A 72,089-nucleotide genomic window follows, 5' to 3' on the forward strand; every position below is an offset into this window, starting at 1 on the left:
GTCCTTTGTAAAAAGGTACATGTTGTACACTCTTTGCCACTACATACCCATCTTTTCTCTATAATTTATATTGGCCTCAAGATATAATTACCCTATTTTACAATCTAGTTTCTCCCTCAACTACCTTGTCTGGTAAGCTTGGGTTAGGATTACCTTTTTCTCATTCAACATTTGCATAAAACTAGCAAAATTATTTATAAGAATATCCATCTTAGCACCCCAATATTTCTTTTCAACAAGAGGATCATATTTTGGTTCAAAAAAATTCACAAAATCCAATACCTTACTATATACTTTCCATTTTTCTTTCCTAATCTCTTGTTCTTTTAATGAAAACAAGTTTCTAATTACATCTTCAAGAAAGTACATAGTTTGTGCAAGGGATCTAGCTTTGGTTCTTTCTTTGAATATATCATAAAATCCCTCTTGATTTATAAACTGGGGATGAGAAATTTTCATCTAATATTTATCTAGAAATTTCTTTATATTACTCCACCCCTTTTTTTAACAAAAATAAAATTATGTACAATGGTAATTTTAGGAAAGAAAGTACCTCTAGATCTACAAATCAGCTCACTTTCTTCCAATTATCATATCTACCACAAGAGCTCTATAGATACTACCTTCAAAGGCACTTGGTAAGGTAACACATGTGGTTCCACAAGGAAACCATATACTCTAAAAATTGTGGACACTACATATAGGATAATATCCCCCCAATTGTGGCTCACTTTTAAACCCTTTTCATGATCCTTGGGCCCAATGAGTTCTAACAATGGCTAAGGTATTCTAGGACTATCTCCAACCAATAACAATATGTGCTTGGAAGAAAATTACTTATCAAACTTGACAAAGCTAGCATCAATAATCTCCCATGTCATTTTTGCACTCCACAATTAGATAGCAAGCATTTTTCCATCTCTTTCTAATTCCAATTTCATTTCTTTGGAGAAGAAGGTGACACCTTTGTACAAACCTACATGTACATTAACAAGGAGTACTAGCAAAAGGGTTTATCAACTTTAGCCTTAGCTATACCTATCAACCCATTATGAATCTCCTCTACTAAGTAGGTCTCAAAATCAAAGATTGAGCTCATACCATACTGAAGTGTTTGGGAAATAATAAGAACAAGGGTCCCTCAAATATGGTCTTGTTCGTCATTCAAAAAAGTATGCAAAGAAATAAAAATAATGCTTGAGCCCTAGGATTGAAAATTTTCTTCAACAATGGCTCTAGAGTGGAAGTAGTTACTAGAGGCAGTGACCCTATTTTGACAAAATGTTCTTGTAATGGTCATCCCCTTAGATATACCCTATGTGTATCATATCTAGCCTAAAAATCTTCCATATATATTTTCTCATGTACTACGTGGTTGGGTTTTAACTTGAAACCCTCCCTAATCAACTCTAGTGAAACCCTAAAAAGATTATCACCAGAATGATTTTTCACTATCCTAGTTATTGGATCATAATTCTTTGGGATTTTTGTGAGTAAATCATCATCAAAGAAAACCCTAGGTACAATCAATTTTCTAATGTCAAATTTGCACACATTTCTCATAGATGTATCATGTTTTCTTTTTAAAAACCATTTCTTAAACAACTCCAAACCTCTAGTTGATGTCTAAGCATCCTATGGCCAATTTTCCCTATCATAGAAACCCTCACTAACCAACAATCTAAGGTTTTTAGGTATCAATTCCTTCCCCCTAGAGAATTCATTCATGGAAAATCTACCTTTCCTAAAAAATCTCTTCATGGAGGCATAATGAAAATATTATCATATTGCAATTACAATTTTTAAATCAACTAGAAGCCTTGGCATTCACCTGATTTTCCTATTTATTTCTTTGAAAAATTATTAGTAACAACTCAAAAACCTTAGAAAATACACCTTTAGCTCTGGATATCTTCTCCTTGTGAGAATTCTATGAATTTAGTGTTCAATAATGAAAAATAAAAAAAATTATTGCAAATTGGGCTTACAAAAAACAACATTGATCAAAATTTAATGTCCCAATAGTCATATTTCATGTCACACTAAAGAATTTAACATCTAGCTATTGATCTTCAAAAATTGGATGAATTATCTTTTAAAAAATGACTATATTACCCTTTTGTGAAGCTAGCCATGTGTCAAAACATCTCTTTCCCACATTCTCTAAAGTTCAAAGAGTTTCAAATTATGAGAAAGAAATGATTGTCGATCTCCAAACAATCAATGATCATGAAAACCCTTAGTTATCACTATATTATCCTTTAATATTTTAGGCCCACTGAACACTCAGCCTCCAACTCATCATACATGTAATACTCCTTGGAAAATCAACATAAAGAATTTGACATACATTCCACCTCGGCACCTTCTGACAAGCTTTTGAAAAGATGACCCCACAAGGCTACGTGTCAAATTTTCACTTCCTCACATTCTTTAATACTCAAGCACTTCCATAAAGTAGGAATGTGAGATCTGTCAATCTTTAGATGATCAATAGTGTAACATATTCTCTTTAATCTAGTCTAATAACCAACTTCATCAAATGAAAAAGCTCCAAATTTCTATTGTGCCCTAACAATAGTCTGACAACTTTGAGTTGTTCTAAGAAGCCTATCCTTTTGCGACATACAACAGAGATGACTTTAGGAAATCCACATGTCAAGATGTCACTTCCTTGCATTCTCTAAAGGTTGAGAAATTTCAAATTGTAGGAAAGTGACACTCATCAATCTTCATATGATCAACGGTTATGACTTAAAGCACATAGGGTTAAATATTTTCAAAGGGATACTATGCAGGTTGACTCACTATTAAAACCATAGCTAAAAAAAAGGCTAAGGCAAAATTATTTTTAGAAAAGTATTTTAAAAATAAACACTAAAAGTCTAGAAAAAAATATTTTCTAAGGTGAAAAGATTCTCGCATATTTTTAAAATAAATCAATGCAACTCTATTTTTGGAAACCTAGGGAAGAAATAATATTAAGGTAAACATGAAAATTGAGGTTTCTATCTAGGGAAAACAAGTTTTAACACATACAACCTGAAATTTCAAAGAGCCAACTAGGTTTTTGCTATAGAATGCAACACAAAATTTGAATCTAAGAAACTAGGCCAACAATGGCTCTATCTGGGGATGATGGATAACTTGTATCCATGCAAGAATGTAGAATCTTTGGCAGAAATAGACCACACACATGAAACACAGAATGACAAATTTTGAGAGAGCAACAAATAGGAAGAACATTATACAAAGGATTTACAAAGACTTATATGAATTTACAAAATATACACAAAACCTACACTACTATTCATGGAAAAACATGTATTTTTAGGAAAAATACCTCTTCAAGAACTATCCATGAACTAGCAGTTTAAAATATCACCTGATAATTCTTTCAATATGTATGAATCTTCTCCCCATGCAGCTTCATCTAAATAAGGACCCAACCATATAGGATGAAACTTGTCATGTTTACCTTTGTCTTCAATCCTAGCATTCCACATCAAAACTAGGTCCCCAAGTCCAAATTTCTTAACAACTATCTTTCTGTCATAGAATAGTTTGACCTACAACTATAACTTTTCATTCTTGGTAGAGGCTTCTTTTTTGGTCTCTATTAGTCCCACCAACTTGTCTATTCTTTCTTGCATATCATCAATGACATCTTCATTATACATTTGGATGTAGTTGTATAGGCCTATTAAATTATTTTGAGGCATTCTAGCCTAGATTCCATAAACAAGATCAAAATGTACAACACCAATTGCTTTCTTCATTGTTACTCTATCAGCCCAAATTGCTAGTTGTAACTTGGATTCTGATGCCTTTTTTTTCATCCAAATTCCTTTTATGACTTCTAACAAGCTCTTATTTTTAGATTTATCTTGTCCATTCCCTTGTGGATGACAAGATTAGGACGTTGACCTAGTTATGCCATATTTATCATGAAATTTTATAAATTCTTCTAATCTAAAGCACATTACATTATCAATCACAATCCTTTGAGGGCATCCAAACCTTGTTATAATGTTATTCAAAAGGAAATTATTCACTACTTTTCTGGTAGCATTTCTTGTAGGGATGGCTTCCACCCATTTTGTAAAATAATTTGTAGCTACTAAGATCCAAGAGTAACCACTACTTGACTTGGGGGAGATCTCACCTATAATGTCCATACCCCATTGCTGAAAAGGTGCTTGAACTTCAACTAGTTTCAGAGGATTATTTCAAAAAAAAATTAACCTACCTACAAACCTCTGACATGCATCACATTTTTTTACACACAATTGTGCATCTTTGAAAAGAGTGGGCCACCAAAATCTAACTCTCATTATAGTCTTAGCCATATAATGCCCTCCACATATTCCTAAATGCATATCATTTAATATATCCTTAGATTTTTCTCAATCAATTCATTTTAGTAATACTCCCTCAAAATTTCTCCACCATAGATTATTGTTAACAATGATGTATCTAATTGCATGCAATTTAGTACTTTTCTTCTCATTATTTGCTAGGTGGGGTGGGGATTCCATTTGTTGCAAGTTTATATGACATTAGTATACCATTTACAATGATCCATGTCACATAAGTTTGACCTTAGATCTTATGCTACCACGTTTATTTGGTTGGAATCCAAGTTTGATTGAGCCATGAGTTTTGCTAATCCTTGACCCCTTACGAATTTAATAATTTGGATATCACTATTGAACTCTTGAATTTTGTTAATCTACTTGCACCTCCTACCAGATACCTCCTGTTGAGAGAAGGTATCCATAACAGCTATACTTGGTACAAATGCTATAACAGTGGCACCTACAAGATAACATCTAAAGGCTTTGACAACTTTTAATAAGGCATAAGCCCGCTTTTCATTTATCTCATATTTTAATTTTGCAAGTTTAAGGGATTTGTTGAAAAATACAATGGGTTGTTCATATCCTTCCTCATTTTTCTACAATAGGACTACTGCAATAGTATGGAAAGATGCAAAGGAAAAATTATGCATTGGCTTTGCACAATTAGGAGTCCTAAGTATTGGTGCTTTTTTGATGGTAGTCTTAATTTCCTAAAAAGCTTTTGAAGGCTTACCTTCCCAACTGATAATATCTCCTTTCTTGAGCATCTTAGATATTAGCTTACCAATCAAAATGAAATTAGTAATGAATCTTCCTAGAAAATTTACTTGCCCAAAAAATGATTGTATTCCTTTTACATATTTTGGCTAGGGAACTTTATCAATTGCAACCACTATTTTAGGGTCATTCTTTACCCCATCCTTTGAAACTATGTGACCTAGAAACCTTCCTTCTATCACTCCAAATTTGCACTTCTTTGGGTTCAAGGAGACGCCATATTCTAAGGCTTTAATACAAATCTTCTCCAAGTGTCTATAATGATCCTCAAAATTTTTTGAATATGTTGTAAGGTCATCCTAGTACACTACCATAAACTTATCAATATAATCTTGGAAAGCTACATCCATGGCCCTTTGAAAAGTTGATCTTGCATTGATTAAACTGAAAGGCATTCTTACATAAACATATGTCACCCATGGAGTACTAAAGGTTGTTTTAAAATGCTCCTTTTCATTCACAAGAACTTGGTTGTAACTTGAAAATCCATCCATCATTGACATTAATTCTGAACCAGTCACTTTTTATAGCATGGCTTCCATATTAGACAAACTATAGTTATCTTTTGGAGAAGCAATATTTAGGTTTCTAAAAGCTACACAAAGCCTTATATCTCCATTCTTCTTACTAAGAGGCACTAAGTTTGATACCCATGTAGAGTGTCTGATTGGCTTAATTATTCCTCCATCCCTTACCTTAATTAGTTCTTGCATTTTGGGATATAAGGTGGGGTTCACTAGCCTCTACTTTTGTTTGAAAGGTTTGACATTCTCCTTAAGTGGTATGATATGTTGAAACAAGTCCTCTCTATAGGCTTTGAGGTCATCATATGACCATGAAAAAACATGTCTACATTTTCTTAGCAGATGAATTAAAGGCTTCCTAATTTTAGTAGATAATTTTTGACCAATATAAACCTTTTTTGGAGCTTTAGAGGTGCCAAGATTTATTTCTTCAAGTTCTTGTGGTTTGTGATCCCTGACCTCTAACTTCACTCTATCTTGGTTGTCAAAAATACTTTCTAAGACTACCAATCCCTTGGGTACCTTGTTGGTTTTTAACCGCAAAATTTCATGGCCAACAATTGTCTCTTTCCCATCTCTTGTCTCAACAAAAGCACTACAGTCAAGTTCTTGACCATGATATTTGTCCTCATTTGACAAGAAATTTAGAAAATCTTTATCATAATAAAAAACTTGTCAATTTTCTATATTATCTGGAATAGATGGCCTATTTTGTACTTCAATCTATGAAATACAAGCAAATGTTATGTGTTTAGGCTTAATAGCTACATTTGCTAATAGATCGACCATCTTATTGTTACTTCTTTCCATCCAAGAGATGCCAAAGCCATCAACCAATTCAATTTGATCCCATACAACATTCCTATATTGCTTCAAGCTTTTATTCTTGGATGCATATGTCTCTCACAACTGAGAGACTACTAATTAAGAATCACTAATAACATGCAACTTTTTTATTCCATGATTAGTTACAACTCTTAATCCCAGTAAGAGTGCTTCATATTGAGCTATGTTATTGGTACACAAAAAATTTAGGGTAAATGAATATCTGAAAGTATCTTCTCTGGAGATACAAAAATCACCCTAGCTCTTGAACATTCCCTAGAACTTTCCCCATCAAAATACATAGTCCATAAAATTTTTTAATCCATGTACTGGTCTACTTCATGTGAAATCACAGGTGGAAGTTTCTCAACTTCTTGAATAATCAACTCAGCCCTAAAGGCATTTACATCATTACCTAAGAATCAAGTAGAATCCTTATCAATATTATCCCCAAAAATATGGTTAAACCTTGGCTCTCTATCAACCCTGACTACCTTGTCACCTATATGAAAGGTTGCATACAATAGATCACATTGTAAGTTGTCTCCCATTGATGCACTCCATTTTTTGGATAATAACATTCCATAGTGGGGATGAATGTCAACCACAAGGACTGACATGGTAATTTCAACTCTAGGATAGGCAGCTAGCTTAAAAGGAAATGAATTAATAGTACTTATAATAGACACTTCTCTTGCATCCATGACCCTAAACCTACCTTGCTTGGTGTCTACCTCTAAACCTAGGGTTTCCATGACTTTAAAAGGCATTATGGTATTAGAGGCTCCTGAATCTATCATGCAATTTTTTAGAGTTCTACCTTTTGTAACTAGGCTGAGGAAAAATGGATCAATATCCTACAAATATGCTACAAATGGATTATCTAAAAACATTTGAGGAATCTAGAACATGATACTAGTATCTTCTACTATAACAAAGGTTTGTTGTGTGGCCTTTTTTTGAACAGTATTGTTGTTACCTATCCCACCCAACTATGATAAAGCTTTACTCTTATGCTCCTCTATCCTAAACAATTCAGACAAAAGAACTCTTACAATTTTTGATATAGCATAGATATCATATCAATTGGATCACAAACAGTAGGTTTCACAAGAGTACTTGGAGCTGAGGTTGCTTGAACAACAGACATTGCCACTTTCTTGGTAGGACCAAGCTCTGACTTCTTATCTTGTACATTGGTTTTGACTACTTCAACATTCTAAAACTGTACTTTCTTCTTGGGCTCCCATTTCTTGCTCTTACCATCCTTAACCTTTTTTTTTCATTGTAATGTTCCTCTTATTTCCATTATTCATCTTGTGAGTAATATCTTTTATGAAGATGTAAGATGGCTTACCAGTATCACTATTGACAGTTTTATTTCTCAAATTATAATTATTGTGTACTTGTGATACCATCTCTACTATAAATCTATCAATCTCTTCCTTAGAAGGTTTTCTTAGATTTATATGACTAATATTAGAAGATGTAGTGCAAACCTTATCTTCCTCAAAATCTTCATTATCTAAGAATATTTTTTGATGATGTAATTGATAAATATTCCTCTTATTAGCAACATCATTTTCAAGCTCTTCTAGATCAAAATTTTCATAGTCATCACATAGATTCACCATTTTATAGCTAACATCATCATGATCATTCTCTTTCTTAAGATAATGGGTGTTGTACACATTGCATAATATTGTTATATTATATTATTTTATTTTATTATGTAATATTGCACCTATATGGACATGCAACATTTAGATAGTCCCATGGGATATACTTGATGAGTTGTATTATAACATTGTGATAATATTTCATGTAATTATTTAATATTGGAGAAAAGAATTAAAGTTCCAATATTAAATGTGGGGTCAATGGGTTAAGTAGCATGTGATTTTAGCACATGGTTATGTAATACCACTTGGTGGTTTTGTGGGACTTGCTACTATATAAGTAGCCACAAGGATAGTTGTAGAGATAAGGAGAAAGACAAAAGGGCAAAAGGGAAAGAGTCAAGTAGGACAAGGCTTGACAGGTTTGCAAAGGGAGCATTTGTGAAGGTTGGAAGTATGGCATGGGATGTGTGGATTCATGCTTGTTCACATAGATTTCTCAATGGTGGCTATGGATTTGAAGGCTTCCATGGTTGTATTTTAATGGCTTTTTTGCTAAATAATACATGGTAATGGATGATTTTGGAGGTAGGGATTTCCCCTCAATGAGGGTTTCCCAAGGTATATCTTGTGTCACATTTTTGTGGGTATGTTGTATATTCTCTTGCATGTGGATAAAAATTGCATATTTACTTTAGACATGCTATGAGTTATGTGGAAACAATTATATTCTTTCTTGCAAGTTTCCTTACAAGTGGTATCAGAGGTATGGTTTTTTATTATTTTAACCCTAGATTGAATCCATGGGAATGTATGAGAGGATAAAAGAAAGGGCAAGATATATGAGTTGTTTATTGTAGATTTTAGGGTTTTTTATTTTCTATTATGATCGGATATTGGTAGATTTTGGCCATGTGAAATTGTTGGACAAAAGGGTTTTTTGGATGTTTCATTTAAATGAGGGTTTTAGGGAGAGCTTGTAGAAATGACCTCCTAGGTAAAAAAAACCTCACCATTAATTTTGATATATAATATGCCCTATTTTGGCCATGTTCAGAGGAAATGAAATATTTTTTTAGTTTTAGCCAATGATGACCATCACATTTAATCCCATTGAAATTTTCTTCACAAAAAAAATGCAGTAAAAATGGTAAAAAGATTGTCTTACTAAAATGGTCATATATTTCTATTAGGATATTAGATTTTAGACTTCTTACGAGAATTGGAAAGATAATTCAGAGCACTACAACATGGTGTAGGTTTGGTTATGTGATTTTGACATTTTGTCAAGTTTAAAGAGCGTAAAAGTCAAATGTCATTTATTTTGAGTACCGATTAGTGTTAGTTTGTGGTGACTTATTAGGGAAGTACTATACATACTTCATAAATTCTTTGGGGTTTAGGCTACTATTCGCCAATGGTGGGCTACTATTCACCAATGGCTAATATTCACCAATTGGCTATTGTTTATCTTTGCCAATTTATGGCTGACATGTTGTAACTAATTTTAACCCTAAAGCGGCAAAAATACATGTATAAAAGGGCTTAGGGTTAGGGATTGTTTGGTAAAGTATGATGTAAAAATTGGTTTGCGGTATTGAGCTATAAGGGATTATAGATTGTAATCAAGTTGTAATCACTAGATTGTAATAATATTGGACTTGTTGTTTTGTGGATGTAGCCTAGGGATTGGGTGAACCACATTACTTCTTGGTGTCTTGTATTCCTTTCTATGTGATCTATTATTTTTGAGATATTGTTTATATTTGCATGTAATTGTTATTTCTTTCTAAAGTTTAATCCTAATAAGTGGTATTAGAGTTAGGTTGTTTTTTAAATTATCCTTTGCAAGAAAGTCTCACAGTTTAGTGGGAGTGATGGTAGATGAGGGTAAGCTCAAGGTTGACAAGTTTAATGGGTAGAACTTTCAGTTATGGAAAATGCAAATGGAGGACTATGTCTATCAGAAGGATTTGTGGAAGCCATTGGAAGGAAAAACTAAAAATTAGGGAACTATGACAAATGAGGACTGTGAGATTTTAGATAGAAAGGCACTTGGAAACATTCAATTATGCTTGGCACTATCAGTGACATTTAACATTAAAAAAGTGAAGATGATGAAAGAGTTAATGGAAATGTTAATGAAATTGTATGAAAAGCCCTCCGCTTCAAATAAGGTATTTCTCATGAAGAATTTATTTAATATGAAAATGGCAGAAGGTGAATCTAGTGTGGATCATTTAAATGATTTTAATACTATTACTAGTCAGTTATCTTCTATGAGTATTAATTTTGATGAAGAAATTAGGGCTCTCTTGATTTTGTGTTCTTTTTCTAAAAGCTAGAATGGTTTGGCAATGGTTGTAAGTAATTTTGTTTCTGGATCTAATATCCTAAAATATGATGATGTAATCAATGTTATTTTGAGTGAGGAACTAGTAGAAAATCCTCAGGTGGATCTACATTAGGAAGTTTTTTGAATGCACAAAGTAGATGCAGAATAACTGAGAGAGGAAACAATTCTCAAAATCATGGAAAATCAAGAGGAAAATCAAAGGGGAAGAGGTCTCAATCGAGTGGACCAAATGACTATTGGCACTATGGGAAACTAGGGCACAAAAAGAAAGATTTTTGGACTTGAAAGAAAAATGAAGGAGCTAAACCAGATCGAGACAAGGAGGCAAATGTGGTAAGTAACAAATCTAAAGAGGATGCTTTGTTTCTTTCTTTAGAAAGTGTTGATGATTCATGGGTTCTAGATTCTAGTGCTTCATTTCATACTACAAATCATATAGGTTATTTCATTGATTATTTCTAAAGGGATTTTGGACTTGTTTATTTAGGGGATAATGAACCCTATTAGATTGTTGGAAAGGGAAAAGCTAAGATTAAGTTTTAGAATGGGAATCATTGACTACTACATGAGGTTAGACATGTTCCAAGGTTGAGTAGAAATTTAATTTCAGTAGGTCAACTCAATGATGAGGGTTGTGTAGTTACTTTTAATGATAAAAATTGCAAGGTTTCAAAAGGTTTCCTTATAGTAGAAAAAGGTATGAAAGTAGGCACCTTATATCTTTGTATAGGTCATATTGTTCCTTCTACTTTAATTGTTTCAAAGAAACATGAATTGCTAGGAACAATTTTTGCAATTGACCAGGGAGAACAAATAGCTATTGTAAATTTTGATATAGCATTGTGGCACAACAAAATTGGGCACATGAGTGAGAAAGGTATGAAAGTACTTAATTCAAAGAAATTTTTGCCAGGTCTAAAATGTGTTAATATGGATTTTTGTAAAATTTGTGAGTATGGAAAACAAAAGAGAGTGAGTTTTGTGAAGACTGGGAAGGAAAATAAAAGAGAGAAATTAGAGCTTGTGCATACAGGTGTATGGGGACTAGCTCAAGTATCTTCCCTCAATGGCTCTCATTATTATGTTACATTTATTAATAATACAACTAGAAAAGTATGGGTTTATTTCTTTCGATAGAAATTTGATTTATTTCAAACTTTTAAGAAATGAAAATTCTTGGTTGAAAATAAGATTGGTAAGAAATTAAAATGTCATAGATTTGATAATGGTGGTGAGTATTATAGTCATAAATTTGAAGATTATTGCTACACTAATGGTATTCATAAAAAAAAAAGTATTCCAAGGACTCCACAAGAAAATGGAGTGGCTGAAAGCATGAACAAGACTATAATGGAGCGTGTAAGGAGCATGAGATTGCATGTTAGGTTTCCCTTATAGATGTGGGAAGAGGCTGTCAATACTAATATATATTTGATTAATAGAGGTCCCTCTACTCCTTTGGGTTGTGGTATTCTAGAGGAAGCATGTATTGGTAAGAAGGTGAGTTATTCTTTTATCAAAACCTTCAATTATGAAGCATTTTCTCATATAAATTTTGAAAATAGAACCAAGCTAGAAGCTAAGTAAAAGAAATGTGTATTTTTTGGATATGGCATTAATGAATTTGGCTACAGGCTTTGTGATTTTGAAAACTGTAAAATTGTATGAAGTAGGGATGTCATATTCAATGAGAAAGTGTTGTACAAAGATCTATTGCAGCAACATGAGAAGAAAGAAGATGATTATGTAGTGTTGGATGATACTCTAAAAGATAATGTTACAGCAATTCCTCATGATGTGTAACAACTGCAAAAAATACCACACAACCCTGTGAATGTTAGATGGTCAACAATGCTAAATAGACCTCTAGAAATATTTTCTCTTTTCTTGTATTTTATTTTACTTATTGATGTTGGTGAACCTAAATGTTATGATAAAGCTATGATCAAACCACCCTAGGCATTTTTGTTCTTTTATTCTTGCTTAGTCTAGAAGACTAACCAAAGCAGAAGAGGAATTCAGCTTCTCCCTTGCCACTACCTTTGTGAACATATCTATTGGATTGTCATCTATATGTATCTTGTCTAGCTTTAACTATCCGTCATCCAAAACTGACTGAATAAAATGGTACTGCAACTAGATGTGTTTTATCTTTGAATGCAAAACATAATTCTTCACAAGATGAATGACACTTTGACTATTTGTAAACAAATAGTTATCCCTCTGAGGGTGTCCCAATTCTTCCAAGAAGAATTGAATCCATATCATCTCAGTGGCTGCCTTTGTAGTGGATAAAGCATTAACCTTCTATAACCTAGAAACTTAGCTCACAGCTGCCTCATTGATAGTAAATACATAACCTATAGTACTCCACCTAGTATCAATATCCCCTACCAAATCTTAGTCAACATATCCCTATAAAGTAGTAAAGCCCCCAAAATGTAAGCACTTACTAGATGTTCCTCTTAAATATCTAAGAATCCATTTTACTACATTCCAATGCTCAATTTTTGGATGACTCATATACCTGCTAACAACTCCCACTACTATGCAATATCTCGCCTAGTACATACCATAACATACATCAAGCTTCCTATAGCTAAAGCATAGGGTACCTTGGACATCTTATCCTCCTCTTCCTGTGTCTTTGGACATATCTCCTTAGTCAACTTTAAATGACCACATAAAGGTGTGTTGATAGCTTTAGCATTCTCTATAGAGAAACATTGCAAAACCTTCTCAACATAATCAGCCTGAGATAACATCAATTTCCTATTCTTACTATCTCTCCAAATCTTCATAACAAGGATTTTTTTTTCTACCCCCAAATCCTTCATAGAAAATGCATGTGTTATTTGTCTTTTCAACCACTTAATGGGATCCATGTTAGACCCAAATACAAGCATATCACCAACATATTAACATAAAATAATGTATCTATCATCATACAACCTTTTACAATAAACATAATGATCTAAATGACACCTACTATATCCATGCTCGTGCATAAAACTATCAAATTTCAGATACCATTGCTGAGGTGCTTGCTTCAAGCCATATAAACTTTTCTTCAATTTTCACACTAATTTCTCCTTACCTTTGACCTCAAATCCCTATGGCTCTACCATATATATATCTTCATCCAAATCACTATGAAGGAATGATGTTTTAACATCAAGCTACTCCAAATGCAAATCTTCAATAGTCACAATGCTTAAAATATTGCAAATAGAAGTCATTTTAACAACATTAGAGAATATCTCATCAAAATCAATGCTTCCATTCAAATCCTTTTACCACTAACCTGACCTTAAATCTTTTCTTACCTCCATCCTCTTCTTTCAACCTATAAACCCACTTATTTTGTAAAGACCTTTTACTTGCAAGGAACTTGCATAAATCCCATGTCTTATTTTTCAGCAAAGAGTCTATTTTGTCTTTTATTGTAGACTCTCATTGAATCTTTGTATCCACCTACTAGTGGGAGCCCCATGTGGAGCAATATTACTACAGGATCAGTATCCAAGTGGGAGATTGTTGTCTAGTGTGGATTCTAATAAATCTCCAAGTGGGAGATTGTTAGTTTGTGGTGACTGATTAGGGAAGTATTGTACATACTTCATAAAAAAAATTGGGCTACTATTCATCAATGGTGGGCTACTATTCACCAATGGCTAATATTTGCCAATTGGCTATTTTTATATTCACCAATTTATTGCTGACATGTTGTAACTAAATTTAACCCTAAAGTGGCAAAAATACTTGTATAAAAGGGCTTAGGGTTAGGGATTGTTTGATAAGGTGTGATGCAAAGATTGGTTCTTGTGGCCATATTGAGTTGTAAGGGATTACAGATTGTAATTAGGTTATAATTATTGGATTGTAATAATATTGGAGTTGTTGTTTGGTGGACGTAGCCTAGGATTGGGTGAACCACATTAAATCTTGGTGTCTTGTGTTCTTTTCTATGTGATCTATTATTATTATTATTATTATTTTTGGTACCCAATATAGACCAAGTATTTAAATTTTTGATTTATGTTATTGAACTACTTCAAGCTAAAATTCAAAGAAGTTCAAAGCGATTCAAATTCATTCAATCTATTCACACAATTTCAATGGTTTATCCTAAGAGGTTTGCATGTACAATTTAGTGGCTTGGGTTCAGTGGTTCATTTCTAGTTTAGAATTATAGTTTTTTGGCTCAAAAATTTGAAGGCTCAATGAAGCAAGGTTCATATCTAAGGCCAAGTTCAAAAGTTACCCTTAATGTCATTATTGTAATCAAGTGTGGGAGAAAGATTCATAACTTCTCACACTTTTGTGACTCGATTAAGATTTTTTCTAAAGGTGTCAAAATGCAGTAGTTTAGAATTTAGAGACACTAGTCAGCTTCAATACCACAAGATTATCAAGATTGCAATATGAAACTACAAGTTCAATTAGAAATGTTCAAGGTTTTAAGAGTTCAACAATTAATGTTCAGTATCAAGGTATCAAGAAATGAATTCAAAAAGATGTGAAAGGCTCAATACAATATAAACATATGACTTTAAATAGAAGTCTCTATTATTCCCCACATATACTCAACACCAAATGCATGTAATAAGGGGTGATTCAAATATTGATGGAACAACTAATGACTTAAGCTCAATAAAACATAATTAATGATGAAAAATTATGTTGATGGAAAAAGCATTAAGAGATGAAGGTTTGAATCAGAGTATTTATGCATTCTCAATTCTTAATATGTATGCAAAGCAATTTATTAGCAAAAGTTACTAAATCAAAGAGAGAACAAGTGAGTTCAGACAAAGGTACTAATTTAGTAATATGAACATCACATGATATCATATCACATTGTCCATACCCTTAGATTAAATATCCTCCACAAAATAAAATATCTTAATCATGTCCATATAGGAATCACACATTCCCACTTGTATGACTAATGAAGATTATGCATCAAATCCTATAATCACACATGCTTACTATGATAAAAGAAGATTGTTGATGCAAAAAATGTATGCCTAAGCAAGTTTTCCATGTGAAAGATATTGGGTTAAGGTCGACCATGGATGAGTAGAAAGACACAAAGACTCATCTAAAATATTTGAAAAAACAATCAAAGGTCCTAATTATGGTAGAGTGATGCTTTGAGACTGCATTCATAATTAATTCCCAAGATACGACTTTATGTATCTAATGCTACTATAGAAAGGAGAATTTTCTCATTGTAAAGAATATCATGTGAAATGCCCACACGGAGACCACACTCAAATAGAGATCAGGTGGACTTCATTGGAAGAGAATATGTGCATAGTAATAAAATAAATGAGAAGCTCTTTGATTTACATACAAGAGATATATGATAATGGTTCAACAAAATACCCATCCAAGGTCATCGATGGTTTGAATGTAGATGTTAGTAGTGAAAGTATGAAGGCTTGAGTCAATATTTTGCAAAATTATGCACTCGTGGCCTGAGGAATTTTAGTTGACCCATCCTCACCTAATGAGTTGAAGCTGCATAGCACAAGATGCACAAGGTTGGAAGATGGTTCGTGACTCTAGTAGATAGATATCTTGAGATACAACAAACTATTTTGGAAAATTAGAAATCATATTAAAGTATCATCATCCTGATATGATTTGAGCCCAAGACATGATTGGCATGGAGAATCTAAAGGTGTGAATTGGTGAGGTTTTTGTAGTGGATGCATATTGATGTAATGAGTCACACTAGTAAATTTGGGCTCAATTTTTGACAAATTTTGGTCAAAATTTTGACCCAGGCTAGTTGAAATTTCAACCAAGTAGTTCGTGGTAATTTTTCTCATCAAAATTTTGACCAATCAACCAATACATTTGTAGAAACATTTTAAGTTTTTCTAGATCTAATTTGTCATTGTTGGTCAAAATTTCCACCAATGTTTGGTCAAATTTTTTTAGAATTGGTGGAAATTTTGACCAATTCTTGGTAGAAACCTATTAAGAATTGGTTGAAATTTCCACCAATGTCTGGTCAAAATTTTTAATATTTGGTGGAAATTAGAAAACTATCAAGAATTGGCCGAAATTTCCACCAATGTTTGGTCAAATTTTTTTTATGTTGTATCAAGAAATTGTTTCTTATCCAAACTACTTAATTTGAAACCTTTTAAATCTTTGCAAAGATAAAGTTGGAGTGGAAAAAAATTCTTCTCAAAGGTGTCCTCTGATTGCAAAGTGTCCATTCCATTATCTATTCAACAAACAAGACATATCTAGTTCAACAGATAATAGAATGGACGCTTTACAATCAAAAGACACCTTTGAGAAGAAAAATTCTCCTACTCCAACTTTATCTTTGCAAAGATTTAAAAGGATGCAAATTAAATGGATTGGATAAGAAATAATTGCTTGATACAACATGGAACAAATGGACATTTATGCATAGGGCACCATCAATTATGTGAGTGATGCAGATGCAGTCAAATTAATTCAAGGGCTAGCTTGCTATAGTAATATATGACATCTTATAAGAGACCAAGTTCAAATTACCCTCACTACAATTAAGGGACCCGTAACCACACATGCATGCAATAGTCTATGCTAAATTGGCATGGAACCCATGGATAGACCTTGAATTTGAATCCAAATGTCACATATCAATAGGCCCACAAGAAATAGAACTTACCTAAACAACCATCAAGCTTTACCCACATAAATAAATAGAAAAAAGAAAAACTAAATAACTAAACAATTCTCAAATGACAGTAACTAATAACCTATCTTCTATGAGATTTATGCAATGGGTAGAATTGATTTCTCTTGCAAGAGTAAACTAGATTCAAATCAATAGAAATGTTGAAGGGGAGTTTTACTAGCTATATACAAAAGTGTTTGTCACCTCTACAAGTCAAAAAGTAGAATAGTATGTGTTAAAGGCATGTTTATAATGACAAGAGATAATGCTCAAATGAGATGCACGTTCAAATTACTCTTGGCACTATTAGACAACCCATATATGCAACAAGGTTGAGCTGCATGAACATGGGTGCCTATGAATAGAACTCAAGTTTAAATAATAAAAATATGAATTAGTCTTATGTGGCTTGGCTCATATGGCATGTAAGTCAACTTAACAGAAAAAACCAAGCTTTACTGAGAAAAAAAGGTTTAAATGAGCAAATTGTGAATATGTTTGTGAGTGGATAGAATTTAAGCAATCAAAAGAAGTTGAAATTGCAAATGTACTCTCTAAATGTTCCCATGAAGATTTTTATCACCTCTTTGAGTGAAGCATTTCTAGCACTTTCTCTAATGCCATTAACAATCACCTCTAACTAACCTGGTCCTGCAAGTGCACCCTGTAATTCACATCATGAGAACTCATAAACTTAACACTCAATACCACAAATTTACAGATAATAAAAGTATTGAGAAGGATAGGAAAGGAATATTACAACAAAGGTATTGGTAGTTGCAAGACCAAGGTCATTGTGGCAATGAATTGAAATAATGACATTCTTAATGCTTGGAGTATTGGCTTTGATGCCTGCAATCAATTTGTAACATTCAAAAGGAAATAAATACCCCACGATATCCCCAATGCCAATAGTGGTGGCTCTTGTGTTGATCATCTCTCCCAATATCTTGTACAAAAAAGTTAGATTAGCCCTACCAGTAGTTAAGTTCATCATTTTCTGTGACGTGATACCTCCATACTTTAAGCAGCTCAATAGGCTACATAAAAAAAACTTGAGCGAGCTTCAACTGAAAAGTAATCTGTGTTTAAGGGACTCCACTAAAAGTAATTTGTGCTTAAGGGACTCACCTCTCCCAGCAAGTGAGATAAAATAAATAACAATGGCTAGAACAATCCAAGTGATTTTATTCTCATATATGAACAAAACCCCTCACTATGGGAACCTTACTATTTGTTAGTCTGCAATCCTCTAGTGCTGAGCCTTCAAAAATCCAACTCTCTCAAGCATCAAAATTATGACTTGCAAAGGTAAGCTCTATTTTCCTATTTACCTATAGTAAAAGCATAGCCAAAGTTAAGAAAATTTTACATATTTGCATTAGACATTAAATCCACAGATATTTTTCTTAGCAAACATAATCCAATTATTAGGACTGACAACATCTTTAGAATACAACCTATTATAATGCAACATAGATAAACAATAGCATGAAAAATATATAGTGATATACCTATTCACTCTGATCTCCAATGCTACAAGGTGTTCAAAAAAGAAGAAGAGGTCTAACAATTCTAGGCTAAAGCATGGTACCAAGATTAAATTAAGGACATCACAGAGTTCCAAAAAAGCTTGTCTGATAATATGATATATTGATCAGTTTCTCAATATTGAGTCCTTAATGTATACTAATAGCCATAACATAATATAATAACCAAAACCAACAAAAGGTTGTATGAAAAAAAAAAACCCAAGAGAGAAAATAACAAAAATGATGGAGAGGCCACACTGGGTATCCAAGCAAAAAGAAACTAGAGGCCCAATAACAATGATGACTACAAGTGTTGAATGGTGAAAAATAGGTCAGACTGACAATGCATGAAGGGTGGTTGACTTTAAAGGTTAACAAATAATAAAAACAAGTTGGGAGGATTCAACCTCATAATTAACTACACACTTCCAACTATTCTTCCTCCATTGTCACATCATAGAAGGTTCTTGTCAAATTAATAAGAGGGAGTGACATTTTATACATAAGGAAATGTCACACATTCCCTACCATACATAGGTGGCTTCACTAACATTGACAATATCTCTATATGCTTTGGGTGATGCTTACAGTCTACTAGAAAACATCAAAATGGAATCACGCCATTTCAAGATTGTTCAAAACTCAAAATATATCAAAGGCTTCTAGAAAATATAAGGGAACATATTAATTATAAAGAATTTTATTGGTTCTCATCCCTATTAGTAACATATATGCTATTGCTTTCAATTTCTTGAGTAGAAAGTTGGTTGTGACTTTGAATTTATCCCCTCATCATGTCATGCCACTCAATTAATGACATGAGACTCATAGAGAATTAAACAAGACAAAGAAAAATAAATAGAAATAGAGTTCTCAACCTGGATGATTGCACTACCAAATGAAAGAACCTAAATTATATCAATCCTAAGGCCTTTTACTTGATCACCTACCAATTTCTTTGCATAGATATCTTGCACAATTGCACTAATTAAAAGTAATTTTTTTATAAGAAAATTAAAAACAATGTAAAGATTAAAAATGCCTATCATAGGATGGGCGGTCCATAAATGTTTTCCATAGTGGAGTTCTTGTACAAAAAAGAATCAAATTTTGCCTACTAGACGATCAAATATATTGTACACGACACATCGAACAATCCACAATGTACATAGCCTATTAATTATCAATCATATTTAATAGATTATTTCCCAAATATGGAATTAGATTGTCATTTTGATGTCAGTACTATGCTAATAATAATGCCAAGATGTTGCATGCTATAATGTTTAGTTTTAATCATACTATTCAAGGAACATGAGAATGCTTAAATTGTAATACTAATAAGTGATTAATATAGCACTCAATATGTAGCAAGCCAAAAATTGGAATGTATAGTTGCATGTGACATAAGAATCATCTAAACAGATAAAGAAAGGCTCCACATTGTAAACCATATAAGCTAGAATAGAAAATCAGATAGCTCACAATACGACATTACACAAAACATGGCCAAAGTTTGAGTATCACTTGAAAAACAATTATACCTACAATCATTTTCCTCCACCTACTAAGGAATGTAGATCAACATGGTCCTACACAAGGTCAACAAAGGGATGAATTTTTTTAGAGAAAATTAGTACATTATAGATATGTACATGTTGTAACTAGTTACTAATTTGAAGGATTAAACTTTAGAAAATTTGAAGTTCTATTAGGAAACTTACTGTATCCACTTGCCTTGCTTTGGAAAACAATAAGAAATTGGGAAACATGAGCTCTCTTAGTCACATTGGACATGGTGTCTAGATACCAACCACCACTTGGACCTCTTTGTCTAGATACATGGTATCCTAGTCGACCTTTTGTACATAATGATATAACAAGTCCATTTTTCAAGAGGTCACCTGTTGGAGAGTAAGGGACCTTACTAATCATAGTCTACTTCTCAGATGTTGTGTCCACTGTTGACCCACCATCACCACCATGTCTATGCCTTGTATCCTCAGGTGAAGCAAACTATGAACTAGAACTAAGAACTTGATCTCTTCCACTAATAATAGCACCATTGGAACTTCATTTAAGTTATTTGATTACAAAATTCTTGTGTGATGACATTTTACAAGCTTGAGGATTAATAACTTCCCCTATTTGCACAATCAAAAACACTGATGCATTGCTAATCAAAACCAACTTAGAAGAATGTAGTCGATGGCACATTATTGCAATGCATTTTTATAAAGAACAAGCACTATAACAATCATTTATGATGCATGGGGATTTTCTAGTTTTTGAGATAAAAAAGCCCAAAAGAATGAAAAACAAAGAAAATTGAATTCCTTGTGATTTTTTCTAACCAAATTCAAAATAAAATTGCAGAAGTTTCTCATTTGTAAGAGACATAAAAACATAGTTAGGTACTTCAACATAGAAATAGAAATGTTTGGGTAGTGCTTCCAGCAACATGCACAAAAAGGGTAACAGAGCTTGGGCAATGCTTCAAGCAGCATGCACAAATAGTAAGAGAGTGTAGTAGACAAGAAGCACTTGAACAAAAGGAGTTGATGGAATGAGGCTACATGGATAGAGAATAGCTTATATCCAAAAACTATGAAAGGGGTTATAAAAGAGTGTACCCTGAAACTACAAATGTTCCAATTGTTGGCCAACACACACACTTTTTGTATAGTCACGAATATTGTGATCATTCATGAACTTGAACAACTAACACCATGTTAGAAATAGTGATGTGTAAAAGGACTACAAAATAGAGGAAAATGGCCATGAAATACACATGATTTAAATAGCTACATTAAATAGCCCTTAGCTTCATAAATCACTTCAACTCAAGCATTACGTTGTACAAACAACCTCATCATATGTCACTTGAACAAACCTATCATGTACAATATGAGGGACAAATCCAAAAAATTAAATCTTAAAATGTTATAATAGTAAAAACCTCATGGAACACACATGGGATGAATATACATAATCACATATTATCCCTTTCCAACATTCCAACTTTATGATAATAATTTACTAGTCAAAGTCCAACAAATTGGAATGCAATGACTGCAAGTATTCTTGAGTATCTGTTACAAGCAACCATGAACACTAGTAGATTTAACCCTAAATTTTGACCTAAAATTTTTACCAACAAATTTAAATGGCTTTTTTGGTCATCATTAGAAAGGAAACTTCTTTTTTTAATACATGCCCACATTGGTCGCAATTGTGACCAATTCTTTTTCTTTTGTCTTGGTCGCAATTGTGACCAACGTGGGCAACATACATTTTAGTTGAGCATGGAAAGTCAGCTGAGTGCATTTCACTTCACTTGAGTGCCATACCAGTCAAGCATCATTTCATAGATAATTGAGGATTTCAAGCACATTCTTCATCCTTGGAACATTTGGAAACCCATCTACTACAACCCTAAACTAGAACTGCCAGCCATCATTCAAGCATACACACATGAAATTTCCTGGCTTCACATTGCAATTAGTGAATAGGTGAGTTATGTTGATACCTTCTTGTTTAAACAATGATTGATTGGGGATTGATTGGGGGAAGGCATAGTTTGAAGAAGCCCTAGTTATGATGGTTACCTTATGCCTTAGGGAAACCCTCCCATTTGTGGATGATTCTATATATAATATTGAATGCTAGTGCATTAACTTTTTCAAATTCATTTCCTTCACCCTTAATATAAATTTGGGATAGGTTTCCTTTATTTCAATTTGTTGTGCCAAGAGTTTTTTGTCCAAATCTAGTCTGCCAAATAGCATTCATGTCTTAACTCTTATGCACCAATAAAAGTTTTAAAACTCTAAATTAACATGAATGCCAACATTTCAAACCCTTGACATCTACGTAGTGGACTTAATCAACTATAACCTACCAGAGGGATGGAATAACATTTTTTTACACATTGAATAATGTAAGTGACTCTACCACTATCCGTAGTTTGTTTTCCATTTTTCTCCAACACTGTTCATTTGCCCTAGTTGTGAGTGTATAAAAATTTCTTACCAATAGTATAGTCCACAAGATGATTAAGCATTGAAAAGAGCCATTTCAATTAGTAAAGAAGATGAAAATTTAAGTGAATCAGTAGAGAATACGAAAACTTGATCTCCTTGTCGTGTACACCATATTATAGGAAAAAAGAAATGGTATAAAGGGAGTATAATTAATTTGTTACCAGTTCTCATAGGATCAAACATGGTTGCATTAAAACCTAAATGTTGGCTTGATAGAAAAAACCTGCAAGTTTTAACCAAAACAAAAAAGTTTCCTGTCTGTCAGCCATATTACTATTATTACACAAAGATTGTACTGAAATCAAAATCTATCTATTTTTGTACAACAACAAAAATCATACAAAGGAGGGTATCTATGCAGTGCTCAAAGGAATGACAAACCATTCATTGGTTTAAATAGCATAAAAGATTCTTTAGAAAGGTAGGTATAGACAATTTGTGGACAAATATATTCATTTACTATATTTTGGTTTTAATTTCAATTTGGAAGTTAGTTTTAGTTGTTTGAAACTCTGTAGTTGATACTTGTAGTCATTGAACATTTAGTTTCTATACATATATATAGATAATACATTTACATTAACAAAGAGTTTATTGAAATTTTTATTACTCTTGTTTAGTTGCTTTCATGTGAAAATTTCAATTCAGTTCTAACCTTATGCAAAAGTGTTCTATAACATATATCATGATTACTTTATCTTATGAACATTTGAAATTTCTTATAATTTTCCCTGTTTTCTTAATTACAATCTTCTACATCCTAAAACCTCAAAAAATTCTTGCATCCCTCATTGTCCATGTCCCTCAAATTTGGTGGAAAATAATTTATGAACCCTAATTATTCTTTATATAATTAATTCTAAGGAAAAAGAATAGTCTTAAATGCAAGGGATAAAATTAATCAAACAACTATTTGCATGATGTTTTGGAAAAAAACCATTGCAAAGGAAATTATGAGTACATACCATTCCCAGTAGCCACAATTCCAAGGGCATGTCGTGTGTAGTTGGGCACCTTGGAAACAAACTCAAATTTGTAGTAGTTCTTTCCCTCAGTTGTGCACTGCATCATAGCATTATAATGTTAGTTGTACACTACATCATAGTATTATAATGTTAAAAATAGTATGATAGTATCATGACATCAAAGATTAAATAATGAGTTTCTAGGTGGCATATATTTTAGGGTTTATTTATTTCAGTGTTGCCAAAGGCAACATTCCTTACAATCAACATCCTCCATTATTTTTTTGTAAGAAAAGAACTTTGATAACAAGTATATTATATGATATGATTGACCAATCACTTGATGAATGAATTTATAAGACAAAATATGAGAGAATGAATTGAGAATCAAACTGCATGGTAGAAATAAAATATAACACAAACCCCAAGTTGTAGTAAGCACAAAAAGAAAGAATTTGAAATCTAAGACTAAAACAAACCCCACATGCTATAAGCATAACTTTTCATTGACATTTATGGAAGATGTTAAAATCCATCTCATAATACTTGAGAGAAGAAAAAAATTACAAAAATATAAGAACAATGATACAAAGAAAATTCTTTTCATAACTAGAAAATCCCTATAATAAATTTATTTTCAATCTCATTTTCTTTAAGAATGGGGGAGGAGTATGTTACTAATTTAGAAAGCCCTTGACAATCTCTCTATGGAGTCGACCATAATTTTGAATTTCCATTAGTCAAACTTCACCAACATTGAGGCCATCTCACAATTAGCTTACACATATTGTCCTTTCCACTTCCTATGATAGGAATTTTCTCATTTCAAAAAAGAAGTGTACAAGAATGAAAAACTAGATGAATATCAGAATATAGTTTCTACAAATATACAAGATGTCCAAATAGAGAAGCCATCAAAAAGTGATCAAAATTAGACCATTAAAAGTATGTTCAATACCAATTTTAACATGTCTTATTTTCAAAAAGTGGGTGTCCAAAATCTATTTCATTAAATCCTTCTTAAACTTCCTATGGAGTACCTTTCTCTTTTCATATCATATTTTAAAATATTGAGAGTACTTGGTGGCATTTGGCCTTGGCTCAATATCATCATCACAAGGTTTTTTGTTGTATTAATCTCAAATATATTGTAGAATATCTATAGCTACTTTGTCTTCTAAAATGGTTTTGAGTTGTGAAGAAGATATTGATGAATCTTTTGTCACTTTGTTCATACACTTCAAATTAGTGCATTCATAAACAATATTTCTCAATCTTCTAGACAACTGTAATCCCTTATCAGACTGAATATACTCAAACTAGCGTCAATTCCTTTCACAAGCCCGTCAACTTGCTCCTTGGCTCAATAATCTAGAAGCAAGCACTGTATCTCACAAGCCTAAAGAGCTTCATCCATGTCAATAAACATCAACATCAATATGCAAGATGTCCTTGTGACTTGTATATTTAGATTCAATTTCCAATTTTACTTGCAATTTTAGGATGTGGTTAAGGTCCCGTAGTGGCTTCATAAAGCTCAACTTAGTGATGTAGGACCATCATAGTGGCTGAACAATCTTCTGTCACCTAAAAAGACTTTTCTTTCATTTTTTTCTTTGTTTAGTTAGTTTACATGATGGGCTAGTTCTAATATTTTGTTTGAAGTATACACTATGAGTTTTGCTATGTGGTTTGAGTTGTGTGTTTGGGAGTCTAAGTAATCTACTATATTGTTATGAAGGTTATTGTCATCCCTCTGATCTGACATTAAACTTGACAAAGGAATTGTCTTAGGACACTATGATTTCACAATTTTTTCTCCTAGTGTCAATAGTGAACTGATTTTCTCTCCTAATGTCAATAGTGAATAGACATCAATTCATGATTACCATAAAAAATCATAGGGAAACAAGATTGTTGTACATATATATCATACAACAATCACCTATCATACATCAATATGAGAAAAATCAAGTCTAGAAAATTCCCTATCATACATGATAAAAAATTTCTACTACGAAATCTTACCAAGAATAGAGAAAACAGTAAGAGAAGAGACACCCTATAATGTCAGACACTTGTCATTAACAACATTGATGAAATAGTTTAAAGGAGGAGAATTAAATTTTGTGCCACCCTTGAAAATAATTGTAAGCTTTGGTAATTAGAGTTTTGCAATACCTGGGACATTGAATCATAGATCAAATTAGCTCTATACAAGTCTTATTCTCAGATACAACAGTCATTCTGAATGCTGCAAGGATTATCTGGTATGTAGGATCTACAATATAGGTCAAGGTGGTGCCAAAATAAATTATAGTTCTCCCATTTCCCTAAACATCAATACTCCAAACCTTGGGATTGATGGGAAGAAGAACCCCATCAAAAACTTTCTTTATCCCAATGTAGTAAAAGGTCTCTATAAATATGTTCCTTAGAAAAGGAGAGTAGCCCATCAATTTCTTCAATGACTACCTCAATGGTGTCTGCCCCAATATAAATTAACTTGTGTGGGGGAGAAATAGTGTAGTCCACCAAGTAGTAAGAAGTTTTATTCCAACAAGTTTACCAAGTTGTGAGGTGAATAAAATAGGCCCCTTCCCCAACTCCATTACATAATATATTCCAACAAATACTCAACCTATAAAACTAGGTCCTCAGATTTTAATCCCATAGCTAAATGCCACATTGGGGATTTTGGTACTCTTCCCTAAGCTTGTATTGAGTGTTTCAGTCTCCATAGAGAAGATCCCAGTTCTATCAGGGAGATTTTCATAGATATGTTAAAACATGCATTAACTATGGATCCTTGTGCAATTACATGAAGAATTCAAGAGAGGAGAAACTAGTTGATAGACTAGTGCATAGTAATGTACTGGTGTAAAACTTGACGAATGCCCTACAAAGAAGGTTGATCCATGATTTATATGGAATTTCCCTTTACAAGTAGATCACTAATGGTTAATTATATTTATTAAATTAATAGAAGTTATATTGGCTTTTGTATATATTCTATATTAAATCTTAGGCTTATATTTATTTGTACATAATCGATGGTGCATTTTATCAAATCAACTAGGCTGGTCACCTTTTAACTTGAAGGAGTCTATGCAATAGGAAATGAGCCATTCACAAAGTTTTAATTGAGGTCTGTGGAACTTTTACAGAAGAGCTTCCTCTATGCTAGGTAGTAAGTATTATGCAATTAATATGGAATTATTTTTTTCCTTTGTAGTGCTTCTCCTCTACTAAACTCTATGTTAAATTCAAGGAGTGCATGATGCTTGGTGTATATTTTAGGCCAAATGGTGATTCCTTGTTTCAAAATATAGTTTATTCAAAAGCTTTCTCTACCCAATTTATAAAAGAATTGTCTCTGCACTATTTAGTAAGTATAATTTGTAGTTGATATGAGATTTATACTTTATAAGTTTATTGTCTTTCTTATATTACTGTCTGTAATGAATTCTTCTTAAGTATTTTATTATCATCATAGATGCATTTTTCACATGAAGTCAACTACCTTATATCATAATAAATTGAACTCCATTTTAATAGGAATTTGATAATTCAGATGACCTCCATTAACTTCTCTGAAGTGTATACATTTGCATTATCTTCATAAGGTTTAAAATAGAAAAATATAGAAATGGGCGCTCAAAGACCTCCAAAGCCTCTAGCAGCTATGAGTTAAGTATTGAAAGCTTCACTAAAATATTGAAGCACATATAGAATTTGAATTCTTTTATTATCATATTTGAGAATCTACAAAGTAGAGTTCACATTAAACAACAAAATTAAAGCTTAAGAAATTAACAATCTCATATATATCTAGAAGTTACAATATTTATAAATAATGTAAAGAAATGAAGTAAATTAGTTATTTCTCTTCTCTTGATAAATAGATTGATTTCTTCTCTTTTTACAAAAATAATTTGACAACTATGAATTAGCGCCAAAAAAAATATGGAATGTTGTCGGAAGTTTATAGTTGTCAACTTTTTGTAATGGTAAGGAGATACTAATTAACCTCTACTAGGACATCACAAGGCTCACTAATAAGCCTTCTTAGGGTTTACTCCAAGATTCCACACTAGGATAATTCTTTACTTAATCCTCCTATTCTTTCCAAGGATATCTCTACCAATTTCCTACTTCAATATTCCACTTTAACAAGATGCAAGACTCAAAGCATCAAGATTCATTCAAATCAACAAGGACTTCACTAGTGTTTTAGTAGGATGGAGGGATCCCATACAAGTCTATTTGATTAGGTTTAAAGTGTTCTTTCTCACAACATTCCATGGTTTCTTACCAATCTCCTCAAACCTTTATTTTAGGACTAGTAGCCTTTTGCCCTAATTAGGCCTCCAAATTTTCCATTTTGAAAATATTTCAAAAAAAACTCAAGAAGATACCAATTAAGATATATTTTTAGAGAACTTGAATATTTTCAAGGTTTTAGTTCTTCAACCCCTCTGTACAACTCATTCCTACAAAATAGCCTACTTACAAGGGTTTTAAGACTTTACTTGTTCACAAGCCTTACAAAGATTCAAAAGGAACACAAAAAGATTCAAATCCTTCTTAGTTCTTGGAAACCATACCTTTAGATATTTCTATACATACTCCAATCCTTGATTGGCACAAACCAATCAAACTACTCCTCTACGCAAACCCTATAACCATCAAGTCACCTTGCCAGGTATGCCTGAATCTACCTAGGGATTAATTCCAAAAATTGAAGATCATTTCATATTGACCCCAATTCATTTATAGTTCCCTAATATATTCCTAAAGGTTTTTGTGTTCCAACAATTAGAAATCAAATTAGAGAAATTTCTATGATAACTGCTAATGCAGAGGAAGGGTGGTTGGTATTAAATACACAATAATAGTTGATAACTTAAGAGACTTAAATACTTTTTCCTATCAACAAATTCAAATTCTTCAAGGAATTAACTTGTTTAAGTCTATCACAATATTCCTAGATGCTGACTTGGTTTCTTAAACACCCAATTAACTAGCATGAGGATCTTTAAGACTCTAAGACAATACCATACTTCTATAAATTTGGCTCAAATGCACAATACCCTACCTGTTAGTCCTATTGCATGCTTGGAATGGGGACAACTTTGGTTTTCCTCAAAATGTTTGACAATCTAAAGAAAATTCCTAATACCCTTTTTAAAGAGTTTTATAACATAGCAAAGGATTGTATATGGTTACCATGGACCAATAGTATTATACATAATTGTACCTCACATCTTTGCATGAAAATTCATCAATTTAATAAGGGGGACATCACACCTACTATCCTTATCTCTCCAAATTCACACCAGAGTCATGAGATGACTACAAATGATTAATTCTCATAAATGATTGACCTCTTGGGCCTTGCAAAACCACAGTCCTTGAATCTTGACTCAAACCCAATTTTACTAGAGTTGCCTCAAACTCTTACCTCCACACACTGGGAACTAGAACATTTATGTTGAAAAAATTGTACCCCACATCTTTGCATGAAAATTCATCAATTTAATAAGGGGGACATCACACCTACTATCCTTATCTCTCCAAACTCACAAAAAAGTTGTGAGATGACTACAAATGATCAATTTTCATAAATGATTGACCTCTTGGGCCCTGCAACACCACAGTCCTTGAATCTTGTCTCAAACCCAATTTGACTAGAGTTGCCTCAAACTCTTACCTCCACACACTAGGAACTAGAACATTTATGTTGAAAAAAAATACTAGATCTGTAGAATGCTAGTTATTTTGTTGCTTTTTGGGATCATATTGATAATATAAAATATGTTTTAACTTTATGGTACTCATTTTTGTGTTAATTCTCTATAGATAAAGATGAAGCATCCTATGAGAAAAAATCTTGCCATCACAAAGAAGTTGCCAGCAAAAGATTCTAGCATGAGGATTCTTCTTATGAGGAGGTTAGTCATTTTGTTGTGGATAATTATCTATAGAAAAAAATCATGTTTCAGTGGAATCACAAGCTTATGGAATTTTGATGTTCAATAGTGAACAAATGGTTAATTGAAATGCCTCATTTCAAATTGAAAATCAAACAAAAAAATTGGTGCTCTCTAAATGATGAAGACATTCATTGTACTTTTCTAGCATAACATTAATAGATATTTATTTTTTATCTTTAAATATTGCTATGCTATCATGACATTTTTCATTTTATAATTTGTTTTTGTACTTTTTGAAAGAGAGATAAGAAATTTATGTTTAATATTATCCAAAGTGCATTATAGGAAAAACATAAAAACCAAGTGCTTTGGGAAAAAATAACTCAGTTGTAGTGAAGAATGGGTTAGTTGAAGCTTTAAAAAATGGTAAAGAAGAATCAAGTGAGGAAGAGTCTTGTCATGAGGTGCTCCATGGTTAAGCCAAGTCTTTAGTACATAATAAAGCAACTAAATTTCATAAAAAAAAATTTTGATAGTTGATTTGTTTAAATATTTCCCATAAAAAATTACTTAGTACATCTCATCTTTTTTCTACACAAGAGCTTGTAGTTCTGAAGGATCTGATAGTGAAGAAGCTAAAGAAGATATTGTACCAAAGGTATATTTGGTGCTCTTTTTTAAGTGAAAATGTGATTGGAAATTTTGTATATTGTCATATTTCACATGCAAAAAGGTCAAATTGTAAATAGAGGTGAAGCCGTATGGATTTATGTTTCTTCATTATTTATAATGCTCTCGATTCCTCCTTTGTAGCTGTAAAAATACTTGTATATTTTCACCTTTCCAGATACCCTTTACCAAGTTCTTGAAGATTCCTATAAGAATTTTCCTAAGGGAAAAATTCACTCAGGAACTAAGAACTCAAACACAAGAACTCAGTAGACCAAAGAGAGAGAGAGAGTATGATCAGAATGATGATATAATCAATATGCCATGATAAAAGCACACTAGGAGTGCTTGTATAAAAAGGTCTCTTAGGAAGCACCTAAAATGTCTCTAGAAACAACCAGGAGATAAGACAACTAAGCACCTTATCCAACATTCTAGATGAATGGATAAGAATTACAAAGTGTCATATGTGTGTAGAAGATTCATGTGTTGTAGACAACATGTGCTTAAAAGAGGTGTAGACCCCTATGATGTCATTATGACTACTCACAAGAGTTCACAAAATCCTAAGTGTCTCACAAATAAAAATAATGATAAAATAAATAAATAATGCATTAACCTAAGTAAACTTAAGTAAGTGTAATAAGTAAATACTTATTTACACCAACACCCCCCCTTAAGTGCAACTTAGGAAAATGCCCTTAAGCTTACGAACTAGGATGAAGATGCATAATGGGTCTCAGTTACTAGGCCATGTTAGGTAGCCATGTACATAATGAAAATGAAAATCTCTCATAAAGTATGAAAAGAGGGAAAACCTCATGGGAAAAACCCTCCCCCAAAAAGAGAGATGAAAAGGGATGCATGGATGGATGGAGTAATCAAGACCCCCCCATTACGACTTACATCAAGTATATACAAGAGAAATATGGAGAAGGAAAAAACCTCCTAAGAGGAAAAAGTCCCCCCCGAAAAAGGAGAAGAAGGAGATGAGGTAGTCCCCCCCCCCCCCCCCCCCCTAAAAGTAGTGTGCCAATCAGTGAGCAATGATTTGATGTAGAAGTTGATCCATGACCTTTGAATGATGTTCCTCCCCTTTGGAAGAAACAATGGCAAGGGTACTTGTGAGATGTGTCCCCTGTATAGAGAAGGAATCTCTATGATGATTAGTGTCTCTAAAACCTATCCAAAAGTCCTTGTGTCAATACTGATGATGGCTTCCTCCAAAACTACTAAAGGGAAGTGCAGATCGAATTAGGAGTGTGGTAGAACCTTCTTTAGGAATCCAATAGTCTTCTTAAATGTGAAAGAGATCTCCTATAGATGTTGTACATAAGAATCCACAATCATGTCAACTTGGAAGGATTGATCATGTAGAGAATGTGCAATAACTATAGAAGAATCTACCTCAGCAAAGAGAAGTGATAAATCATCATGAAAGTCTCCCATATCTATTGTGTGTGACTCCAAGAATAGAGCTAAAATGTTTGGCAAGAAATCATCACCTGAAGACCATGAGTACCCTGCAGTACTGAAGTACATGAATCTATCACTATGGCAAAGGATGCAGTATCTACCTCAAAGAGAAGACCAATGTCATCAATAATGTCTCCTACATCTTCAATGTGAGACTCCATGAACATGCCCGTAATGGTAGAAAGGAAGTCATCACATGAAGGTAGAGTAGGAATACATAAATGGTCCTGCTACACTAAATTCGAAGCATCTATGGCTAGAACAGGATCAGTAGGAGCAGTAGGAGTTGGAGGTGTGATCTCATTTGAAGTTGAAGAAACCATAGCTAGAGTGATTGGATGCAGAAAGTTCTCTGGAGATGGAGGAGCACATGGATCTCCATATGCTTCCCAAATAGACCACCAAATATCAAAAGAAAAATGTGCCAATCTAAGAGGACCAAAAGATTCCCTTCTCATACTTTTATGCAGAAATTGATTAAGCTTGATAATATATATCCAATAAAAATGTGGTGGCATTGAATAGAGATAAGGAAGCAATCTTGGATGTTCTCTTAGATGGTCAATTAGCAAAATCCTCCATTTGTAATAGTTCCTTGTTGTCAACTATGGTCTAATACCAAACCGAAAAAATTTGACAAGACTCCATGAGATCAATCAATGAACCTCCAAGAAATCAAAAAATCCCCCCCTAATGTATGATTTAGACACTTGGTAGCCACTTGCTAATTTAGGGCCTATTTCTAAAAGTAGTATTTTTGTCCATAGAACCTATAATATGATTGCAAATTTGGAAAGTAGACAAGAAAATATGCACTTTCAAAAAAAAGGAACCTAATTTGGAGTCCAGATGAGCCTGTACTAAGCATTTTAAGTGATAAAATTTGAGATTTTGGAGTTGTAGAAAAATTTAGGAACAAAGATTTTAAACCACTTACACCAATGTGTAGATCACAAAATTCTACCCCCAAAAAAAAAAAAATTGGTTGCAAAAAGGAGTTTGTATGAGGGAGATATCATTGTTTGAAAATCAGCACCGCACCTCCAAAAAACAAATGGCTTTAGATTTTGTCTTAGATGTTCGATTTGAATGAAAAAAAATATGATTTGGGGGTTTTTTGACCTTTTGAATGTGATGCAAATATCTGATTTGCACCAGCAAGCACCAATCTTCACCTGCAAAAAATATCTCCTATGGCCCTGTGGCCAATTTTTTTGTTTTTTAAAATGCAGATTAAAAAAAAAATAGCAGAGATGTAGATGAAAAAAATGTAGATCTAAAAATTAAATATACAGATCTAAAATGATCATACCAATGCTACAAATCGGTCCTTCAAGGTGCCGATTTAAAAAAAAATTGCCTCAATTTTGACTATGCCTAGGGTAGGAAAAATTATAGTCAAAATTCGCTGAATTAGTGTTCTAGACATAATGGCGAGGTCAGATCTAATGCTGGACACTCCCAATTTTTGTGATACTCCAAAGTCGGGTTGTGGTGATGAAGCAAGATGATGGTCCCAAATGACTATGTGATGAGAAAATCTCCAAATGCTCTGATACCATGTAAGAATTTTCCTAAGTGCAAAATTCACCCAGGAACTAAGAACTCAAACACAAGCACTCAGTAGACCAAAGAGAGAGAGAGAGAGAGAGAGAGAGAGAGTATGATCAGAATGATGATATATTCAATATGCCATGATAAAAATACACTAGGAGTGCTTGTATAAAAAGGCCTCTCAGGAAGCACCTAGAATGTCTCTAGAAACAACCAAGAGATAAGACAACTAAGAACCTTATCCAACATTCTAGATGAATGGATAAGAATGACAAAGTGTCATATGTGTGTAGAAGATTCCTATGTTGTAGAAAACATGTGCTTAAAAGAGGTGCATACCCTTATGATGTCATTATGACTACTCACAAGAGTGCACAAACTCCTAGGTGTCTTACAAATAAAAATAATGATAAAATAAATAAATAATGCATTACCCTAAGTAAACTTAAGTATGTGTAATAAGTAAATACTTATTTACACCAACAATTCCAAAATATCTTGGGCTGACCCCACTCTAGCATGTAGGCAAGTTTCTCGATTGGACCATCCTTTGTTCTCGGACCATCCTTTGCATTTGCCTATAAAGAAATGGGCACCCCCAAGCTAAACTATCTAGATTTCCAAGGGCATGGAATTGTAGGGCTTGAACTCCCTTCTAGTTCACCTTGGAGGTTTATTAGTTTGGCAAGACAATGAAATATGTCATAACTCCTACTTGGTTCACAGACCTAACTCCTTTCCTTTTTCTCCAAGTTTTAGCTTTGCTACTATGGCAAAGAAAGGGGTGTTTTTCACCTTCAGGGTCTTCAAAAAATCCTCTCCAACCATCGTCACACTAGATGCATGTTGGATCTCCTTCCTATCTTCTGGCAGTGGTCTCATGGTGTATTCCTTCTCATTTTTGGAGATGATGTAAACATTTATCCTTCAATTGTGCTTAGAATTGACATCAAATTTCTAGGGCCTACCTAACAATAGGTGACAAGCATCCATTTTTTCAACATCAAAGACAATCTTGTCTTTGTACTCTCCTATTTGAAATTGAACATGAACTTGTTCATTTACTATGACCCACTGCTCCTTATTTAGCCATGAAACCTTATAAGGGTTAGGATGAGGCAACTTCTTCAATCCAAGCTTCTCTACCATTTCTACTTAGGCTATATTATGAGTTGAACTAGAATCTACAATAACTTTGCAGACCTTACCTCTTACCTTGCAGAGAGTTCTAAATAATGTCTTTCTTTGGGGAGGTTCTTGCTCTATGACAGTCTTTAATAGGGTTCTATTGAACATTAGAGACTCTCCTCTCTATGGATCAGCATTTCCTCTTGCCCCCTGGTCACTTTGTGCATCCTCCTCTTGAGCCAAATGGACCATTTTCTCAAGAAGTTCTTGTATGTAGTAAGTGCAATATGTAGAGGTAGAGTTTCTTTTCATTTTTTAAATTTCTTTATCTCTTTATCAGTCTATCTCTCTATCTATACCTCTTTCTATCTGTCTCACTTTAGTATTCATTTCTATATGTGTCTTCCTCTTACTACTCCATTTGCAAGTTGCAAACAAATCATCTTTCTTCCACCAATGAGTCATTCCATTTAAGAAAGACCATCTTTGACAATATCAATGCACACAAAAATAGGGAGATAATTGCTAGATTGTGGTCTAACTTAAAAAGAAAAGGTAATGGAAAATGTTATTGTCCTTGCAAAAATTGTAAGGGCTTAAAGACTTGAAGATATCTAATCAAAATAGTTGAGGAACATTATATGAAACATGGTCACATTGAAGGGGGAAACGAATATCATCCATTGGTATGTATTTTAATAATTTATAAATTGCATAAGACATGATTTGATGATGACACCATGGTCGAGGCTAATATAAGGTCATCATTTTTATATAGGTCAACATCCCTAGGTTTCATGTTATGGACCATGACAATTTAGAGAGTGTGAATTTCCAAATGAGGGAACATGGATGTGCGAATATTGAGGTAGAAGGTAATGATACCATGGAAGAAGACCACAATGATGAAGATCACGATGATCAAGATGATCATGATGATCAAGATGATGATGATGATGATGTTGACACAAAGCTTGATGCACCTATACTTGAGAAGGCACACAAGTCCCTATATGAATGCTTTGAAACAACTCTTCTTGCTACTGTATTGTTGTTAGTGAACTTGAAGGTTATGAATGGTTTATCCAACATAGCAATGATAGGTATGTTAAGATATGTCATCTTATTTCATTATTTTACTTGTAATTCCCTTACAATTAACATTGGGTTCGGGTGGCAATTAATATTCTTGAAATTAACAAATTATATCTTTAGTCATAGGTTGATAGGTGAGAGTTTGTTACCACCATCAAACATTCTATCTCACTCATACTGAGAATTATCTACCATCATAAAAGATATCAGAATGGAGTATCAAACAATACATGCATGTCTAAATGATCATATTATATATCATAAATAGAATGAATTTGCAACACAATGCCCTATTTTCATACTAGTAGATATCAATCAGATCAATTAACAAAAAAGGTGCCTTGCAAGGTTCTTCAGCATATTCCCATTATTCCACGTCTGCAATGGTTATTCAGGTGCAATAGCTTGATACAATTTATGGATTACCATGCACACAATAGAAGTCAAGATGACATTATGTGAATGCCTATAGATGGTTTAGCATTTAAGGAAATAGAGGGAAAATGGCCGCACTTTAAAGAAGAACCTCATAATCTCAAGCTTTCATTGGCAACACAAGGTGTCAATCTTTTTGGAGAGATGAAATCTACTTACTCGGTGTGGCCTATTTATGTTATCAACAATAACATACCTCCTTGGTTTTTCATAAAGAGAGAGCACATAATGTTGACACTGATTGTTTCAGGTTTTTTCTTATTTAATGGTCATCTAAATTAATTTATTATTACTAATCCATCAAAATGGTCATAATAATTATGTAATGTTTTTGTTCATTCAACTAGGTAAGTACCAAGTTAAAGATATCAATGTATATATTGAACCCCTTATTGATGAGTTGATGGTGTTATGGAATGGGGTTACTATGTATGACATCTACAGACCAATAGGACAAAGACAATTTCAATTTCATGCAATGCTTGTATGGATAATACATGATGCCCTTGGGCTAACACATTTTTGTGGTATGTTCTCTTCTTAACACCACTTTTTTACTATTTTATAGTGACAACACAAAGTTAACACATTTATTCCAATTATACATGATCTTGTAGGTCTTCAGACAAAGGTAAAATTTGCATGTCCAGTTTGTGGTCCAAAGATGAAATCTTGTCAATCAAAATGTTTAAGAAAGTAGGTGTCTGATGAGAATAGACACTTTCTACACAGAAATCATAAGTACTAAATTATTGAAAAGCATCTTTTTAATGGGAAAGAAGAGACTACGTCAAAGACACAGAGAATGACCTATAGAAGTTGGCATAAAATAAAATAAATCGTTGAGTTAATGTTATTCCATCTGATGGTTTTTGTTTCAAATTTATATTTTGATATTGTGTTTTGTTTACTGATGATGTAATTGATGCTTGTGAAGGTTTTCAAGGCATCAATGACCAACTTCCAAAAGGACTAAAAATTTATCGTACACAATTTACTAGTTTGTCATACTATGAGAAACTCCCAATTGTGCATTTGTTTGATCCTATGCATATTGGAAAGAATGTAACAGAGACATTATGGAAAATCTTGGATGGAAGGCATGACAAAGACCAAATTGTCAAAACTTGCAGTGACATTGAAGAATCCAACCATGCAATTAAAAATGGCATTCGATCAAATAACAATGAAGACCATATTGATACAAATGCCCTTAGTTGGTTATTGTCAGAGCAGTAGAGAAATGCTATAAAAGAAGTCATAAAAAAAAATGATTTCCCACAGGATTTTTTGTGAACATAAATAATCTCATATCAAAGAAAAGTGAATTTGGGCTAGGGTTGAAAACACATGATTGTCATACATTTATTAAGGTAATTCATGTTATTTTGTATTCACTATATATTTGTATATTGTATGTAGTTTTAATTGCATTCTTTTATAAAATATTGACAAGATCATTTTAAAAATATTGCAATACATTCTACCTCTATCTCCCCCACACCACTTCACCAACAATGTCAAATAGGTTTTATATGATTTTGGAAAATACATGAGGTGGTTGTCATTGAAAGAAGATATAAAATATTGGAAGAGAAAAATTTTGCTTCTTATGTGTGAAATACAAAAGTGTCTACCTCTAAGTTTTTTCAATGCACATGAACACTACCTCATACATCAAATTGAGGAGATTGAATTGTGTGGACTTGTACCAACTAGGTCAATGTGGATGGTTGAGAGGCACTTGAAATTTTTAAAAGGCTTGGTTTGATAGAGAGCACATCCTGAGGGTTCTATGGTGGAGGGATATATGGTATACTAGACCATGGTGTACATTAGTGAATATCTTCCTAAATTTGCAGCAAAGATCCATGTAGATCATATTTGGGATCCCAAATCAATTAAAAAATTTGAAGGGAAGTACTTGATGGGAAAAGGTAGATTGAGAAAAGTGAGAGGTAAATCTAAGATTTTATTGTAGTTAATTAATTCTTATAAATCTTCAATATAAGTTATTTATAATTGGTGTTTTTTTCTTGATATAGGTGGTCGAGAGTGGGATGCAATAGATTTGTATATTGTGAACAATCTTGATTAGATGATGGTATGGATTGAACTATGTCAACAAAATGGTTGCTCACTAACATGAGAAGGTGTTGCTTCATTGGTTACAGAAGCTCATCGTAATGGAGATTCCAATATTACACTGATGGTAGTTGATCCAGTAAAGGGTTTAAGAGCTAAAGAGGTATGTAGAAATTTATTAATGATCATAACTTGACGTATGTTTTGTATCAACTCACGATGCAAATAATTTACACATGCATCAAAAATTGTAGGTCAAGCACCACAAAGCTATGTACTATCATGGGCACAAATTTCACATAAAAAAGTTGGATGACACAAAGAAAACTTGTGATTCTAGGATAACTTCAATTTTTGAGGTCACCAATATATCATCTAGAAATGGCATACATCCTCAAAAATCTCAAAATCAATATTATGGCATCTTGGATGATATAATTGAGTGTGACTTTAACTCCTTCAAAGTAGTTCTATTCGTCATTAAATGGTACAGGTTACGACTAAATCAAAATGATCCAAATAGAACAGTTATTCAACATGATAATGGATTTACAATGATTAATAAAAAGTCATTTGAGCCAATTGGAGATGAGCCCTATGTTCTTCCAAGACAATATGAACAAGTGTTTTACTTAGAGGTTCCACATAAATAGGATTGGTCATTTGTTGTTAGACATGATCTAAGAGGAAGGCTGATAAAGTATAATATTATGGAAGAAGAAGATATTGAAGATGATGAAGAAGCGGATGATGAAGATCAAGATGATGGTGATGATGATGATGGTGATGATGATGATGATGATGGTGATGATGATGATGATGGTGATGGTGATGATGATGATGATGATGGTGATAATGGCGATGATGATGGCAATGATGATGGTGATGATGGCGATGATGATGGTGATGATAGAAATGATGATGATGATGATGAGGATGATGAAGAAGAAGAAAATCAATGACTATAGACATCACCACCCCTTCTGTTGATGATCTTGCATTCCATATATAAGGTAAATTTGTTCATGTTTACGATATTGCATATTGTTCATGTTGTCTTCTAAGTTATTTGTAGCATATGTGTATCATGTAATTTTTAGCTAACTTAAGTTAAATGATTAACATATGCAAGAAATATGATTACTTATTTATTGTGTTCAATTCTAATGATTACAACATATGTTATTTATAATTACCATTGTTTATATTGTGTCTAATTATCACCCTTTTTGCAAATAGTCAATTGACTATAGACATCTTCACCCCTTCTATTGATGATCTTGCATTCCATATATAAGATAAATTTGTTCATGTTTACGATGTTGCATATTGTTCATGTTGTCTTCTAAGTTATTTTTAGCATATGTGTATCATTTAATTTTTAGCTAACTTAAGATAAATGATTAACATATGCAGGAAATATGATTAAATATTTATTGTGTTCAATTCTAATGATTACAACATATGTTATTTATAATTAACATTGTTTATATTGTGTCTGATTATCACCCTTTTTGCAAATAGTCAATTGACTACAGACATTGTCACCCCTACTGTTGATGATCTTGCATTCCATATATAAGGTAAATTTATTCATGTTTACGATCTTGCATATTGTTCATGTTGTCTTCTAGGTTATTTGTAGCATGTACACGTATCATTTAATTTTTAGCTAACTTAAGATAAATGACTAACATAAAAAAGAAATATGATTACATATTTATTTTGTTCAATTCTAATGATTACAACATATGTTATTTATAATTACCATTATTTATATTGTGTTTGATTATCACCCTTTTTACAAATAGTCAATTGACTATAGACATCGTCACCCCTTTGGCCTGGATCATACACAGTGACATGGATCAACAAGTATAAGTCAATAAATGGACATAATTTTCTTATATTCTTCTTGTTTATCATTGACAAAGTATGTTATAAATATACATTTTATGTAATCATATAATGTATATATAGACAAAGAAGGTTCATATAGAAATATAATTGTATAATCACTTTCAACTTACTACATTTTATGTCTCTCACATATAGACAAGGAAGAACTGCACACATGAGTCATGACTTGATTATTCTATATATATTATTTAAATATTATCAAATTTCCATTTTATTGATTGTAGGTGCCACCAAATAGGTACTTGTCAGATCTATCTACATCAAATGAAGGAAATGAGGAAATGGTAGATGAAAGCTATACATGTAGTACAACTAAAATAGGGAGATCAACAAGAGGTCAAAAGATTAGAATTTTTTTTGATAAACACATGAAATTTTTCCTTGCTAATGGGGGGTCATGTTCTTATGATGATGAGACCAAAGGCAACATCAAGGTACCCTTTCAGTACACACACATTGAGAAAGAATGGGTACCCAATGAGCTACCTCCAATTAACACAGACTTTTTTGTTAATGAGAGGATATATCACATTGCTCCATCCTAATTACATGGTTTGGGCCTATTTTCCATGGATGGGATAAAGGTATGTCACAACAAAGTTGTTGAATTGTTCAAGTATGTCAGTCCATGTTACAATTACAATGATTGGATGCAGATTGTTTGATATAAAAAAAGTACGCGTAGGTATGCACTATCAGCTAATTATATACAATGGAAAGAAAATGATCAAAGTAAAAGATTTTCTATGTACACTGATGGGACACCAAAAGAAATAGGTAATATTGCAGATTTTATAAATAGAACACGACCTTCCTCAACTAGTAAGCAACCCAATTGCATATTTGAGGCACGTGAGGGGAATGAAGTTTTTGTTTGTGCAATAAAATCAATAAGTGTAGGGGAAGAACTACTAATAGATTACCATTTAAATCACATAGATACAAACAAAGTTACTATCATGAGGGTTGTAAGTACTATATACCATTTTGTTAATAAGTTTTTTTCTTTTTTGTTTATTGCTTTCAATTAGCTGAAGTTTTTATGTTTAATATTTGTGATAGGACGATATGGATCCGACGAATGATAGAGACCATGAGAATGCTGCTCCCACCCATTCTTCAGCAAGGGTAAACCTTATTGAAATTGTACAAATTAGATAGTTGAAACATGTTATATTATTATGTTATTTTATTTATGGTTTTTGAGTTTTTGTGATAGTTTTACTAATATTCCTCTCACAATCTGATGTTCAAGATAAGGGAAAAGAACTTGCAATAATTATAGAGCCACTAGCTACCCCTTCTGATGATGATATTGTAGAAACTCCCAATGTAACAATAATGTTGAAGAAAAAAATTTAAAAAATTAATTTAGAAATAATAAGAACTTTGGATGAAGCAAATATTCCATCTGAGAAGATGATGAAGAGGCTATCTGATTTGAGAGCGCAAGCTCATCATTATGAAGTAAGTAGTAATGAATCTTTAGTTATAACAAAAGTTCAATAAATATTTATATTTTATAATCTTTTATGTTGTGAAGTAAAATATGTAATATGTGTTCTTGTTATAGGATTTTTTTGGCAATTGATCTAGAACCTAGTCAAGGACAACACAGTGAGGGTAGTAGTAGCAGAGCTCTAACTGCCATTGGTAAAATAATCTTTTAGTTGACAAGTTAAAAAGAATTTTTTATTTTGAACATTCAAAAACTTCTTAAGTTAACTCTTACTTATATTATTTCAGAATGTCTTTGCTAACTATGTCTTGTTTAGATCATCAAGTGCAAGAGACTCCTAGGAGGTCGACAGACATCCATACGAGGTTTTTTACTACAATGTCAGCAACAAGGGGACATCTAGCTAGTAAATCCTTTTTTTGCTATATTTGGTTTTGTGTTAATTATGAGTTGATAATTTTTACTTTTATCTTGGGTGCATCACATAGTGGATTTTTTTTTTGTGGTAGGAGATGCACCGTTTGCTATGCCAAAGAAAAATAATAGTGCAAGTATTGGTGATAATTCACCATCATTTCCTGGAGCTACCTGTGTTTCTAGCACGGGAGCTATGCAAACTTCATTGTTGATTGACAATGATGAATCAATGCCTTTAAAATGTCCTAAGATTCCAGGTACTTTAAATAATTATTTTTTATAATGTGATATGCATTTACCTATTCATAAGAAGCTTTGGATTGATTATCCCATGAAATTTTTTGCAAGAAATCATACATTTTATAGGAAGCTTTATGACTTCACACTGAAAATATTCAGGCCCACCATACATACAAGGTGGAACATCATAAGTGAACTAATTTTATCCCACTATTTTTTTTTTCATATCATTAATTGGTGCAATATTTTTCCTTTCATTTGGGTCTTTTCTTTTACTAGCTATGTCTAACAATTTTGTATTTTTTCTTAAAAGGTGGAACTTTCAAGATCAAAAATTAAAAGATCATCTCATCAAATATTTATAGCATGAGTTTGGTAATAATATTTTTGATCATAGGAAAATGTTACAAAAATCTTGCAAACATCTTAAGATTGTGAGGGACTCATATAGAAAGAGTCTCATCTTAAACCCAAAGTACGAGAGTCCTCCCTTTATTACAACGAGGGAATGGAATGAGTTCATTTTGGATGCAAAGGAGAAGGGGGCAGATGATCAAAGAGAAACTACACCAATAAGTGTGAGAAGGTATGCATTAGTATTAACTACTAGTACATTAATGTAATAATGCACTAATTAGTAATGATCTTTATTTCTATATCATCTAACATATTTCAAACTTTTCATAGGTTGTAGGACACATCAAAGGCAACAAAGGCCAAGCTATAAAAGGTTGGGCAACACAAACTTAGCTCTAGGGGATATTCTAAAGTCAAAGCACAAGTTGTAAGTAGCAATAAATGAATTGTAGAGAAAAAATATTTATAAAATGCAAATAAAATGTAGGGCACTGATTTTAATATGGAGGCCATAGAAGAAAACAAAAAAATTTCCTTCAAGCAAGGCTATGCAGTTGTGGCTGAATGCCTATGGCAAGCTTCCATTGCCCCAACTAAATAGTCTCCTACATGATGTGCACAGGTAAATATGCCAAAAAATATATTAGAAATTGAATACTTGAGCAAAAATCTATTTGATAATAATGTGCATGACACTGTAGTGCAGCCTATTAATCATGATATAGATCATACACCGCATCATGAAGCCCCCAATGTGCCTCATACTATCCATGGAGGTGCTCATTTTCTATTAAAAACTAATTATGTAATTATTAATACAATTTAACATCTTTAATTGAACTTGATGTAACCTTTTTGTGTATATTTTAGAGGACATAGATCAATCATGTTATGTTGATGAACGAATGCTAGAGGATGTTTAGATTGATCAATAGGTAGCTCATGTTGCACATTTAGGTAAAAAAAATCTAGTTTTTGTTCTTTTAAATTAATTTTTTGATTTATAGTTCTTTTACTTAAATAAAAACTCATAATTCACTAATATAAAATGGTGTGAATTTAACTCATGAAGTACTTATTATTGTAGCAGACCCCCCTTTGGTGCAACAATCTCATGATGTTCCTCAATGGATGAGGAGGAGACATGCGTTAGAACCAGTAGAGGAGGGGGATGATGAGGACATTGATATTCGTCTTAAAATTTTCATGAAAAAAAAATAGCAAGAAAGCCAAAAAGAACTAATTGTTGTGTGTTAATGAATTTTATATGTTAATGACTTATTCATGAATATTGGGTGTTAATGTATATTGTGTTAATGAATTATTCATGAATGTTGTGTGTTAATTAATTTTATGTTTTAATGAATGTTATCATGTGATTATAATGATTGAATGTTATATTTCAAATATGGATGAATGAATGAATGTTATTAAATGTTAATGGGGAATTTAGAGTGATGTTGGGGGGGGCAGGGGCCAAATTAGCTTCCACCTTCACATGGTTGGCCTTGTTTAGTAGAGAATATTAGACTATTCTTGAAACCAAGTGAAGCTCAAACTTTAAAGATAAGCTTATAGTTAATAGTGACAACCAATTAGCAAGTCCAAATGAAATTCTTCATTACAGGTACCTTTTTAGTTTTTAAAGCACGATGTCATGTTTTAATATTGTGTAGTTTTTTTCTTAAGTCAAAGTATTATTATTATTATTATTTTAATATAAGAGGGGTAAACGCTTTGACCTAGAGCTATGAACCAGTGAGGCCACAAATGGGGGACCTCATCCCCATGAGATTTGAACCTTGATGGCAAGGATAACAATGCAACAACTTAACCATCACAACATGCCACTATTGGCAAGTCAAAGTATTATTTTACTATAAGAACATAATTTATGATTTGTTTTCTAAACTAAAAGTATTAAATAGTCAAAATTGTCTTATTTTCCACGCTCAATTTTCATATTAATGTGAGATATTTTAAAATGACAATCTAAGAATTGTACAATATCTGATTTGAAAAACCCTACATGTTCAAAATGTGGTGCTCTTTCTAATACATTTGTTGTCAATGCATTCTAGGCAAAGGCTAGTCATGAAAAAGATTTTAAAGAAGCATTACAAGCTCTTAGGGGAAGCCAATGTGATGTTTCATATGAAGCAACTGAAATCTTGGTGCATATCTTTGTTTGTTCTAGAAATATATATATTTTTCATTCACCGGTATCAACTAGGTCAGCTTTCCAATTTCAATTTAAGCTAAAATTTGAGTAAAACTTTGGAGCTAATCAATTCCAATGAAGACGTTGAAAAAAATAGTTGATTTTTGTTGATATTAGGTTATCAATCTATTGAATATATTATATAGGAATATATAGAGGAGTTGGAAAATCTACCCAAGACCAAAATACTTGATCTGTTTCACAAAAACTATGCTCCTGTTATCATTGTAAGCAATATACTCAAAGATTTTTTGGTTCTCCATAATTTATCTACTCATCCATAGTTCCTTCCAATAATCAATTAATCATGTACAACTTCATAATATGTACTGTACTTGATGAAATTTTGTTTGTTGAATCTTAATTATTTATCCAATCACCCTTTATAGCTTAACAATTGTATTTTATGTATCAAGTTGGTGTTGGCCTAGCGATATGCCAACAAATTGGTGGAATCAATGGTGTTATATTTTATGCCAGTGCAATCTTTGAGGCTATTGGTGAGAAGCTATGTTAGGCGATTAGATGTTTCTCTTTCATTTTTTTTGATATAAATGTGTTCTTTTTTGTTTTAGATGTAATATAATTGTTTTGATTAGATAATGTGGGATAGGGTTCAAACCTGTACAATAAAGAAACAACAAGATCATAAAAAGTAATATCAAGTTGAAGCTACAGGCAGAAGGAATTCATAAGAGGTCAAAAGACTTTTGGACTTTAATGTAGGCTATTCTTTGGGATAGACAACATTAGTTGCAATTGCTATAGTTTGGGTGCCAACAATGGTCAATTCTAGATAAGAATATCTTATTTAGTTCATCTAAATGATCAAACACATTTGTCTTACTTATTAATTAGAAAGTGGTGCATGGAATGTGCCAAAGACAGCAGTAGGTGCATTGTTGATGGAAAAATCTGGTAGGAGACCACTTCTAACAACATGAGTTTGGTCCTAAATATAGACTATTATAGGGACATTTACTATGTATTAATTTGAACAATAATAACGAAAACTTTCTTCAGATTGTTGCAGGAGGAATGAGTATCAGTTGCCTTATTGTTGGATTGTCATTCTACATACTAGTAATTACACTTTCCTGTCATTATAACACTTTATGTCCACTAACTTAATTTAATGGGATTTAATTTCATTTACCTAATGCTCATGCAAAAGAAAGTAGTCGTTTCTCTTGTTAAATCATCTAAGACTATAAAGGGAATGCCATTGTTGTGTCAATGTGTTTAAAAGAAATTTTTTAGAGTTTTGAATAAGGGTTTAGTTCAGCTCAATTGTTTTTATAAATTAATTTCTGGCTGTTTTGTTAAAACCGTTGTAGAGTAGGATAGTATAAATCTGTAAGATCATCTTGTTTCTATAGGGGTTTGAAATTGAGAGGGGGTCTTTATTTAGAGGCTAATTTTTTTGTGATATTGCTATTATGATTTAATTGTGTAGTTTTTGACTCAAATTCATTGATCTATGTTTCATTAGTAGCAATTGGCACTAATCTATCTAGTAAAGCACTAGGACTTTGGCCAAGGGCACTCATCCCAGTACTACTTCAACTTAGAACTCACTTAACTACATAATTTTGTCCATGGTTAAACCCACTTTGATTAATTTTTTAGTGAATTTAATTGTATAAGTTTATTTATTTTGATTATATTTCATATCTATTATTGAAACAAAAGAAACATAAGAAACTAAAGTAAAGATCCCATCTTTTACAAAGTATGGAAACAAAATTAGACCTGAACCATGATCATAAAGAACACAAAATCTATAAAAACTTGCAAGATGTAAAGAGATAATAAGAAGCACAATAATGAAATCAGCCTAAAAGGCATCCATGTATTAAAGAATTAAAGGAGGAGAGTGCATATGACAAGAGTAATTGGATCTAATCAAAAGTCAAACCCAATACTCAATGAGTGGTTGAGTCCACTCCCATGAACCTAAGATGAGCTATCAAAATGAAATGAAAAAATCTACTTTAAAAAACTCCTAAATGGTGACTACTTGAATGAAAAAGTGATTAAATAAAATAAATATACTAACAAAATCTAGTATTAAGGACTACTACATTAACAAAGAATCAATCCCTAGCTTACTGGAGACCCCACCGAATTCCAAAGACATAGAAGTAGCCTCTTGTTTAGTATGAATCAGAATATGTGAGTTGGTTAGTTGTTTTTGTGTTTGTTTTTTATTATTTTGACATTGGTTTGTTTTGGTTAATTTTATACTTTTCATTAGTTAAGTAGTCTAGTAAGGGGGCTAAGGGCTGACCTTTGCACTATTAAATATTTCCTTACATTTAGGAATGTTAACTTCAGGCAAGAGACAAGTTAGAGAAATCAATGGTGGCAGATAATGAATCAGGGAAGAGTATTATGAGTGAGATTCAAACAAGTTCAGGAATGTTCTCAAATAAATCTCAGGTATGTTGGGCTCATCCATCAATCAAAGCCTGATTTTAAAATGTAGAAAAATATGAGACTATTCATTATAAATTAGTTAGATGAAATTTTAAGTAGGCACTTGGGCTTTACCAAACATTCATATTATAGATTATATTGATTAAGATCATGTAATAAGTAGATCTTTCTTGGCTTACGTTTACTCCACTACAAAGGCTATTTATTGGCATCACTTGTACATTTTTATTAGGATGACATTGTTGGAAGGATTGAAGATAGAATAACAGCCTAGACCTTTCTTCCAAAAGGTAATAACATGTTGAAAAATGGTAGTAACCTAAGTCTAATTCATGATGTATTGGTAAAGATTCTTTTAAAGAACTTGTATCATTTTGATGATGATTACAAAATGATGTTCCATTTTTATAACATTGTAAATTCTTGTACAATTTCTTATGAAAAAAGAATTTCATTAACTAGTTTCATTGAAAGTAATTTTACTAGTTCAAGCCAAGCCCTTCCCACTTTATTTAACCAAGATTTAAATCATGAAATGACCTCATTAAAATGTAAGCCTCAATTTTTCCAATACTATAAAAGATCTTGTTCGTAAGTTTCTTTCATTAATATTTCTTTTATGTGTGTTTTTAGAGAATGGCGAGGCAATACAAATTTTATAGTATGAAAATGGCCAGAAATATGAACCTTATGTTGATTTTTTCCATGATAAGTTTAACAAAGAGGTGGGTGGTTATAGAACTTCCACAGTGTTCATGTATTTATTAGATGTGATCAAGGGGGGTGAGACTATTTTTCCCTATTCAGAGGTTAGTTTCTTTGCATCAAACACCCACTTTATGTGGTTAATCCATATCATAAAATGTAAGTGAGCTCTTACAAATATTATTCAATTATCTTTGTTGGGTAGTTAGGAAAGTGATGACCAATTAAAAGATAGTTCTTGGTCAGAATGTGCCAAAGGTGGATATTCAAGTATAAATACTTTGGAATTTTTTTTGTTCTCCAAATTAACACTGACTAAGCATTCATGTTTACATTTAATAATCTTAAGGGTGAAAGATGAAGTGAAGCTTATATTCTTTATTTTTATCAATATAATTTATTTTCTAATTCATAGTCAAAACTAAAATGATTTGTGAGATGATTGTAGTACAAGTGAAAAATGAAATTCATGTTTTTTTTAATACAGTGAAGCCAAGAAAAGGTGATGCTATTATGTTCTTCATTCTTCTACCAAATGGGATAGCTAATAAAAATAGCCTACATGGAAGTTGTCTTGTTATAGAAGGAGAGAAGTGGTCTGCTACAAAATGGATACATGTGAAGGCATATGGCTTCATTAAAATGGGCACTTCTGATGAATGCATTGATGAAAATGATGATTGTGCTAAGTGGATTGCTATTAGGGAATGCATGAACAACCCCACCTATATGATTGGCTCTCCACATTCTAATTGGATACAAATTTACCCCCTATCTCAACATCTTTCATTTCCTAAATATTCCAACATGTGCAACAAAGTCGAGAAAGATCATTAGAAACAAACTAGTACACAACTTCTAGTCCACATCAATAATAGGTAGACAACTCACCCACCATTTGGGGAGCTGAGTGAGAGTCTACATATTGATTTTTTCCACCTTTGGACAATTTCAAGCCTTAAGTTTAATAGGGTCCCAACTACAAGAGGAATGTGGAAGAGCCCATTTCGAGAGAGAATCAACAACAATAATTTCTAGATATTGACAATGTTTTATCTCAATAGTCAAGCCTTGATGTGAATTAGGAGCAACAACATTTAGAGAAGGTTGCACGTGGCTAGAGTGGACCACATCAACAACAAGAGGTGGGGTTAGATCCATTAGGCTACAAAAGGCTAGTTCAATACAACCATAACATTGGGAGGAGTCATCATTACCCTATGGAGAGTCATTAGAGGAAGAGTTAGATGCACAGATAATCAAATAATTATCATTTGTGTACCTCCAAAAAGTGGCAATGCCTCTTTGACATGCAAAAAGATAATCTATAAGAAAATATCCTATGGAGAAGCATTGATGACTCCAAAAGGGGAGGTCCTCATAATCTAGCAGTTGAGCCCATGACCTATCCCCTACCATGAGAACTTGCTCCCAAAGGAGAGGATTGGAGATGCCAATGTCAACTAGAATGTGAGGAAATGTAGAATGACCTATAATACCCTTATATTAGTATAAGTAATTTGGGACATTTTGGAATATAAGATTTATCTTAACAAATAACACATGAGACTAAATCAATGAAGGAATTGTAAGGGTGGATTTAATTATATCTTTGGCTTTAAGAATTTCAATCTATATGACATCTATCTACTTGAAAAGTTCCTAATTTATTCTATAGGGTCTTGTAATTAATGCATCCACTGAATTATTAATAGTTAGAAGTATCTCTATCCTTAATGTACTAGTTGGGATTTCTTATGATGCTTAGAACTTATTTTGTATTGTACATTGATCATAGTATGTTGTTTAAATGCATCGTTAAAAGTGTACCTTGATTCATATTTATTCAATATCATGTTTTCAATACCTTGGATCATGCTTTATATGTTTCTTAGAGTTCTAATTCAATATCACACTTGAACAAATTGCTTATGAATAAGTATGATTTGGTGTTAAGCCAACCCAACTAAAAGATTATGCTTATGTACATATATGTATGCTTATTTTATTTGGCATGACTTTTGGATGAGGGGAGATAGTCGCAGTCATTTCTTCAAGAGATATAAATGATATCGTACTCCTCCTTCCTTGCATGTCAACATTTTCTATGATCCATTATCACCTTGTCTTTTCTAGATCATTGTTTCAATTATTTTTTTTTTTTTAATTTATTATATTTATGGGTGTTTGAACTCTTTAAAATTGTTATTATAGGCCAAGAAAGTAAGACTGCCTAATTTTTTTTTAGATTCAGTTATTTTTATCATTTTTTCCTATCAATATTTAAGATCATGTTCTATGATCTACCATCACAACTTTCGTGTTCTCTAACTTCCTATCTTGATCATGATAGGTAATGGATGTGCACCATTTACATAGTGTCTTATTAATAACTCATAAATATTGATGCAAAAGAGATTTATGAAATCATATTAAAAACTTTGAAATTCATTAAATTCTGAGAAACATAGTGTACACTAAGTAAACTACTTATAACAGAATCTTTATTCGCTCTGAATTTTCACTTTTTGAGTTGATTGTGTATTTTTGTAAACTCAAAATTAGAAATCATAGCTTTATCTATCATCATAACTTTTCTCTTTTCTAGCTCATTATCTTTTCTGATCCATTATAAACCTAACCACATTCATATGAAAAAGTCTTAATTTGCATCTTAAATTGGAAAGCTTGTAGACTTGATTGCACGTATCGCTAAAATTATATCTATGATCCAACATGACTTTTTGTTTCTTTTCAAGCTCACTATACTAAATGATACATCATGGTAGATCTCTTTTTCACTAATTCACTGTCTAGATTATAGATTCTAAAATATGAATTGCAAATTCGATGCAAAAATGTTATACACGGTCAAAGTGAAATATCTTGATTCTATTCATTTTGTTTTGGTGTTTATTTTATAGGAAGAGTATTTTGGGTCATTCAATATGATGACATTGTTCAATATGATGACATTCTAACTTGTGTCTTTTCAAAACTTGTTTAAACTAATCGAGTAAAAAATGAAGCTTAAAGGCCATCAAAATAAAATTACAGGCTTGGCATTTTCCCACACTTTGAATGTATTGCAATATTTTGGGGCCAAAGCCCAGGTTTGTCTTTATTTTGTATATCCATTTCCATCTCATTTTGTACATTCACATGTTTATAGATTCAAATTACTAAATGTTTGGCCAACGTTCTGGTAGCTCTGTTTCTAGAGCTACCATAGACGGGAGAAGAAAAAGTAAAATTTTTTACAAGTGCAAACAAGAAGATCATCACCACTAGTTGGGGATACAAGAGTACAGTTCCATAATGATCAAGTTCACTTGTTGGTTGTTCACGAGAGAGCTTGCTATTTATGATGCTTCTAAGTTTGACCATTTGCATTATGTAAGTCTTTGTCAACAATTTAGAATTCAAATTTAGTAATTGATAATGATATAAGCTACCATCTCTATATGAGTGTAAAGTGATATCACATTTTTTTGTACTGTAGTGGACACCTCATGATTCTCTATCTACTCCCATTTCAAGTGCAATATATTCATGTGACAACCTTCTCGTATTTTATGACTTAACTCAAAATGTATCCTTTGATTATTCATGCAATGTCTATCCTCTAGTAATTGCATCACATCCATCTGACTCAAATTAGTTTTCTCTTGGAATGATTGATAGAGGAGTTTATGTCATTGAGCCTTCAGAATCAACAGGAAAGTAGGGTGTGGGACCTCCTCTAGATAATGGTACCATTGGATCAAATCCAACATTAAGCAATCAAGGTTTAGAACCAGCTCCAAGATAGTTCATCATATTAGAACATGGCAAACGGTGCCTTGTACTACCTTTTTATGTTTATCACTTACCTATCTACAACTCCACAATTGATATTGATGATAGTTTCTTGCCCTCACCATTCTCCTTTTGATATATCAATCTTGTAACATGTATATATATCTTTAAGAGCATGGTTCTTCTTTGTGCATAAGTTTGAGCTTTTAGAGAAAATCATTCACTTATGAACATTCCATCAAAGATGATGTATACTGAGGAATTATGGATTTTCTAGCTATTAAGTGGAAGTTTCACATTTTTTGAACATTCAAATAACTTTACTTTTATTGATGTAGCTGAACTATGAGTGCCTTTTATGTTCTTGACAAATGGTAAGCTTTCAACTTTTGTGAGGCCATTATGGATGCAAATGAACTACAACTGGTGAGGTGTTAATTTTAAGGCAATTTTTGTTTTTATAGTATAGTTCAATTGCTAGAAATAGGCTCAGTAATTGATAGTGGTTTAATATTATGTCATGGATTCTCTTGCCATGGAATTGATCAACAAGCAACTAAATAAGGGTTTATAGTTATATATGCGCTCTTATGATGATGTGATTGAGACTGTAAATTTTTTTGTCACATTTATCTATTTGAAAAATAGAGATTAGTTAGTGTCATTGGCTTTCATTCTTGATAAATAATTCTTTCCTAATTTTATTTTTCCTTGCAGTGTTCACAAGCAATGGTGTCTCAAGAACAAAAATTTAGATAGGTTGTGCCAATTATTGCAAAGGCTTTGCTCTCACAAGAGCCTTTAAACTACACAAAATTTGATTCTAAAGAATAATTGCTCGGTGGAGACTTAGGATATCGTGCACATTTCTTCCTCCTTCCCATTATTTTGTATGAAATAAATTATGTGATATGAACAAAACAATGGTGTGGAGGTAGAAATGTTCACAATACCCTGAGTCTCACACTGAGCAATTATGCTTTAGAATCCAATTTTGTGCAGTTTAGAAGGCTCCTATGAGAGCAAAGCTTTTCCAATAATTGGCAGAACTCATCTAAATTTCTACCAAGAATTGGTCTCAATTTTGACCAACATGTCTTCCCTTTGCCATCGCATGTATGGTACCATCATAGAAAATTAAGGGGTCTTGATCACAATTTCGACGCAAGTTGAAAGGGATCTTGGTTGCAATTTTGACAATGGTTAGTCTTTTTTGTCATCAAACATTTGGTTTTACTATCCAAAAATTCAAGGAGTGTACTTCAAAATTTTGACTAGCGATGGATGCAAATAAGGAAATAAGAGTTCAGGCTGGACTAAGGAAATTGACACAACTCGCATCAGTAAGTCAACCTTTTTTGAGTCAAAATTTTGATGCATAGTTACTGTGATAAAAAAATGACTAAAAAAGATCAATGACAGATTTAGTCATCTATTTGACCAATTCTCATCAGAATTTTGACCTTTTCTTGTCAAAATTTAAGGCTAAATTCACTAGTGTTTGGAAGAAAATTAAGAGTATTAGTCTTGTAGCCAAGAAAATGAGCTTGATAAACACTTTTGAGATGGTCATCTCCTGATGATCATGGATAAATCATTTTTAGGTTCTCTTACTTGTTTTAGAATATACTAACTATATTTCATATTGATCAACTCTAGAAAGAAACTGATTTGAAAAGAATTATTTTCTACAACACTACATCAATACTTTAAGAAAGGCCACATGAGAGTGTCTTGTTTTCAAATTTGAACCCAAAACACATAAGGCAATAAAAATTGTAAGAAGGAACATAACAAATAAATGTAATCTCATGAGGGCACAACCTTCTATACTAGACTCTATTAGGCTACAATATGACCAATCGGCTTATAGGGTGATTCTAGAAAGCATAAGTTGAACCTACCCAATATATACCCACATCACTTATGGTGTATTTAGAAATTTTCTAAGTGACCACATCAATGCTCCATATACTCTCATTAGCTACTATGACAATCAATAGATGGAATAAAATAGATAAAAAGACAAACAAAAAACCAAAAGCATATAGTTCTAAACAAAATATCAAAAACTATATAGGACACAAATATTAGTGAATATATAGATTAGGAAAGTGAAATAAACTATGGATCCCTAGTCAAGCATTATCTTACAGCTTTACAAGACATGGCATAAAGGACCCAAAATTTTCGTATTTAGTTTTAAAAAGTAAATTGAGCAATGGCATTGATATGCTATAGCTAAGAGACAAGTGGGTTCAAGAATATAAAAATAATAGATTATTACCTCTTTGTTTTCTCCCAATGCTACTATTGCCTACCCACATCTTTTCTAAGCCTCACCAGTTGATGGATTTGATTGTATTGCCTTACCAATGCAAAACCAAAATAAAAATAAAAAATCATTCAATGCATTGACAATAAGAATTAATTGAGTATTGATTGCCTACCCACATCTTTTACAAGTTGAGTTGGAAGAAAACCAATCCATTGAGTATTGATTGAAAACCGATCCCTAAGGTACATCTACAAGCCATATCGACATGAAAGTCTCTTAACTTGAATGTGAACCTCAGTCTTTACTATTGTAAATAAATTTTCTATTATTTCCACTAGAATGGAACCTAATGAATCATTAAAGTAATGAATTATTTTTAAGACTTACTCTAGTCATGGTGTTTACTATTTGTGTTTTTAGCAAAGTCAATTCAGTAAATGTGGGACACAGTATCACTATAGCATATTAGTGAAGATATGATGTTGGAGTTAAAAATAAATTTAAGAAAATTTTGAAGTTATGATTTTTAATGTTTATAAATTATTCTTGATATAAACAAAACTAGATGAATTAGGGGTCAAGACTATGACAAGAGTTTCTTAGAGCTCTAGTGTTTTGGCATGTTTGTTCTATTGAATAGAAAATGCCAACATTGAGGTTGAGAATTCTAGGTTACATTTTTTTTTGTGTTATATAATGGATGGAAATAAATTTTGCAAACCTATACCAAATTTAATTATGTACTTAATTTCAGTGCCTTACTATTAGCTTGATGGGAAAATTGATAACACACTATTAGCATTATGTTATTTTAGATTTTTTATCTCAAATGAATGGATTTTGGTAGGCTTCAAAACAATTTGAGCATTCAAACCTTTTTTCAACAAAATCCCCACCCATTTTGACAAATATAACACAACTCAATGGATCATCAGAGAATACTTATCAAACATTGCTACAGTTTTCAACATTTTTTATTTTTTTTTGTTTCTTAAGCCTATTCAAGCATATGAGTGAAGGTATGAAGTTTGATTCAATTTTTTTCATGTTGATTAAATTAACCTTAATTTGGTTTCACCATAATGAAAATACTCAAGATTATTGTTGAACCTCAGAGCTCTGGTGTATGTGGTATGTTTGTTCCATTAACAAAATAGGGAATGTTGTGGTTGATTCTTATAAATTTGGTGTTATACATGTTTGTAGTGTTGAGTAATAGATGCAAGATATTTTTCCAAGTCCATTTGAAAGAGTCCATTGAGGAGTTCTGATTTATAAAAAGAAATCAATACTCAACCAACTTCTAAATACTGTCTTAGAATTAAAATGTCTTTCTTGAAAATTATAGAATTTGCAGTACTAAAAAATGGATGCATCATTTGACCATGGGTTTTTCTATGAGCATAGTGTTTGATGAAAAAATATACAATGACCATGAATCAAAGGGCACAATCAATCATGTAACTTAGCACATTGTGATATTGATATCATGATTTAACTCTATAGTTTTTGAGCCAAACTCACACACATTATTCTTGAGTAGTGGTTCACAAGAACTCATCTCTTATGAGAAAGAATTAAATATTTTACACTAATTGCATCTAGGTGATGCTTATAGAGTTGAAGCGCTAGAACTTCCAGTGGGGTCACCTATCCCAGTACTAATCCAACTCAAGCACATATAACCATGAAGTTTGCTCCAAGGTTAAGTCCACATTGCTTGAACCTCCATGTTCAAGTGTGCTTGAGCTGGAGTGGTATTGGAATGGGTGATCTCTCGGGAAGTCCCAGACCTTTGTGAGCTTCACCTAGATGCAATGAGTGCTAATTGTTCCATTCATTCTCATGAGATATGGATTCTTGATGAAACATGGATCAGTGTGTTTGACTCAAAAACTACACACTTGATTCCTGATAGCAATATCATAATTTGACTTGCTATGGAAAAGTCTTCTACTTATTATTTAAGACACATTATCTAAATAAATTGCACAAGGAAAATAGTTTCTCAATAAAAAATAACTCATTAAGAAACATATGTTGTCTGAGCTCATTCTCCTATTTACTATACTTATACAAGTTGAGCTTCATAACATTGATCTAAAAGTTTCACTTAAAAGAAAAATAATCTTTGCAAATAGAACTTCCAACCTTAAATTAGGATATTTGCAAGTTCAAAATATGAGTTCTCAAACTATTTTCCTAAGTTCTTTTTCAAAACAATTATTATCTTCACTTTCCAAAATCATCCTACATCAAACTCTTTGAGTTTAACAATACCAATTATTTTTTGTAGTCTTAATTACATGGAATATTCTTTTTAGAAAAATTTTCCAACAATTCCAAGTTTCTCAATTACCTTTTTTTCACTACCTCATTTTCATACTCATCTATTTTTTCACCTCTGCAGTTGTTTTTCATTAACTTACAGATCACTAGTTTGCTCTTTATATTTCCTATTATTAGCCCTTAGTTTCTACTGGACATTTCCATGCTTTGTGTTCATCACCCTTGTCTTGGTAATAAATTATTTCTCTACTTCCTCCATGTCACCAACCATATACTTTACCTTCTATTGTGTTCATGTTTTGGTTTTGAGAATGATCTCTTCTATCCTCAAGACTACATGTTGGCTTTGTTTTTCTTTGTGTCTTATCCAAAGTTACCACCTTAATTGTTTTTTATTTTTGCATCTCCATTTAATGACATTAGGGTTGACTCTTCCAAATTTCATATGAGTATAACTTTCTTTCCTTTTTAGGTAAGAAAATTTCAATTCATTTTGGAATCTGTTATACCTTAAGTATAACAACCATAATTGGACACCATTTGAGAATTTTCTTATAGTGCTTAAGCTTCACACATTTAAAAATAATTCATTACTAAATCATCATTTCATAATCAACATTCGTTCTTCAAAACCCTAATTAGTTCTACACATTCCCCTCTCCATACATCTTTTTGTACAACTTTTCCACCACACATATTTTATTAAAGGTCTCAATTTGTTTAATCTTGATTGGCCATTGAATTGGAAAAGTTTGTTATTCAACATAACTATTTGATGAACTTTATATTTATTTGAACTTGTTGTTGTGCCAGTCACTATAACTAGTCATTTTGTGTTTACATTTGTTGTTGCAGTAAGGGTTTAGGAATGACTAGAATCATTCCATAAATATTCAGGCCTAATTCATGGAGTGACAATTGTTGACTTGCAATATATAAAGCTAATAATGCATGTGTAGAATAATGCAAATCTAAGTGATCACAATGAAGAACAGTGAGGGAATAAACTAAAATTGGGTACCCGAATACAACAGTGGCTAATCTAGCCAAGCAGAGGAGGTCATTCATGTTTGGGAACATTATGTGATGTTCATTAGATGGTTAATTCATCTTCAATTTGTTGCAGGAGGGTCTAGAACTAGGAGATTGTGGAAGCCCTAGATAACAAGGGTTTTAAGGCACAAATTGGGGGTTTTAATGCTGCAACCCCTTTGGAGTTATTCCTTTTTCATACAACCATTTTAAGGCATAACTAGCCACTATCTAGAAGTTGGGTTTGATAAGAGGTCACTAGGGGGTACTTCCTTTGTTAATTTGAGCAATTTTGTGTATTAAACTAGGGTACTTGTCGAGTTTAGTAGTGTTTGTCCAAAGTAGTCACATAATTTTTTTTGATATGTTATGGAACTCTATAAAGGGTGTTTGTAAATGACAATGTATGATCAAGTATTTTGAGAAAAGCCAAGGTTATGTTCACTCCAAGTCTACTGCAAGGCTTTTAGACAAGCTTTTAGGCCTTTTGGGTCAATTTGTGAGAATTTCTTGAATTGGGAAGTGGAAATTGAAGTCAAATCCCTAGAATCCCTTGAGTCCAAGTAATTGGGAGTTTGTAAGATCACAGTCATCAATTAGGAGTATTGTAGAAGGCCTTAGCAAGTCAAGTTCCTAAAGCATTTGAGGATTTTGGATAGGCCAAGTGCCTAAACCTTTGAAAATTGTAAACTCTTATTGGTGTTTTGAATAGCTTCCACTCGTTCACTACATCAACAATAGAATGGAGTGATCAAACACATACGTATGAAAATTGTTGAAATGGCTAAGTGTATAATGCATATTCAAAATGTAGCATATCGTTACTAGGTAGAAGCAGTACAAACTATTATACACATTCTCAATTGATGTCCTACTGAGTGTTTGCAAATACTACTCCTAAAGAGTTTGGATAGGTCTTAAGCCTACCATTGATTTTTTTTTATTTTTGGGTCTATTTCTTTTGCACTAGTTAAACATAACACTGAAGAAAAACTAAATATAAAAATTTATAATTTCAACTTTGTTGTTTATAGTGAAAAATCAAAAGCATATTGCTTAATTGATGTAACTATTAATAAATTGATTGTTAGTAGAGACGTATTTGTTTATTAAAGAAAACACATCTTACTTTATAGTTGATGGTTTATAAAGAGTTTGTAAGTACAAAAGATGATTCATCAAGTAGCCAAAATTTAGAGTCTAGTGATGAAAACAACGAGGATAAACCACAACTCCCCTTAGATACAATAAGTTCTCCTCCAAGTCAATCTTGTGACTATCCATGAGAAATGCCCTAAACTCATCTAAAATGGTTTAATAAAAGCATCAAGGATGTGAAAGAAGATGGAAACAAAATGCTCAAATAAGACAAGTTTCAAAAGGAAATAGCCAAAGTTTTTGAGCATGCAAATTTTTCCTAAATCCTAAAATTCAAACCAACCCAATTTAAATAAGCCTCTGGGTAAACCAAAATGGGAAGTTGCTATGAAAGTAGAACTTGATGCCTTGACTAAGAACAATACATGGAAGCTTTGTGAATTACCTAATGCAAAGAAGCCTACTAGTGGCAAATGAGCACACAATGTGAAATATAAATTAGATAGGCCCATTAACAAGTTCAAAGCTCCACTTGTTGCATTGACATAATAATGGAAAAGGATTTGTGAATTAGGGAGAGAGATCAAATTCACCTTGTTGGTTCTAATGGTTGAGTTGACTAGCTATCCCTAGCTCTATGGTAGCAGATTGAAACCTCTATCCCACTGCACCAGCATGGGAACTGCTGAAATGCTATGAAGAAAGGAATGAAGAAAATATATCTATCTGGCATGCGAATGAATCTTGCCCGCACTCATACCCGACAAAGAGGTAATGCCCTTTTCCATCCGCAACTCTGGTGTACAAATTTATGGTTTTTCCTATTTTAGGTCAAAACTGATATCAATTCTTTTGTCCCTTAAACTATTTTGGTTTCTTGTGAATTCTTGTGTGAGGTTATTTGTTGACATGATCATGGTGTGGCAAAAACTAGCTATATTTGTAAGAATTTAATCCTATGTTTACTCTAGTTCACTAGATTTTGTTATTTCACAACCTCACAAAGTACGATTGGGAAAAGGGGGCGAAACCTACAGAAGGGTAGGCAAATATTAGGTTTTTATACTTTTATCATTCCAAGGCTAGGTTTTTCTTTCATGAGATTGGTGCAATTCTTGAGTCATCGGCATTATCTTCAAAGGTGACTGGGGAAAATTTCATTGAAGAATTCTAGTAATCTAGCTCGAATTTGTGTTGCTAATAATGTAGTTAGTGTTTGAGCACTGAGTCTCACTAGGTTAAAATACATCCAATTCACAATTTGTGGTTGTAGTAGGAGGATTTTTGTGGTTCAGAAGTATTTCCACTACGTGATTATGGTTCCAGTAGAAATGTCTTTTTATCCTCTTTAACAATTATTGAGATTGTCTCATTTCTTAATTCAATAAATGTCATGGCAGAAACTGAGCTTTGTTGAACATCATGGCTTTAAGGGTTGAATAGATCACACTAATCTAAGTGTAGATCACTAGGATTTGCAAAATGAAAAAAACTTAAATAAAAAGGATGACAACAGGCTTTCATAGTGTGGTTTTGAATGATTCTATACAGTCTTGAACACATGACCTCCCAAACTAGTTATACACAATCATCAACACTTTTGCAATACTTCTTCAAATATTAATGTAAATTTATAAATACATCCACCTAAAATTGAAACATAAAACTAATGGAAAATGAAGATAATGAGTTTCAAACTTCCAACCTTTGTTATGCAGATACGTTAAACCAAACCCTACAATCAATTCTGCTACATGATAAATTGAAGTAAAGAAAAGAAAATGATGTAATATATCTATCTGGTGTGTGAATGAATCTTGCCTAGACTCATACCTTACTAACTTAAAAAACTCAAACCCTTGATGCTTCTTTGTCTTCACTAGTTTTCACAGCTTTCATGATGAACACCATCATCTTTTGCAAATTGTATGTTGTTGGATCATTTCTCCATTTTTGCAATGTCTTCTTGATAGAATCTCACTTGTAGTCCCTATTACTTGTGAATGAAAGAAATTTTCTCTTTTTTACCCATGAATGAAACTTTTTCTTTTTTTGTTATAACATTGAGTTGGTCAAAATTCAACTTGGGAAAACATAGGTTGGTCGAAATTTTGACCAAAGTGGGAATATAATATTTTTTTGACCAACACAGGAATGAAAACAAAAAATAAGGAGGATTCATAGCTTTGGTCAAAAAATTTGGTAGAAAAATAGGTGCAAATGTAGTAGTGTCAAAGCTATACTAAATTCCTTGGATTTTGCCTTAAATTGTTAAGGATCAATACACATATGGTAACATCTACATAATTAAAGAGTGTAATGGGCATGTGTTTGATAAAATAAACTGACATAGGATGCCACCATGAGGAATAAAATGGGAAATGAAGGAAGGAAATGGTTTAGATGTGAAGGCATAGTGAGTGTAAAAGACTGAGAAAATGTAGACACATGGAAATATAAATTGTTGGTGGACACTATTTGTTGTCATTTACATAGAGAGCTTGGTAAAATATGAATTCTTTATAGAATTGGTATAAATCATGACCTTACATCCACTTATAGACTCTCAACCTAATTCTGCAATAATCAAATACACCCCAAACTTGAGCATTTTCTCTTCTATTGAGGCTGTATTGTCCAGATAAAGATGTTACTAAGGTGTCAAGAAGTCACAGATGGTCACAAATTCTAGAATACTCTTGGGAAACTAGAAAGGGACATTGAGGATATGAGTCATCTTTTAGATTTATATCGACCCCAATTTAGTTATGTGGCTTGCAACATTAAAGATTATTTCCCTAAACTAAAAGGAGATATTAGCCATCAAAACATTGTGTTTTTGGGGGAAGTGAAAGGGTTAAGAGTAAAAGAGAAATCGTAATGAGTTTCGAGAATCAATTTTATAACTAAAAAGGAAACTAATTGAAAGATGAAAATAAATATGTGAAGCAGAGAAAGAAGGGGTTCCACTTTTCTTTTCAAGAGGACAAACTTTGTACTATAGGAGGAGAAGAGTTCTAGCTTCATCCAATTTATTCTAGTCCTTTCGAGAGAGAGCAGATTGTGGTGTTGCAAAAGAGTAGAGTTTTACTTTTCTAGACTTTGTGTTAGTTAGAAGGGGGAAATTTTGATTTTGAAATGTAATGTAAGGGAGGGGAATTCCATTTTCTTCTAGATGGTAATTATGATGCAGTGTGTAATAAGATCTATATAGTCTTTTACATCTTAGCGAAGGGAAATTTGGGCGCACAATAAAACTTTGAGTTTGGGTAGTTTTATTTCCACTGATTGTTATCTTTGTGTGACTTTCAATTTTCTCTAAATGCATCTAGTGTTGTTATTTTCTGCATACATTTTGATATCAAGATATCCTTGAGGCTCAAATTCTTCATTTTCTCAGGAGGATGAAAAATATATTCTTTGAGTTTGTTTGCTTTGTAATGTAGCATTCTGAAAAATGAACTTTGTGTCATTTTTTGTTCATTTCCTTTCAGTTACTTTGTTAATCTTTTTGCATCTACATCATGTTTATGAATAGACATTTGTAAACCTTTTTGTGCTTTTTGGTTAAAATCATTTATATTCATAGTGTAATTGATTCATTTTATATCCTACATAGGGAGCTGTACCTAATAAAATTCAAAGAAAGGTTATCAATCCAATGATAACCAATCCAACTATTAGTGTTGATTTAGTCTTCTTATCAAGGCATTTAGAGTTAATTTGTATGTATTTTCTTAGAAGACAATCTATTCACTAACATTTTTATATTTGCATGTAATTTTTATTTCTATTTGAGGTTTAATCCTAACAATTAGGACATAACTTGGGGCATATGAAGTTGGAGTTTGGACTTCAAATAGTCAATTTAAATCTCTTGGAGAGTTATACATATTGCTTCATATTTGGTGTAGGTTTGGCATGGTTTATTTGGTGATATATTAATCTAAATAGTTTATGGTATATATCAACTATGGCAACATTGTGAGTTTATGACATTGTATGTTTAGAGATTTAAGATTTGATGTCATTGTTTACTTAGTTCATATTTTAGATTGGTCTTATGATGATATAGTTATTAGTATTTTGTTTAGATATGTATGATGACTTGTTGGGTCTACAAGTTGTGTAGTGTTGTAAGCAGTCTATACTTATAGGTTGCATTTATAGGTTGGTTATGGGTTATCTTCACCCATTGATCTTTTATTATTGATGCATATTTAGATTGGTGGCATGGATTTGGGTTGTCTATGCCCTAAGTCACATGATTTTTTAATTTTTCTTCATGTAGAAGGGATGAGATGTTTTTACCATGTATAGTCATGGTGGATGATTGTGGTTGACTATTTTATGCTGACAAGTTGGATATATTTAGAATTAGATGCTCGGTTCATGGATGTGATCATGGTGCCATGGATTTTTGCATAAAATTATTGGATATACAAGTAAATCCTTGATGTTCATTAGTTTGGATTCCTGATTTGGTTATGGTGGTATATCTTCTTGGTTGAGGATCATGGCTATTTGGATTCTTTTGAAGAGCTCATGATGTGCACTTTGAGTTCTTTGATGGTTTGATACCTTGGTTGAATCTCATGTTTAGAGGATAGTTTTTCATCATGATGTCATGGATAGATTAGATACATGGTTTAGTGGGAGCTTGTGACATTGATGAGGTGACAATGTAGGATTAGTTCTTGGTTTGGTTTGTATCTTCTTGGTTTGGAGATCTTGGTTTCACTTGGTATTGACACTTTAGTTGTGTGTATAGACCTAGAGAATCTTTATGTAGGAGATGGATTTTATGATGCAATGGGTGACTTGGTACTAGAGTCGAGTGTGAATTTTTGGTATTGATATATTTATTGAGTGTTTGTAGATGTTGGAGGTTTGTCTTAGATCCTATTGTTGTAGAAGCATCTTTGACATTTGCATGGTGCACTTAGTTATCTTTATAGTGTGTGAAGATTGTTAGGTGTTGAGGACTCATGGGGTTCTTGGTTATCTTCATGGTTTGTGGATATGGTTCTTCATCGTATGTGGAGGTGGTCATCTTCATGGTGTGTGGAGATGGTTGCATCTTGAGGAGTAATGGGGTTCTTGGTAAAGGTGTGGTTTATGCTTTCATCTACCATGTTATCTTTAGTGTGAAAATGGTTTTATTTTTATGTCATGGTATACTCTTGATACATGTTTAGAATTTTGAAATGTCATAGTATGTTCATATGGAGCATGTTATCTCTTTGGTTGAGATGGTTAGATCATGTTGTCATGTTTATGTTCCTAAGGCCACGGTTGAAACTTTGACAATGATCTTGGTTTAGTTTCTTGGTATTGAGTACATTGATCATAAGCTAGATACTTCATGATATTTTTATGTTTCATTTGGAGTTGGAATTGATTGATTGGTTATAGGTGCTCATGGATACTTAGAGATGGTGGTGATGTTGATTTCTTTTGGATTAGAGAATTATTTGTTGGGATAGTTGATAGTTTTAGTAGGAAATCTGAGGGGCATTCACTTGATATGGACTTGAGAAGAGATTGCTCTTAGTTCAGTCTTAGTTGGAGACTTGGATATCTTGATGAGCATTCTCATTCCCCGCTCTTGTTCTACATGATAGTTTTTCTACTTGAGAGGTATATCCCATTGTTTCTCTTAGGTGCATTATGTTTATTCTTGTTTTCATGGATATGGATCTTGAGCTATGGTACATGAGTTAGTTTTGGAGGGTTCATTTGAGAGATGGGTTAGCATTGGTTATCTCCTTTTGCATATGTTGTTATGTTGGTTGAGTTTGGGAGATGGTTTTATATTGGACATATTTCTTGGTTTAGGAATGGTTAGTCCTTGAGTTAGGAATAATTTATGAGTTTGATCTTTTTGTGAGAGGCTTACATCCATGACTATTTATATGGTATGGTTTGGGTGTTGTTGAGGTTTCTTGGTTGGGGTTTTATGGAGGTAATCATTCTTGCACATTTTACATTTAGAGGTGCGTGTAGAAGGATATGATATAGATTATGTTTTTCATGGTTTTTCTTTGGCCTTGGTTATCTTCCTAGATGCTCAATTTTTCTTATATTGGATTTGAGATTTGTTGGAGATTGTGATCACTATTTTGTTCTTATTTATGTCATGTGAGAGATGGTATGCTTATTCCTTTATCTCTTGCCTCTATTAGTTGTGGAGATCTTGGGAGACTGTTGGAGATTTTTTATGAGAGTTATTCTTGAAAGTTATTAGTTTATGTGTTGTGGATGTCCTTGAGACTACATGGATTCACTTCTTTGTGATGTTGAGAATGGATTGGTTATAGATTTGACATTATCTTTTGTAGTGGGAGCTTCTTAATATATATGTGGTAGGTATTTCTCTTTAGGCTTGTGATTGCAAGTTACAAATTGGATATGTTGATGATGTGAGATTCACTTGGTATACTTTTGGAGGTATGGATAGTTGGATGGATTAGCAATTGTTGTGGGTGTTATTTTAGCTATGGATATTTTGACAACTATGGATACATGTGATCACCTTTGGATTAAGTTTTTGTGCTTGGCATTTTAGTTGGTATAATATTTTATGATCTTCCAATGTGATAGGTTAGGTGGCTTTCTGTTTGGATGGCTTCTATGTATGTTCAATGGCAATAGCATAATAGGAGGTGAGATCATTCATGTTTGAGATGCTAGATACTTTGATCTTGTTATGGGTACTAGAATGGATCACATAGTGTACTTTGATCCATTATGGTGGATATGTTGGGAGGGATTGTTCCCTTGTTCATTTATGTGGCTATGGATTGACCCTATGTAATGTATGCAACAAGTGGGAGGTTGTTGAGATAATGGGTGTTGTACACATTGCATAATATTGTTATATCATATTATTTTATTTAATTATGTAATGTTACACCTAGATGGACATGCAACATTTAGAGATTCCCATGGGAATATACTTGATGAGTTGTATTATAAGATTGTGATAATATTTCATGTAATTATTTAATATTGGGGAAAATAATTAAAATTCTAATATTAAATGTGGGATTAGTGGGTTAGGTAGCATATGGTTTTAGCACATGGTTTATGTAATACCGCTTGGTGGCTTTGTGGGACTTGCTATCATATAAGTAGCTACAATGGTCATTGTAGAGACAAGGAGAAAGGCAATAGGGCAAAAGGGAAAGAGTCGAATCAGACAAGGCTTGATAGGTTAGCCAAAGGAGCATTTATGAAGGTTGGAAGCATGGCATGGGATGTGTGGATTCATGCTTGTTTACATAGAGTGCTCAGTGGTGGCTATGGCTTTGAAGGCTTCCATGGTTGTATTACAATGGTGTTTTTGTTGAATAATACATGATGATGGATGCTTTTGGAGTTTGGATTTTTCCCTCAATGAAGGTTTCCCAAGGGATATCTTGTGTCACATTTTTTGTGGGTATGTTTTCTATTCTCTTACATGTGGATTTCAATTGCATATTTATTTCAGATCTATTATGGGTTATGTGGAAACAATTATATTCTATCTTGCAAGTATCCTTACACTCCTCTCCTTCCTCATTTTGCATGTTCTGATTTGTAGCAAATGATTGGGTTATTGTGCAATAATCAAAAGAATGAGGTGACTGACATATGGTGCACCATGGTACATCATCTAACATATTGATAGAATTCCTTTGCAGAGGGTTAGGAGTGCCCTTATCTTTGGTATTCTGGGTAGCGTTGGGGATAGGCTTGTCATATTTCCATTGAGTAGTGTACTGATAGTTTTGCATTCTAGGATGCCTATTGAAATGATTATTGTTCACTAGGGCTCTATCACTAGCATTAGACTTGTTTGTATTGAAAGTTGGTGGGTTCATCTTCTTTAGAAGATTTAACACTTGACCCATTGTGTCCTCCTCATGCTTCTTACCCAAAAAAGGTTTATCAGTTTATTTTCTATGGTTCCTTGGGTTGAATAGTTTTGGGTCATCTCTTCTTTGTAGCTTACTAGAAGCATTTCTATTATTTCCAATATTAAATGCCATCTTGTAAGCATCCCTTAGGGTTTTGGGATCTTTGTCTCTTAAATTATAAGCTATATTACTATTAAAAGCATTGAAATACATAGTAAGACACACATCCTTGTTGAGTCTCATCACGTGGAAGAGCTTACACATTCCCTTTTCGAATTTAACATTGAAGTCAAAGGTGGACTCATTAGGGTTTTTTTGATATTGTTGAAATCATTCAACATGAAACCAACATTAGTATTGTCTCCGTATTATTCTTTAAATAACTTCTCTAAGCCATTCCATGAACTAATGTTGTCATCTAGAAATCTCCTAAACTAGTCTCTTACATCTTTAGTCAATGAATGGACAAACAACTTCATAATCACATCTTCATGCTCTACCTCAAAATCATTAAGCATGTCTACAAATACCTCTAAGTGTTCCTCACCAGTAACAACATTATTTCCTGAAAACTTCACAACCTTATCTCTAAGGTCAATGGATATAGGATGTAGAAAACTAGGGATACCTAGAAATGAAATTTGTCCATAATTTTCCATGTATAGAGGTTTCTTTTGAAAATCAACAACATTTGAGGTGCTCACTACATTTTTTTGGTTTTGGACAATGCTTTGAGGCTGTTGTATTTGAATAGCAGGGACCCAAGTACTAGTAGTGGATGATGATGTAGGTTTTGACTAAGATATATTTTGGCTAGGGACTATTTTTCCACAAATGGGCATAGAGGTTGTGGCTCAAGTGGAAAAATTAGGCCATGAAGCTAAGGAAGAATTGTATTTAATGAACTGGATTTTTCTTCTAGTTTTTGTTGCCTGTGCTTCATTCTCAATCTTTTCAAGCTCCTTTGTTAAATCCTCCCTCTCCTTTCTAGATTTTTCTAGATCCAAATCTAATTTAGACATAGGAGGGTTTGTAGATTTGTTTGGAATAGCTTGAGGTTCATTTATCTGAATCCCTACAACCTTTTTCTTTCCTTTATCATTAGGTTCTATACTCAGATCTACAAGGTCTGGCTGAATAGGCTTGTAAGGTTCAACTTGAGATATGACAGGTTCTTGTCTTTGACTTAGGATTTTTTCATGTTCTTGAACCTTCAAATTTAAATTGTCTATATCTTTGAAAATATTAGTATGTAGAACAAAAGTTCTTTCTTATAATTTATTGTTTTGTTCTTTCAAAGTAACTATCCTTCTAAGCAAGTTATCTCTCATAATGAGAGCATTCATGGTGGCTTGTTCTCTCTCTTTCCCCAAATAAATGTGTTTGGCATCCTCTTCTGTAACCCATTTATTAAGGATTTCAATCTCCAAGTACACCTCTTTTGGGTCTACAAAAGTTACTTCTAAATCTACTGGATCATCAAGATCTATGAGGCATGTTTACAAATAAGGAAACTACCTAGGATTGAAATAATTTTCCATAGCATTCATGTATGCCAACCTATGATTCATTTCTTCTATTGCATCAAGTCTACATAGCACATCCCCCACTAAAGACACATTCTTATCATGATATTCTCTAGCTTCTTGTAGTGGTGTACTAAACATCCCTCCTAAGAGTCTAGTGGTTTTTGATTTAGAACTTAATGAAGAAGATTCTCTCCCTACCATAGGTTGGTATTGAGAGTTTACTAACACAATACCTCAAGGTTTCCAATTAGGATTTGGATCTACCTTCTTTCATTTTGGTTCTTCCTACCCCCTTGAGGTAACTCAATGTACAATGGTACTTTTGGATTGGCTCTTGTCTAGGCTTGTGTGTTTTTCCTCTTATCAGCCATTTGTAAAATCATTTGTAAATAAGCACTAGCTTCAAAACCTTAACCAAGTCATCACCCTATTCTAGGGAAAATATAATATGAAATAGCTTTAGACTTAGAGATAAATATCATAGGAAAAGATAAAATAGATCTAACACACAAAAGGGGCCAATTAGAAAGACTTTTGGGACTACAACTCTTGTTTGATAGATAAGACACTTTTTAAGGATGGTATACATTAGTATGCTCTTGTGGTATTGGGAAAAATTTTAATTCTCAAGGTTTTTCACTACAAACTTCCAATAAAAACATAGGCAATATTTTAAAAAAATTAAAAGAGATGTATACAAACAACTCTAGAGATTGTAGTACTTTTTACACATCAACATGTGTTGAACAACTCCCCAAAAGAGTCACCATTTTGTTGGTGTTTCAAAACTACCAAGAAACAAAATACTTGATACCAAGATAATGAAGAACAACTTGGTCTAAGGGTTAGCTATTTCCTATGCTCAACTAAGAAGTCCTCGTATCTTGACCCAATTTCAACAAAATCACAAGGATTTTCTACTCTTTAGGTTTTGAAAAACCAAGGTGGGTGCACCTAAGGGATAAAAGGATTCAACACTAGATATTATCTTTATAATTCAATCACTTACTGATATTCTTTCACAATACTCATCCCCTATAGCAGATAATTGGCTGTAATTCATCTCAGATTTATAGGTAGGTTTTGATTACAATAGCTAACCACAATACACAGAGATTAAATACGAATAAGTGGTGACCAACTATTAAATTCTTCATACATGAAAGTAAATTTGATTTGGATTCTTAAATTATGCTTCATGTAATTCTATGATTTCTTCATATGAAAATTGAATAAATGATCAGTGCCTTATTCATTGGCATTCAAAGTCTACCCAACACTTTCAACCTAATTAATTGAATTACAATCAAATTTATCAGCAATTTACCCTAAACCTCATTCTTATGTATATCCTTCTTATTGACTGGAAATCCATTCACCTCACTAAAGCATTTTCTTAATTCCATGAATTAAAAGCAATAATAACCTAATATACAACCTATCCTAGTTGCATTAAATTGAATAAGCCTTGCTCATACAATCTCAAGATAACTAGCTAATAACACTAGAGACAAGATTCAGAGAAAATAGATATGGTTGTAAGTTTTCTTTGTGTTAAATTTCATTGAAAATCACACAATACTGATGTGTGAAACTTAGAACAATTTAGGACAAGACAACATGATCCTTAAATGTTAATGTATTCTTAGATTTGTAGAGAAATTTACATAACAAAATTAACATCAAGAATGTTGGACCAAATCCATGGCTAGCATAATACTAAAAGTTACATAAAGTTTGGACCCTTTCTCTAACCTTGGGATCTCATTTATATAGCATGAGATGCAACAAGATTCAAGATAAGAGAATAATGGTAGTTATTCTTAAGATAGAAATATATTACATAGAAAAGGTTACTATTATAATAAGACAAAAATTTGTGCAACAAAATGTCTACATCACTATTCTTCTTTTTGTGTGGCCAATTTTATTGTAGCTTCTTGTTGTCATTGCTCTTTCAACTATGGGATAACTTGATCTACATTTGAGGTATCAGGTTCTAATATCTAGAGATTTAAAACAACTCATGAATCTCCCTCCAAGTCATCATGAACTGAAAATCTAATAGTTACAATTTTATTCTATCAGCACTGACTCAACATTCGGATTTGGATGGGAGTCAATCTTGGCCTACCTCTCAATAGTTGGAGCAGAGAAAGGGTTCTACAACATACTTAATAAATGAGGGAGCCAAACAATTGGTTTTTCTACTACCATATCATCAATTTGACTAACTACCTCAATTTCTACAACTAGTTGATCTTCTTTTCTTTTCTTTGGTGCATCTATTATTTGTAACTCATCTGGGTCCACACCACTTTCATTGGTTTCCTAAAAAATTAACTAATTTGATTGGGCAATCCATTTGTTGAAAAGTGAGTCATCTAACCAATTAAAATTTAATATTTCTTGTTACTTCTTTAGAACATCTTTTCCCAGTTTATTAATTTCATCAAGCTCCCTTTTGAATGAATCAAAGAATATCTAAATTTTAACAACTTCTTCAATTGTTTTAGCAAACCATGAATGGACCTCTTCATTGATGACTTTATTCAATCTAATACACATTAATTCATCTAGCTCCTTGGCCCAATCTTATTTATTTTTTAATTTATTGATGGCCTTGAGTGCATGAGGGAAAATTTCAAAACTTTCATTAAGATACTTTGAAAAATAATTGACAATCCTCCTCTGTAATGTAACTCTCTTGTTATCAAAATTAGAGAGTTAATTACTCATGTCAAAAGTCTTCTCTATTTTCTCACAATAAATACCAATGACTAAACAACATAAAATTATGACATCATTGTCCCTACTATTCCATTTTTTGATAATTGGCTTCCAACTGTCCTCATTACCTTTTAATTTATTCCATGTATCCATTAGTTTTGACAATTTATCATAAAATGCAATCCGTTCTACCTTTTCTACTAGATACATAATGGAATATCTTAATTTATTTTCATACTAGAAAACCAACTCCACATGTAATGACTAAAAGTTAGCCCTTTCTACTTCAAGCTCTTCAGTTGTGTATTCTTGGAGTCCCTATTGGGTAGCTGGTATTTCTAAAAGGGGAGTTGACTTGAAAGGTTCAATTGGAGGACAAGGAGGATAAGTAATTCTGGGCTGGCTAGATTTTCCTACTTTTCTTTTTCCCAATTGCTTTTACATTTAAGTAATCTAAGCCTCCAATTAATGTATTATGTTTCCTCTTTCCTCATAGGACTCTAGTACCTTTTCAAATGTATCATTTAACTCAAGGAACTTATTTTTGTCCTTGGTAGCAACTACCACTCCAAAATTTACCATCTCTTTTGTCAGTCGAGCAACTTTATCACTATCCACCTCATCTTCCCTATAAACCATGAGGTTACCTATATGTTTGACATCTGAGACCTCATACATCTTGGTCTTCTCTTTTTTCTAGGTAGACCACAGTACTAGGACTTGATGATCATCACTGTATTTCAACCCCTTGTGAGTCTATAAGACTTCTTCTTTAGTTTTGAATTGGGTGTCCTTTGCTTTCCTCACAGTGTCAAAAAGCATGGCATTTGCAATATCCTATTTAGGTAATATCAGTATGCCTGAATCTTTTAGCAATCATCTTCCCTATTCAAGGGTTATTTGTGAAAATTCTTCAACAATACTAGCCTTGACCTCTTCCTCAATCTTAGAGTCCTACCTACCAAGTTTCTCTATTTTAAACCTTTTGCATTTCTCTTCAAAAAAAATTATACTTCTCCTCCACAAAAATTGAATGAATGCTCTAGACTTCACAAAGCTCTCATCATCTATGAATTTCTAAGATGCCTATTCTACTACAGGATCTATCTCTTTATCTCTGAAGTCTCCTACAGTGAGGGATAATGTTGGCATAGGAGGTTAATTAGGCTCTCCCTCTTCTATATGTGCACTTGTAATAATAATGTACTTCTCCCCTCCCATGTTTCTTAGTCGTTCTCCCAAGGATATAACTTTATCAACTATCTAGAGTGGGGTTTGGGTAGGGAAGTATTCTTCAACATTTGAAGAGGATCCTTGTTCCAATTTCTTTTTCTTAAGAGTAGGTGCAATAGGTGAGATTTTGGAAAGTTGTCTTTTGTAAAGAAGTACATGTTGTACGCTCTTTGCCACTACATACCCACCATTTCTTTGTAATGTATATTGGCATGGAGATATAATTACCCTATTTGCCAATCTAGTTTCTACCTCAACTACCTTGTCTAGGTAAGATTGGGTTAGGATTTCCTTTTTCTCATTCAAGGTTTGCATAAAACTAGAAAAATTATTCATAAGAAGATCCATCTTAGCATCCAATACTTCTTGTTAGCA

General features: G+C 32.7%; 1 pseudogene; it reads left to right on the forward strand.

The window, feature by feature from the left end:
- The first annotated feature begins 33,201 nt into the window (after positions 1-33,201).
- Positions 33,202-48,663, forward strand: LOC149551894 (putative prolyl 4-hydroxylase 7; annotated as a pseudogene).
- Positions 48,664-72,089: the final 23,426 nt, after the last annotated feature.

Source organism: Cupressus sempervirens, chromosome 6 (assembly GCF_028749045.1).
Source record: "Cupressus sempervirens isolate cs-2001-9-10 chromosome 6, ASM2874904v1, whole genome shotgun sequence".
Taxonomy (NCBI): domain Eukaryota; kingdom Viridiplantae; phylum Streptophyta; class Pinopsida; order Cupressales; family Cupressaceae; genus Cupressus; species Cupressus sempervirens.